General features: G+C 44.9%; 1 protein-coding gene across 1 annotated transcript; it reads right to left on the bottom strand.

Moving 5' to 3' along the window:
* Positions 1-12485: 12485 nt before the first annotated feature.
* LOC135918143 (lysosomal aspartic protease-like) lies at positions 12486-42165 on the bottom strand. The gene is made up of 8 exons (XM_065451802.2): positions 41904-42165; positions 40161-40260; positions 39276-39393; positions 26640-26821; positions 21120-21373; positions 19275-19413; positions 14261-14356; positions 12486-12771 (listed from the first exon to the last, which is right to left on the bottom strand). Exons 1-8 carry the CDS (start codon positions 41960-41962, stop codon positions 12613-12615), a joined length of 1107 nt encoding a protein of 368 aa, XP_065307874.1. The 5' UTR covers positions 41963-42165; the 3' UTR covers positions 12486-12612.
* Between the last annotated feature and the right edge of the window lie 20129 nt (positions 42166-62294).

The raw sequence follows: 62294 nt of genomic DNA, 5'->3' as shown, positions 1-62294 counted from the left end.
TCTCCCCTGACGACGCTTCGCCGTGCTCCCGGTTTAGATCACTATCTATCTCTCTGCCCGTGCCGATCACGACGTTTGGCTGGCATAGATCGTTTCCCCTCCGAGACACCGAGTTCTTTGGTTCGTTCCGTTCGCTCAGGCGCACGTTTCGTTGCCGCGACGAACGCTGCGTTGCTCGACGCTCACCGCGTGATAGGTGGGCGCTAAGTCCGATGCGGGGCGCATCGTAAGTGATCGCTGTGCCGTAGCGCATTGTCGACCCCTTGGCGGGTCGACGGGAACGCTGTCGCGTCCCACTCTTGAAGGCGAAGCTTAAGCGTCCTCCAATTTTTTACCAGGAATATTGCAGTGTCCAGGTATCCACTGGAATGCAATTACGTGGTTCATTGCGTTTGCTTTTGTAAGTTCTTTGAGTGTCTCATACAATAGCGCAGTGTTCAAAGAATTTTTCTGATTGCTCTGTAGTAATGTGAGAGCGGCTTGCGAATCGCTAAACATAACCCATTTTTGAATGTTTTTCTGGTGTTATGAAACGCAAAGCACACAAGATTGCAAACAGTTCTGCGACGGTGGAAGATGTCTCTCGTCATAATTTAAATGCTTGCTCTAGCGCTAAATGTACTTTTGCTTGTGCAAAGTGATTCAGTTTCTACGTGGAAGTAGGAGGGCGTGAAGGTCGGGAGCTATCGGACAAACGCTCATCAGGCCCTAAGGTCTGCGTAGATACCGCTGGATTTCTTCACACCTTGAAAAAAGTGGAGGGAAGGGTGGCGCAGAGGATTGCACCTAACGGCAACAGCTCCCCGGCAGTAAAGGATTGGCTACGCACTTCTATATTTCTCGCGGCTCAATTCTTAATTAGCAATTGTCCTCATTTCCTGCAGGGGAAGTGGTGAACAAGGCGCTATTTTTAGAAAAATGTAAAGCTGAACAGCGTAATATGCGAATAACGACAAGACGTATGTCAGCATCTGGGCAGACAGGATCACATTTAGAGATGTAATAGAAGCATGCATGTCTATTTAGCTATAGCAGCAGGGACTCGAGGATTGCATTACTTCGCAATACTTTCTGGGAACAAGCTGAAAATTTAGACTTAAACGCATGTTCCATCAGGTTCGACTATAACAGAAGTAAACGTCCATCCGTAGAACTGAATGGACTACACATAAGAATTTCATAACAATATCATAGGGTAGCAGTGTGTTTCTTTAGGCCAGGCTTATTTGAATCACTAGTGGTATTCCAGCGACTTGCGAGACTTCCTTTGCTTTAGCTACATGTGACGCACATTGGATATTCCGAGGCTTCTATTACCCTGGCTACATGTAAGGGACACTGCTAGTGGTATCGGCCCCCTTTGACGTAGCAGTCACTTGCTAAGGTCACCCATGGGCATGAATAGAACACAGTGACCATTATTGCCACATCCTCTATGGTCGCCGCGGGTATTTGCCAGGCGATGAAAACGACGCTGAAGAAGCGCGCGAGTAGAAAAACGGAGACGACAACGACGTCGCGTTGACTGCGCTGATAAAGTGCTTTCACACGGCCTCGACACCGGCTTTCCCGTCTCCTACTAGGCTGTGACACTGGTGGAGGTGCTGGGAAGGATTGCCTGATGCTCGGCACCCCTTCGCGGAGCCATACATCGAAGACGGAATCACCTACGTTGATCGAAACTCCTGTTCACCGGTACAGTCGCTGCCTGCTAGGCCTGACGCCCGAGTACAACCCTTTGCAGGACTCTGCAGGAACGCGTCTACCTACTTCAGCCATGGCTACTGCAACTACATCTCAGGTGATGCTACAGAATCATAAGATCCCAGAAAGTTTCCATGGTGACGCTTTTGAAGATGCCCAAGATTGGCTGGAGCAAGTTGAGCGTGTCGCCAGTTATAATGATTGGGGCTCCCAGCAAAAGCTGGCTAATGTCTATTTTGCGCTTCAAGACAGTGCGCGGACGTGGTTTGTGAACCGGGAGAGAAGTCTGACCAAATGGGATGCCTTCCGCACCCAGCTGCCAGACACGTTCAGTAGTACCGACAGAAGAGGCAACGCGCAGCGCCTGCTCGAATCCCGTATTCAAAAACCAAATTAGAGCGTTGCCATGTTTGCAGAAGTTGTGACCCGTCTTTTCCGCAGAGCAGACCCTGAGATGACCGAAGAAAAGAAGTTACGCTATCTCTTGCTCTGAGTGAAGGAGGAACTGTTTGCCGGACTTGTGAGGAACCCTCCGATGACAGTGGCCGACTACAGCAAGGAGGCTACGGCTATAGAACGGGCACTACAGCAACGGTAGCAAGACGGATCGCAAGAACTCATCGTTGAATGCTTCAATTCTACCTGAGAGCTGCAGCATGTCTCTGCGTGAAGTCATCCGAGAGATTGTACGAGAGGAGATCCGGCAGCTCGGGATTTCTCCTATAACACCAGCGGTGGCTTCTGTCCCTGATATCGTTCGGGAGGAAGTTCGACAGGCCTTTTCGTCACCCGACCGGCAGGCGGTGCCGCGACGATTAGCCTACGCGGAAGCTGTATGTCGTCCACCTCCCGCCACTTCGATGCTGGTGACACCGTCAGCCACTACGACGCAGCCATCACCGCAAGCCCCGACGCCCAATTTTCGACAGTCACAGCCGCCGCCAGCTATGCCGTATCGCCGCAGCCGATCACTGCGCCTCTGTCTTACGGCGAATCCCCTGCCGGCTACCCGCTTCGAAAGACCGATTTGTGGCGCACCGCTGACCGACGGCTGCTATGCTTTCATTGCGGCGAAGCGGGACATGTTTACCGCGCGTGCCACTACCGCGCAGCTGGGTATCCAAGGTTTCCCAACTGCAATTACCCTGTGTTTGATGCTGCACGTACCTGCGACGAAAATATTACAAACTTTCGGCCGGAAGGTTCAGCGACGCCTCGATCGCCTTCCCCTTTTCCGGCTCGTTACACCCCACTGAACCGTCGCGATTTTCCTGATGCCTCTAGGGGCAGGTCCCCTAGAGGCATCCCCTAGTTACCACGCCGGGGTAACTAGAAGCAGCGACTGCCTGGGGTGAGGTTACAACCGTCTAACTTTGCAAGAGCGCCCATCAGCGCCGACCGACGACTCTAAAACTCCGGCGACTTCAACCACACCCCATGTAACCGACGCCGTCAGCGCCGATCTTCTTGTTTGCCTTGACGACCACCAAGTGGCCGCTCTCGTCGATACTGGCTCCCATTTTTCGATAATAGGTCGAAAGCTGGCCGACAGACTGAGAAAACTGAAGACGCCGTGGACTGGGCCCAACATCAAAACTGACGGCGGCCAGTTGATGACGCCTATTGGAAAATGCACAGCCAGAATAGTAATCGCCGGTGCAAACTTCGTCGCCACCGTCGTCATTCTCTTTGAGTGCTGCAAGGAACTTATATTGGGGATGGATTTCTTGAGGGAGTAGGGTGCAGTGATTAATGTCCGTGACCTTGTCGTCACATTTGCTACGAGCTCAGACGACGTCGACCCCGCGGAACACCAGCGACCTCGCTTCCGTATCGCCGACGACGACGTCACGCTTCCGCCACGAAGCTGGTCCCTCGTACCTGTTATCTGCGACAATTTCAACACCGGTACTGGCGTCGCCGAACAAATCGACGCACTGGTACTGTGTCAAGGCGTTTCCATCGCCAGGGCCGTAATTAACGTACACGACGGACGTGCTGAACTCCTACTGACGAGTTTTACCAAGGAACGTCGACACATTGTTAAAGGCATGGCTGTAGCTTACTTCGACGAATTAGTCTGAGTACAAGACTGCCTCTCAGTGGAGCATGCGACGTCCTCTGTGGCTTTGCCTGCCCGTGTGGGTGACATCAGTCCCACCTTGTCGCCCGTCGAACGCGACAGCCTTATTGAGCTCATCGATGAATTTAAGAGCTGCTTCTCATCAACGTCACAAGTCAGCCAGACGCCACTCACGAAGCACCATTTTGCCACCGAAGCCGACGCCAGACCAATTCGGCAGAATCCTAATCGTGTAGCACCGAAAGAGCGGGAGGCAACACAAACCCAAGTGAAGACGATGCTTGAGGACGGGGTTATTCGGCCATCTAAGAGACCTTGGCCATCGCCTGTCGTATTGGTGAAAGAGCAGGACGGTAGCCTGCGCTTCTGCGTCAGCTATCGAAAACTCAGCCACATCACAAAGAAAGACGTTTATCCGCTACCGCGTATCGACGATTCACTGGACAGGCTACGAAACGTCGTTACTTTCGTTGACTTGAAAAGCGGCTACTGGCAAACAGAAGTTGATGAGAGAGACCGTGAGAAGCCCGCTTTTGTGACGCCCGACGGACTTTATGAATTTCAGGTGCTCCTCTTCGGTTTATGTTCTGCGCCAACAACGTTTCAACGACTAATGGACACGGTACTCTCAGGCCTCAAACGGCAAACCTGTCTGGTGTACCTCGACGACGTGATTATTTTCCCCGTCACATTCGAGGAACACTTACGGAGACTAAAGACGGTCTTTGCAGCAATACGCTCAGATGGTCTAACTTTAAAACCTGAAAAGTGCCATTATGGCTTTGAAGAACTTCAATTTCTCGGTCACGTCGTTAGTCGTGAAGGTGTCTGACCTGACCCTGATAAAATTTCTGCTGTTACTAATTTCCCAAGGCCATGAGATAAACAGGCCGTGCGACGTTTTCTGGGCCTTTTCGCCTACTACCGACGCTTTATTGTGGAATTTTTGGCGCATCGCATGATCATTAACACATCTCACCAGAGAAGATGTCCCCTTCGTGTGGGGCGATGACCAGCAACGGGCATTTGACGACCTACGGCAACGGCTGCAGACGCCTCCCGTGCTCGCACACTTTGACGATGACGCTCCTACGGTTCTTCATACCGACGCTAGTGATGTCGGCCTTGGCGCAGTGCTTGTACAGCGGCAGGAGGGCACCGAAAGAGGGATTGCTTACGCCAGCGGGACGCTATCAAGGAAGGAGGTTAACTATTCCACTACAGAAAAAGAATGCCTCGCACTGGTGTGGGCCGTCCTGCAATTTCAGCCGTATTTCTATGGTCGGGGTTTCATCGTTGTCAGTGATCATCATGCACTTTGCTGGCTGGCTAATTTAAAAGATCCAGCTGGTCTGCTTGCTCGCTGGAGTCTTCGGCTCCAACAGTTCGACTTCACGGTTGTCTAAAAATCAGGGAAACGACACACCGACACCCACTGCCTTTCTCGGTCTCCTGTTGAGACTGCAGTGCACGACGGTGAAGACGCGGCTTATCTAGGTGTGGTGGATACTGTCGACGTTTCACACCCCCAACGCGAGGACGCAGAACTGGTTCCTCTTTTCGATTACTTGGAGGGAAAAACAAGCAGCGTGCCGAGGTTATTCGCGTAAGGGCTGCCTTCGTTTTGCTTGCGCCACGACGTTCTCTTTAAAAAGAACTTTTCACCTAGTGGCAGAAGCTACTTACTCGTCATTCCCGCATCTCTTCGCGATGAAGTCCTACATGCCTGCCACAACGAGCCGACCACTGATCACTTGGGTTAGACCCGCAGATTGTCAAAAATTAGGCTAAAGTACTATTGGCCAAGGCTTGCGTCGATCGTGAAACGTTACATACAGACATGTCTCGATGCCAGCGCCGCACAGCCCTACCCGGCAAGCCAGCTGGACTGGTGCATCCTGTCCAGATACCGCAAGCGCCGTTCGAACAAATTGGCATTGACCTTTTAGATACGTTTCCACTGTCTACTGCCGGAAATAGATGGATAATCGTCGTCACAGATTACCTTACTCGATACGCCGAAACAGGTGCTATCCAACGTGGAACAGCAGCCGAAGCAGCGCGATTTTTCATCGAAGCCGTCGTTCTAATGCATGGCGCTCCCGCAGTGGTCATAACAGACGGAGGATCTGCGTTCACGGCTGCGCTTCTGGACACCGTTTTGCGGCTAAGTGGTACCACTCACCGAAAGGCCACGGCTTGTCATCCCCAAACCAAAGGGCTCTCAGAACGTTTGAATAAGACTCTGGCAGACATGATGAGTATGTACATCGAAGTCGACCACAAGAACTTGACGATATCTTACCATACGTTACATTTGCGTATAATACGGCGCGCCAAGAGACCAGACGCGTGACGCCTTTCAACCTCGTTTACGGCCGGGAAGTGACAACAATGTTGGACGCAATGCTGCCACACGAGTGCGGTGACGACGAGACTGGTGCCGAGGGGTTTACGCAACGCGCAGAGGAAGCCAGGCACCTTGCGCGTTTCCGAATCCAAGAACAACAGGAATACGATGCACGACACTACAACATTCGGCACAGACCCGTCACGTCGGTGACCAGTTGTGGGTCCGGACTCTTCGTTGGTCTGGATACTTCGGCCCGTATACAATTCTGCGCCGCATCAGCGATGTGAATTATGAAGTTGTCCCCCGCAGCAATAACTGTTCCAAACGCCGGCGGCATCAGCCCGAGGTTGTGCACCTGCTTCGTACGAAGCCATACTTTTCCTCATGACCTCAACTTTGCACCGTCTGTGCACAGCCGTTGGACGTTGGTGCATCGGGACGATGCCTGCTTTTCAAAGGAGGAGCAAATGCCACATCCTCTATGGTCGCCGCGGGTATGTGCCAGGTGATGAAAACGACGCTGAAGTAGGGCGCGAGTAGAAAAAATGGAGACGACAGCGACGTCCTCGGCACCGGCTTACCCGGCTGTGACATACTAGGCTGTGACAATATAGAACTACAAACCTGGTGTGACAATAAAGTCATGACGACAACGGTATAGTGATTTTCAAATTATGACGAGGCAATAACTACATCATCACGATGACGGCTTGAGAACAATAGGAAGGCGACGAGTGTATGACATTTCTTGACGACGAAGGCATGATGACTGTATGAGATGGTACAAGGCAGTGACTCTATGACAATGACTTAATGACAATGATGGCATCACAACAGGGACATTATGACGATTGAACGACAACATAATTATCGTAGAGTCACGACGAAGCCACATCATCGATGGAATGACAAGTGCGTTATTACGACGAAGGCATGATGACAATGGGATGACGTTTCTGACATGGTAATGGTAGTCAAAAGGCAGCGTGACAATGACGTCGTGACGACAATCACATGGCAACGGCTTTGTGATGACGATGATGCAACGACGGTGGCATGAAGTTAGATGAATATTTACGCATTTTATTGGCGCAAGTGGGAGGTATTGCCGAGAGCGTCATGAAAACGCAATGAATGGATCTGCGATGGTGAAACATGGCAAACGTCAGTGCAGTGAATCGGAATAGCAAATGGCAGATGCAACTTGGCTGTACAGAGGCTTAAAGATGAGTAGCTGTAAAGTAAGTCAAATATGCAGGGGTTACAATAATGCCGACTAGTGATACGCACTATGAGCATAAACGTTCTACTTCGAAGGAATGATGAATCAAACATGTGAATAACAGCAGCACTCGTACTTCACGAGTGGGCCCTTGAGCACACTGACTGGGAGGTACCTGCGTTACAGAAATGGCAACAACATCCTGAAATAAGAGGATGTGCTACGTATACTTTGGGCATATAACATACAACGTAACAATGTCTAGTAAAATTGTTAAAACTAACTTATCGTCAAAGAGCGATTCAATGCCGAGAAGCAATAACTGTTGGAGGGAACGTGTTTTCTATATTCCAGGGCAGAGTATTATTATCTTTGAGCGTGTACTTCCCGACAGGGTGTCGCGCTCATAGCCGAAGAGGTGACGTATATGCGCAAGTGCGTCTACGTATATGTCTGTGGTGTGACATCGCTCGTAGCGGCACGTCACTTCAAGATTTATTCAAGGCAACATCAGTTTGTTAATTCTAAGGATTGGTCATACGTCTCTTGTTACTCCAAGAGACGTATGATAGTTTAGAGAAATAATAACGTATACAAAGTTAATGTCTGTGTGTATTTGCTTTACTTTGTACCGTTGCAAGAGAGAAGCACTTCCATTTTGTCTGCTTGTCCCCACACCCGCCGTGGTTGCTTAATGGGGTTGGGCTGCTAAGCGCGAGGTCGCCGGATCGAGTCCCGGCCATGGCGGCCGAATTTCGATGGGGGCGAAAACACCCGTGTACTTAGGTTTAGGTGCACGGTAAAGAACCCCAGATGGTCCAAATTTTTTGGTTACGCTGCCCACACGTAGGCACATGTTCAATAAAGGCGCATTCACGCCGGCAGCTGACAGCGGTCGCGTGACCAACACGCCGCATTCCGATTAGTCGCAAAAGGCCGCACACGTTCGCTTTTCTCAAAAAGTTACTTTTCTGGGTCAGTCTCTTGCTGATCAATTTTTCAAATTTTTCAGTCGCTGGACCCTGGTCGAAACACTGCTAAACCAATCAGCGGTGCGCCAAAAGTTACGTTAGCAAGTGTTTTATTCGGCGTTCTACCGCATCGCATCAAATACAAACTCCGCGCCACCATGGCAGATTACAGGAATGCAGTTGGTGTCTTGCCTCGTAATGCTGGGGTGCGGCATTTCCAGCAACGTTTCAAATGTACGCGGTAGCCATCGCAGGAAACTGAGCAGCAGCAAGAGAAAGCTCAAAAATTATGCTTTGACTCCCACGCAACGGGAACTAGAAATTGCTACTTATTTTAGATATTACTCCTGAGGACGTCACGCGGGCGAAGTTCGAGCAGCAGGCGGCATGCGTATTCGGCCACCCATAGCGAACGGAGGCGCGGGCGCGCACAAATTAGTGTCGCTTTTGCGTCGGAGGCTTCCGCGCTGCCACCACGCACGGCAGAGCACATCAGCACGGTGACGACGTCTTATTCCTCGCTCGAATCAGAATCTGTGGCTGTTGCCTGAACCAGCGAAGTGCGCGCGAACTGCGTAGATCCCTAGAGTTGTCGCTCAGAACGATAAGCTGCGGAATTGCGACCTGGATGTCGCGCTCGCCCGGGCTTGCCGGTGGGAGCATTGGTCCATATTCCTTTCTCTATGATTGGTCGCCTTTCAGTTCTTTTTCGCAAATGATTGCAAATGGTTGGGCGACCTCCTGATGTCAACGGTGAGACTCAGCCTTTAGGAACTCGTCCATCTTGCTGCGAGGCTAGAAGGGGCAAGTGACGGGTGTCTGTATTGGCGCCGAAACTCGGCTCCCGAAATCACGGGTTCGCGGCAATTAAATATTTGTATCTTAATATTAGATAACCAATCTGGACAATTCTTGCTGTAGAACACTCCCTAAAGGGCATCTGACATATTCCTGCCTATAATTGAAATTTGCTACGAGGCGTGCTGAGGAAACCTTTGAGGGGTGCTAACATGGGCTAGACATTCCGGCTTTCGGCGCGGGAGGTGCGCGTTACGTTACATCGACGTCACAGTTTTAGGATATGTGGTGCCGCCACCGTGTACCCTTGGGGAGAGGAGAACTTCTGTCCGGACGGAACAAGCGATCCACGCTTGGCGGGGGAGGAAGCCGAATTTTGTGCTGTTGTAAGAAATCATTCACCAAGTTGGCTGCTCTATAGGGTGGCAACGGTATCAGAAATACTTCCTTGATGAGGTTGGTGGTCCCGTCACAAATGCAAAGGTTCTACGTGTGCCAGGACGACGGTTAAGGTAAGTGACGACGCCCTTCAGATTTTTTTTCTTTTTGTGGGGGGGCTGCTGGTATAATATTCTCCGTCCCTTTGGGACACTACATATGAAGCGTGCAACAAAGTGTATAGAAGAAAGGAAGAGTGCTGTCGAGAGAAGAACCCGCCCCAGTAGTCTGCCAAAACTGATCTCTCTCCCCTGTAGCCTCGCCCGTGAGAGCGGGGCACGTCTACGGGGAATTTGTCGCACCGGCAGCCGTCACTCCTCCCACATCACGCTCAGAAATGGCCCTCTTGTGTGTACTCCTTTGTAGGCGCTGTGCCGTTTTAGAGCGCAGCTCTTTGGCGTCCGTTCCTGGGTTTCGCGTCGTCATCGGCGTTGTCGTCGGCCTCGTAACCAGCTCCGCCCCCCTTTCATCCCCCCAGCGCTAGCAGCGACCGACTGATACCGCTGGATGCCGCTGACGCCGCTAGAGAGTCAAGATAACGTGACTGCATAGAACACCGTCGCCGCCATGCAGAAAGAGGAGGAAAGGGTCCCCCCCCCCCCGCTGTTCTTGTGTGGCGGATAGGGTGCTCTTCAGTTGTCGACGCGCCGGTTATTTCACGTAGGCCCCGGCACGTCGACGAATACGTGACCACCTTCCCACGGCTAGACCTGGTTCTTAGCGCTGCGGAAGCGAGGGTATCATATTGTTTGTGTCGGCATCGGCGGCGTTGTCCCTGAAACCAACTCCGCAGCTGGGGTCGACTCACTATCGGCGTCAGCGGCATCAGTCAGTCGCTGCTATCTCTTCCCTCCTCCCTTTATCGTGTTGTCCGCTTGCTGCGCGCGCTTCTGCCCCCATCGTTTGCCGCTGGGTGTACACGCCGCCCCCCTCCCCCCTCTTCCTGCGAGTCTCCGGTTGTCAAAGCACCGGCTCGAACTTAATTCCTTTCTTCGCTCCTCCTCCAATGCAACCCCTGTGCGGTGGCAATCGGAGAGCCAGATCGGTGGCGGCGGATCTGTATATGTGCACCGCCCGAGCCGAAATTGCCGCTACCGTTCGCCCTGTGCGGTGGCAATCAGAGAGCCAGATCGGTGGCGGCGGATCTGTATATGTGCACCGCCCGAGCCGAAATTGCCGCTGCCGTTCGCCACTGCGAAATTATCTGCCAGTTCTTTCTGAGCCATGAGCGAGACGACCGATGGAAGTCCTCCGTCTGCTGCTGCTGCTGCTGCTGCTGCTAAACGAGCTGCCAGAGCAGAGGCCCAGCGCCGTCGCCGTCAGAATCCAGAGGTGCGTGCCGCCGAAGCAGAAGGTTACCGTCGCCGCCGTCGAGATGATCCAGGAGTACGCGTCGCCGAAGCAGAGGCTAAGCGCCGCCGCCGAGAAGACCTTGCCGTTCGCGCCGCCGAAGCGGAGGCTCATCGCCGCCGTCGAGAGCAACCAGCAGTAAGCGAGGCTGAAGCAGAAGCTCATCGCCGTCGCAGAGAAGACTCTACCGTTCGCGCGGCCGAGGCCGAGGCCAAACGCAAACAAAGGCTCGCAAACAGTCAGGGTGCAACAAATGCTTTCCGACGACATGCTGCGCTCAAATTTCGCAATTAGGAAGTAACGTAATCGTCGGTAATTTTTTTTGTGTGTGATGAAGGGAATTCCTCCCTCACGTAGGCGCTGTTACTTTTGCAGATTGGCATGATGCATCCGGATCGGGCCCAGCACTCGGCTTTCTTATGAGTCTATGGTCTCGAACAGAAACCTGACAGCATGAATATCACGTCAGACCGACTAGGGTATGCGTAAAAATATCACCTACCTGTGCCGCCTGGCCATTGAAGGCGTACATCCAACGCATGCAAGATAAGCTCATTGGCGCTGCTGTTCGAGACAGCATGTGCGCATTGCTGGCATAAGGTATGTAATTGCTGCTGTCCCTGCCAGATGAACATTATATTTTTTTTTTGCACCGGGGGTCACTGATCACCGTAGTTTTCCGGAAACTATGGGTGTGTGACCCGCAGATTGTTATAAAATGGCAAGCTGAACAATTTCTATTGTTCCGCTATTTATTTCCCCAACAGGTAAGCGTTTCCTACTTTTCGTTGATTTCTTTTTCTGATACGTATTCTATCAGGCCACCTTTACTGGTTTACCTTCGGTGACGGTCCATGTTTTTTTCGGGCGGCGTTCTATCACCACTTTTAGACTGAAGGCAAATATATTGGCGCCAGATTAGCGATCTGCAAGCGTAATAGTTTGAAATTTCGTAATCCAGTTTGTAGAATATAATACTTCCCGGCTAAACCTTTAAGCGCCTGCTAAGAGAGCGTTTGCGGCCCACGATGACCTCTGTGGCTCGACGCAGGCGTCTGTCAGCATAGATTGAAGACTTTGTCGGAAGCGCTTGCATGAGTGGGAGACAAACCTACACAAGCTGTATCGTGTAATCCGTCGTGCTCGGATACTGAGCATCTGAAACAAAAGTTACATTGCACTATTTGATCGTGCGTATTCCACTGGAACACGCAAGATAAAATAGATTTTTAGGACAGGTGAAATATGTGTGAACTTGATACACTGGCCTACAAACACTACGCCTTTTTGGGTGTTCGGCCTATAGGCTGTGTTGACCGCGGATAAGTCCACACGCAAACGAAATCTAATATGTAACGGCCGTTGCGATTTTGTAGTGCCTAGCCATCAGGACAAACATAACATGGTCATTAAGTGTGCGTGGAAAGTTTCATTGGTTACGATGACTACGGCTCTGCCACTGGTATGTTTTCATTGACCTCTGCTTCATGATGCTAGAAGAAAAAGTTAAGAACAAGTCATGCCAACAGCTGTACTCTGTTTTAAGACATATGTTATCACACGGACTACGGCAAAATAAATGTTTTTATGCGAGGCCGCCAAATTCCCCAGCTTGCCTTCTCCTTGAATACAAACGGGTACTTGCGAAGTACTGATATCAAATTATCATTTGACGACGTAGACGTAGCGCCGCTTAGTTGCTTGGTTTCTGGACGTATCCGATGGCAATTTCCTTTTGGTTCGATCCGCCTTGCTGGAAGAACATATAGACATGGCGAAGGTAGTTCTGCCCCAAGAGCCAGACTGCTTTTTGTTGTAATACACCGAACCCACTGTAGCACACAGTGCCAACCTGCGATAACCATGTAAAGAAGTCAGACACACCATTAGGGCTCTCGTGTTATGTGTTACATGTACTATAGCTGCTTCTTGGAACTTTCTACACCTCTGCTCTTCAGTATATTCTATAGCAAATTCTGATTGGTTGCAAATGGCAACAGAATTATGCGACGCTGTAATATAGAAAACATGATGGGAAGTCTTTTTGAACGAGCACGGAGCTTTCCTTCTTTTTATTTTTCTCACGCTAATTTGTCAGTAAAAGTAGTGTGACTACCAAAGCAAGAGGAATAGAATCTATTCCACTGTGCTTTTAGGTCTGTTTGTCCCTTCCGTCTTTGTCTTTTAGCCAAGTCTAACGTGTTGATCTGCATCAACTTCAGTTGATTTATTTATTTTCAGTGCCGTTCAGCGTTTCAAAAAGGTGCGGATGACAACAATAATTGGTCAAGTCAGAGGGGAAAAAGGCATCCTGTTGTTTAATCTGGTTGGATACAAATAAATGGACAAGCTTCGCGGAAGTGTGCCGCCCTTATCTACAGCATGCCAATGTTGTCTACAGAAAAAATTATATATAACATTTATAAAAGTTGTCGGCAACGTTCTCGTCATTGAACAACCGCACCTCTCCTTTGAATTATCAGCACGATGAACGAGAAGAAATGAAACCGAGGGCTCAATTTTCGTATTACTCATATCACAAGAAGCCAACAACTGAAGACACCAGGGACAGCATCTGGGAAATCACATGTACTTAGTATTTGAATTAAAGAAATTATTCATGAATGGATATGAAAAAGCAACTGGCCGCTGATGGGGCATGAACCCACGTCCTTGTTATACGCGCGCGATGCTCTTACAAACGGAGCAACTGCGGAGCCGTTTTCCCAATACGATGCACTCGCAAAACAATAGCATGTCATTCAATGCATTACTGGATCCGATAAAAGAAACTTGCGCGACGGTGCATTTGGCCATGTTACGATTCATTGCAGATGCTGAGACCTCGTGGTGTAGTTCACCCCCTTACCCAGATGCGTCGCACGTTCCAAATCATGTACGCCGTGACAAAGTAAACTGGACGCCATAGACGTTTAGTGAAAGGCAACGGCGCATTGTCCTGTGTGAATTCTCTTCCTTAAGAACACGTCTATATATCCGTGCGCGACACTTGTGGAGCTTGTATTTTTAGAGGGATAGTTTGTGTGCACATAATATGTGTGCACTTTTCCTTAAAATAATTACTTTTTTTTATCATGCGTTTAGATTGCCAAATGAAAATTGTGTGTAAAGATCTCTAAATTGGGTGTTGCACAGAGTGTACTAAATACGCTCGTTTCTTTCTTTATGGGTGGGAAATAAGTTGAAACAGCGTGACTGGCAACGGAGTGGGGGGCGCATATTTACCAGTTCTAGTTTCTGGATGTTTCAAGAAATAAACAGACAACAAAAGTTACATTTACAACTACAAACCCTAATCCAACCAATTACCTAGCTATTACCTTAACGACGTAGTCCTCGGGACTCAGGTCCATCGAACCACTGGCATCAAGTCCGATAACAGGCAGCTCTGGAACTCTTTCGCAGTCTACTGTGTACTGTAATGAAAAACAAGAAAAATTAAAAAGAAGTCGAACAACATTGTCGCAGCGCTACAAACCGCAAGCTAACATCGTTTGTTGTTCATCTTAAGCCATACCGCGGTTCGTGAAGGCGATTAGATCCCAATATAAATAAACTCCCTAGAATATCTGCATTCTTCTGAGTAGCGACATCTACCTCCTCTCCCGACCCCCTCTCACTCGCAGCCGGCGTAGTGCGCCATGTCCTTCCCGACCTCCTGAAGCGGAGTCTACGCCGCTTCTAGGGACACGCTGCAGTCGCGGCCCGAGTGGCACTCGCGCATTATAGGAACATGAGAGGAAGCTCTAGCTCGGGTCCAACTCCGACGCTGCCTATTCAAAAAGGTGAAAAACGCAAAGACGTTTTTCTGAGATAACCGCTGGACCGATTTTAATGAAGTTTGCTGTATTTGAGAGAGAAGGTGAAATTCTAGTGACTGTTGGAAGCGGCATTTCGGTTTGGGGGCCTGAATTTGTTAAAAAATATTTTCAAGTATTCGGAAGTTTGAAAAAGAAAAGAAACACGAAGTTTATAAATTAATAGCTCTGCATCAAGAACAGATATTGCGGCTCTGTAAACGGTATCCATTAGATCATTCAAAGCGGAATAATTCGATTTGTCATCTTATATCTTACGTGAAATTCTTACGTTGTGTATAAGACTTCTGCAAAAGCTGTATCTTTATATTAGCAAATTTTCTTATCTTCCTGTGTGAGATATCAATTTTGACCCCGTTAGATGTGCTATTAGACTGAATTCGCAGAATTGTGATACTTTTTTCCTTGCTGAAAAAGAGAGTTGTAAACTTGATAGTTTCGTTTTCTGAAAATTTCTGATTTTCGCCAAATTTTACTAAAGATTGACGACATAAATAACAAATTCAAAACAAGCAGTCACTAGATTTTAAGCTTTTTTGTTTATATGCAACACAATTCGTCAAATTTGGTGCAGGGGTTGCGGACAAAAACTAATTCTCTTTTTACGTGTATTTAGATAGAAGCACCCGAGCTAAAGCTTTCTCTTAAAAAGCTATGTGCTGAATGGGGAAACTACGCTTCACGTCAATAAAACGTGCTAAAAGGCGGCTGCGGTAGATGTACGCAGTCAGGGGCGCTATGAGGTAAGGCTATTCCAAACTTTTCTGTTCCATTTCTGCAACATCGCTCCACCATGGGCGAACAACTTTTTTTAACAACTCCCTCTTCGTCTGTCTGTCACGCGACGTCACGAAAACCGCAGTGTTAACGTGGTTTCTTTTCATCTGAAATGATGTTATCACACTGATTCTGCATGACTGCAGAGAACAGAAGAGAAATAGTTATTTCTAATTCGACGCCTTTTTGCCATTAATCATCATCATCAGCCTGGTTACGCCCACTGCAGGGCAAATGCCTCTCGCATGCTTCAACAACCCCGGTCATGTACTAATTGTGGCCATGTCGTCTCTGCAAACTTCTTATCTCATCCGCCCACCTAACTTTCTGCCGCCCATTGCTACGCTTCCCTTCCCTTGGAATCCAGGCCGTAACCCTTAATGACCATCGGTTATCTTCCCTCCTCATTACATGTCCTGTCCATGCCCATTTCTTTTTCTTGATTTCAACTGAGATGTCATTAACTCGCGTTTGTTCCCTCACCCAATCTGCTCTTTTCTTATCCCTTAACGTTGCACCTATCATTCTTCTTTCCATAGCTCGTTGCATCGTCCCCAATATAAGTAGAACCCTTTTCGTAAGCCTCCAGGTTTCTCCAGGTTTTCTCCAGGTGTTTGCCATTAGACCTCGGCTATTGGTCAAAAGTTTTCGGGCTGCACCGACTTTACCTGCCTGTTACGCGAGGTCAGAAAACCGCGAAAACTCATCACGTCAAAGTGACGTGTACGCGTTAAAGACGCATCAATATGCCGAACAAATCTCGATTTTTCTCTGAATAGCAGCAGGCTTTCCTGTTCCGCGAGGAACAAAAGATAGCTGCCGCCGATCACCCAGGCAGTGACTACTCAGACCTGACGGAGAGCACGGGTTTATTTGCGTACAATAATACATTTTGGCGTGGCTGTGCAACGTTTTTCAAATGCTGTTGGCATTTTTAAAACATCACTCAGTCAACTTTTCTTTGATGATGGTCCTTTTTAGCGGCATTCTTAAACTTCCGTTGCATGCCGCCGCCATTTTTGACCAGCCGCCGCAACCTAAGTAAGGAAAGCGGACCAATCACAGACACCGCACCACAATTTTCATCCGGTTACCGATTTTCAGTGCTCTGGCTCGGCCCCATCGCAACCCTCTCCACTTGAGCCGTGCTCCTTGCCTCTTATCAGCCAATTAGATAAGACAAGCCGCTCAGTGTAGGCAATGTTATTCGCTTTTAAAGCAAACAAAAGTGACCTCGTATAAGCGAGGAAATCATTTGATTGGTCGCCTTAGACAACCCTGCGTGTCACCGCCCTATGGTTGCGTCGGCGGTTATGCAAATTTGACGTCAGGAGATTGGAATAAAATATATTGGATTAGTTTTTTGTTATAAGGGCCCAGGAATCCTAAATGTGTAAGAACCGAAGCGCTTCATAGGAATTGCATACGCCATGAAACGCCAAACGCTGTCACATGTCTGCCCAGGTTCCACGTGCAACGCGGCGTTTCCGAGAATGGTCGTGCCAACCGCAGAATATCTTTCAGAAACGTAAAAACACTGGAAGATAAACGCGCACAGAAAGACTGCTCACTATAATTGCTCTCCAGCCAGCCCTGAAGTTCACTCTCAGCAGCTTTAGCAAGTGACTGCGGGAGGGGAACAGCGTCAGGAAGAACATGGCTGTCGGAAATGAAAGTCGCCCAATAAGATTTGTCGGCGGCGCTTCAGAGCTTGTCGCTACAGTAAGAAAGCAAAAATATCTAGGGATTCTAATTTTAGGCGGAGATCATGACCTCCTTCATGTGGTTTCATAGACGGGAAGCCGTGCATGCTAATTACCTGATTTAGTCAATAAGAACCGCTGAAGGCTTAAATCGACATTGATCTAGCCATCGTTAACGACTCAACGAGAAATGCAATTTTCTTTAGAATTCTTTTTATACCTGTCTTCCAGACTATTTTCCTGATAGTTGTGTTTCCTTCTGATTTTTTGTCGCGGCAAAGAACGCAATCTTATGTGTGTGACCAGCCCTAAATCTGTTGCCCCGTAAGGTGAGAAGCAATGGTTATTCAGCTAAGAGAATCTAGAGACAGAAATTTAAGCCCTCACTGCTAAACTCTGAGGAGCTACAAAATGTACATTGCGTAGTTTAGTTCCTTTTCCTAGCTTCCGTTACTTTTCCCGGCTTCTCAATGCGGCCATGACAGAGCGTGGTACTATGGTGCACTACGGATTCGCATACCTTCGTCAAGCTTGCAAATATGCTTTCGCAACAGATCGTTTCAGAGATTTATACTCCAGAAAAACAACCTTGTGTCATTAACCAAATAGAATAAGCATACCCTGCTGTAGCGCAAAAACAAGAAAGGGGCTGGCAGATGGAATGGCACACTGTGGTATAAACTTTTTTAAACAGGGTTGAAGTACCTCAGGCAGGCCGGCCAACGTTTCCTTAGGTGGAGCTATCTTCGTCAAAGGCGGCCTCGTCATCCTTGGCGTGTTAGTTTTAAAGGGTTAGTGCAGTGACGTCACGTGCGGGTGTTGTCGCTGGCGGCTGGTTTTAAAGAGAGAGATTACAAGAGGGAACAGGCGCTGTCGTCCGACGTCTGTGAGCCTCATTCTCAAGACGAAGGGACAAGAGTGTGAGATTGGGCACGCGGGGAGGAAAGAAAAGAAATAGAAGCAGGAAAAAGGGGAAAAAAAGGGGAAAAAAAGCAGGGGGGTGCCAGGGCCGTACCACGACACAACAAAGGGGGGGGGGGGTGAAAGAAAAAGAAAGAGAAAAATGAAATCTTTAAGAAATACGGGGGCTTGGGAGCGTGTTGGGGATGCGAAAGGTTAGGAGGTATTCAGGGGAAGTCGTTGGCGGCATGTTTTTGAGGCATTAGAACGGCCGGTCAAGCAATAGGTCGAGTAATTTTGAAATAGTTAAGGTGGCGACGGGGAGTCTGCGGTGCAATGTGTGGGGTGACTGAAAGGCAGCGGCATGGTCTTTCAAGGGGCACTGCCCCCCGCGCTTAACGTAGGTGTCGTTACGGCGGCATCCAGAAGGCGATACCCTGGGTTGAGGCGCCGAAAAAGGCATATTGAGCGCGTACGACAATTAATTAAAGCACATTCGTAGAAACTATCAGGTATCATGCGCTCAATCGACGTGTCCGCGTGGATACGTAATCATTCCTTTATTTACATATTTGTTTTTAGTGGAGTGTTTCGTGTGTATATATTACCCGATTGCTGTGTCGAGTCATTCAGGTTGAAATATCTGCATTACGACTTTATACTTAGACGATATCTTTCTTTCTCGATCCGCTGGCAGCTCGCGTTATCTTAAGGTTGCACTATGCGCTGTTATCTGATTATTGTGTTTTCTTCTTTGTATAGTTATCTGTATGTATTAGCCCCTCCCTTCTGGAATGCTTCATGTAGGCCTTGAGGGTACTTGAAATAAAATAAGAAGAAGGACTTTGGAAGGATCTGTTTTTCTCTCCATTATAATAGATGTAATTACATATATTCTTCGGCGCTATCAAACACAATATTCTGCATGTTTCATTTCACTTTACTTCATGTTTTCAGTGCTGAAATTTGATCCAGTGATTATTTACGATATTCTACGCTGCTTCTTCATTGTCAAGTCAAGCAAATGGCTTTATGTATATTTAATTGGCTGGCAGTGACACGACACCTAATACCACTTGCTTATTTACTGCCAGTCATACGGTGAACCTAATAAATAGATTGCATGAGATACGCACCTCACCTTGAGCGCTTCGTGTTGCTCCGAGGGCCCAGTGGATATACTTAATGAACTTCTCTGGCCCATAGATGTATGGCAGTGCGGAAGCAGGCTTGGCCGTGAATATCCCCCATAATTCCAAAATTCGGATTTTTACGCTGAGTATGAGATGAAAGACAGAAGTGAATCAGAAAGGGATTCCTTAGAAGGTGATACCTGAGGAGATATCAATAATTAAAGCGCTGGACTTCACCTTTAATCATACTGATTAGGATCAGTGGTATCAATTGCGCATCCTAGACGCCTAATACCTTTACCTCCCTTTATTTATACACAGTTTATTTGCTTAAGGTGGGATGCTGTTCATCTACTGCGATCTCATGCAGAACCTGAAGAGCAATCACTTAAAGGGCCCCTGAAACGGTTCGGACAAATTTTGTAGGCGCGTAGGGTACAGCTTAAGTAGAACATTCGCACCACAATTTAACTGAAGCGTTACGTATTAGTGGAGCTGCAAGCGATTAGAAGTTACCCTCCTCCCTAGCTATGCTTTTCCTCCTCAACTCGCTCGCCGAGCGAGCGGCGCTAAGCTCCACCTTCACTGGTTCAGCGTCACGATGCGACGTCACATCGTTCACTTCCGGTTGTTTAGGAGCACGCCCCCTCCCGCGCGAGACCTCTCCGCTAGCCGCTTGGCCGTCGACCGAGAGCTATCGAAGCAGCGTGCGTTGCGAGCATTCTGTCGTAGCGCCGAACGTGTCCGGTACTCCGCTAAAAACAGGCAAGCTGGTCATTTCGGCAAATGACTGGAGGCATAAACTCAAGCTGATGAAGGAACTTTAGCGTAGACGTACGTGAGCAGCCTGATCGGTCTGCACGGTCCAGACTGGCGCAGCGCTTAACCAGTCAAACAAAGCGCTAATATTGCTCTAACCAAGTGTAAAGCATTTTAAACATTTATAAATCAACGTGTTGATGATTGCACTCCTGCGAAAAATACACACCAGCAGCAAAGAATACACTTCGTTGCTGCTACTGTGTATGGTTGAGCTCTGTGCCACCAGGTGGCTGCACCGTGCAGACCGTTCGCATTTGCCCTTCTGCTCATCTCGTGGCTCATCCCGGCACAGTCAAGCGGCCATACCCTGTCCCCTTGCGCTTGCGTTTGCCCTAATACTGGACTCGCGGTTTGCAGGTCGCTAGGTTTGCAGTCCACAAGGCAACAAAGTCGAATCATAGTGCTCGCGAAAAGACTGAGACCGACTCTGACCGCGGAGCTCTCGTCAAGATGGAGTACGTTGTAACACAAGCAGACGACACTTGCTGTGTGCCGGAAGTGCTGAAGTGTACTAAAATACTATTCTTGTGTATTCTCTTTAAGTTATTTTCTTTTTACAAAAACAAAGTAACTAACATTCCAACTATTACGAGCATCATTTGTTCACCATAAAGTTGGAAAAATTATCGACCACGCGCCCTGGTCAGCCAATCAGATAGCTCGCCCATGTGACGTAATATGGGTTATTTGCATCATATGGGTAGGGGCGGCTTAAAATTCCGCCGAGCAGTGCGCTGCGATCGGCAGCGATGTGTATTTTTAAAACCTTATAATAAATTACACGCTTTACGCAGAGAACCTAGATGCATCAATTAATGATCAGAAGAACCTATTCTAACGACTCAGTACGTTTGTAGAAAATCGCCAAAATCGTTTCAGGGTCCCTTTAATATATTTCGCGCAGGCATTCTATCACTCAAGCATAAAGGAAATTGCTAGTAATTGGTATAGCAATACATGTCTCTGGTAGGGCAATTTTTGAAATGACATACCTTACATAGAGTACGATACCAAGCCAGTACTTACTAGAACATGCGAATGGACCAGTCTTGTTCATCAAGACGCAGGACACGTAGATCTCCTTGATAATCATCCGGGTCATAGTCACCGAACTTAATCTCTCCATCTGCGCCGTCAGGCGTTTTATGAAGGTAAAAGCCGAATAAAGGCATATACAGCAGGCGTCGTTGGTTCATCGTATCGAAGACGGACCAGTGCTCAGGAAGTTCAGGCTCGGTTCCAAGCCCTACGACACCATCGAAGGGTAGACCGTTGTAAATCTGTAATATGGATTTAGAAGTGCAATAAGAAAATTTGCAGCCTTTCTCCTACTGTGCGTCTGAGAACTCAAGTACTGCGATGCCGGATACTTCCCCGACTCCCGCCAGTGCTCACGAGTATGTTTAGAAATAACGCATTTAATACTACAGAAACTTCTCAATTATTAGCACACGAAGCAAACAAGGGGCCCTAGATGACGACGGACAGTACCCACATGAGCACACGGCTGATGACAGCTGCAATACAACAAGAACGCAACGTAGGAAATCACCGCAAAACGCCCATATACCGAAGCAAACCCTGTCGCGAGCTCTTGACTGCTTCTTCTATTATTGTGGTATGTGATCTGACGAGAACTTGGGAAAACAGACAACAGCCGCATATGCCAAACATCTAAGATAAACCCACGAACTTAGAAATATCAATTTAAAAAGGCCGATGTCGCTGTGAATTGTTTATTCAGGTATCCATTACTTTCACTACGCACAGAATTTTTGTACATACTTCCAAATATATTGATGCATGTCTTTTGTACTCCTTCATTACGCAATGCCTCTATGACTGCTGATATATCTACTAAATTATATAACTTCTCGTAATCTATGAAAGTAATATAGAAAAGTTTATTGTACTGCGCAGACTCTTCGTTTACCTGATTGGTGGCATGGATGTGATTCATTGTAGAGTATTCTTTCCGTAATCTGAGGCCAGTCCGTTCTCTTGGTGGACTGAATTCAAGTGTTGCCCTTATGATATTGGGGACTACATTGGTGAATATGTTACGCACTACTGAGAATAAGATAGTGGGCGTATATTTCTACAACTGCCTGACCTCTCCCTTCTTAAGGTTTCGTTTCATGTTGGCATTCTTCCAGCTCGCTAGTACAGTTTAAGTCGAGAGGCATTGCGTATAAGGGCCGCAAGCTTTTCAAGCAATGGATCTCATCCACCTTCCAATAAATCGGCCGTTATTAAACCTTCTGCTGCCACTTTTCCTCTTGTCATGTCTTGCAAGCCTCTCGTACCTTCATCGCTAGTTATAGAAATACTCTCAGTATCCTGTTCATCACTCCTTTGAATTAAGGTAGCACGGCTACTCTAGAGGTGTACAGGGACAGGTCAGTATAGAATTCTTCTGTTGCGTTTATTATGTCAATGATATTGCTGATGACATTATCCTGCTTATCGTTCAGGGCTTACATCTTGCTTTCTTCTCACTGATTTCACGCTGCTGCCACTTTTGACTGCTTCCTCAAATGTTCCCACGTTATAAGTTTGAATATTCCATACTTTCTTCTCGTTGACCAGTTTTGACAGTTTATCGAACTCTAACGAATCCCATGAGGTGGTCAATTTTATGCTTTGTCGTTGCATTATAACGTCCTTCGTTACTTGGGAGAGTAAACCTACTGGTCGACTTGGTGTCTTTCCTTCCACCTCAATTGCTCTTTATGAAATCAGTCACTAGATGGTTTCATTCATTACCTTTATATTGTCTTCATCGCCCTGTTCTAAAGCTGCACATTTTTATGAACACCAGCCCGAAGTCATCTGGTTTTGCCCTTACTACGTTTAGGTAGGTCTTCTCGAATAATTTTTCTGTTTATCTCTTCATACTGAGAGACATCCAAGTCCCCACTAACCTATGGTAGCTGCTTGTTTCCCCATAAGCGCTTGCCCAGGTCCAATTAGTTTTATGCGCTTCATGAAGAAGGCATTCATTATTCATAGCCTATTCCTTTCTCGGAATTCTCCCAACCTCTCGCACCAGTGTACCTTCAATATATGACGTATTTGCCAGTGCTTGTACCCCAGCTTGGTTTTTCATCACTTTTGCACTGAAGTCGCCCATGACTACAGTATACTAATCTTGTACGTTTTTTCAATGCTCATTCAACGTCTTCATAAAACTTCCATTTCTTCATAATGACTAGAGGTTGCAGCGTACGCTCCTTGCAATACCCTTACTCTATCCCTGCTACTCAGCTTTATAACGATGGCTGCTACCCTCTACTTATTGCTGTATAGTTATTCAATATTGCCCGGTGTGTTTTTATGGATTATAATCGCTAACAAATAATCTCTCTTAACTGGAAAATCTCTGTTGCAGAGAACGTGGGCGTTAGCCACCACTCTATAAGCCTCACCAGTTCTAACTTCACTAAGGCCGATAACATCCCAAGCACTGCATGATAATTCCTCAACGAGCCCTGCTAAGTCAGCCTCACTTGAGAGGGTTTACGTGTTAAAACATTGCCGTGATTTCCAGTGGCGGTCTGTCTAGATATAGAGATTCTTAGCACCCTCTAGCGCACCACAGCTCTGACCACCTCCTTGGTCAGGTGCTCAGCCGCTGCTAGGGATTGACGGCCGTGGGTTAATTGGTGGAGTCATGAGAGAGGCAGTGGCAAAATACTGCACCAGGGCGGCCAACTCTTGTTCGGGTAAGGGAGTTCCTTTGTTGAACATTAATTAAAAGCTAACTTGGTTGCGCCTGGACTAGTATAGCACTACTGGCTCTCGATAATTTTCTTGCCGGTGTCAGGCACTTCTCCAAGCTTGAAAATATGGGGGACTGGAGGAGAATTCAAACTTATGACCTTCAGATTAGAGGCACGGTGTTCTACGTCTGTTACCCGCTACCACTTAAACCATGCATGCCAAAATTTTACTGAAAGGAGGGTTCCGCATCTATGACCTTGTGATAATGCTTAAAAAGCAGCACACCTCCAGACGATTTAACACCAGGCTCTCTCGAAGGTCGTTAAGTGAGGCATACAAATGACAGCCCTTAATAATGCCTTAGTGCCTCCATACCTGCATCATATACAACGCCGGTTTGACTGAAGCACGAATTGCAGAGACTTTCCTTGGCAACCTAGCAGAAGTGCTAAAGAGAGAATAATGTGTAGAGGTGCACCTTGAATGACGAAAAGAAGCCCGCTGTTTGGATTCCGTGTGCGCACAACGTGTACTTCAAGCTTAAAAGGACGGCGTGCCGCGCAGGGGTGCGTGCGGTCTATTCCACACCACACAAAAAAATATTGCGCAGAAAATAAAATTTGGATGCCCAAAAACCCCATTAGGCATCAAGATATGCCAGAGTGCGTACGCCGCCTGCTGTACAGGAATCGTCTACGACATCCCTTTATCGTGTGGCCAGTTATACATTGCTCAACATCGGGTGATGCACCGAGAGGCTGCGGCAGCATAAAAATTCTTTAATATCGTGGACTAGTAGCAACCACTCTAATCATTGGAAAAAATGTGGATGCCTTCCTGGTTTGAGTACGCATTGCAACACTGCAAAAGTACGCATTTAAACCGACAAAATAAATCTGTGAACCCTGCCGGATCGCACCGAAAGGCGCAGATTGTGTAAGCACCAATTCAATCAGTTGGTTGGATCAAGAGATTGAACTCATTGATGGCTCCCTACTTGTGAAGGCCAACCCAGGCAAACCGTAGGATGTATCTTGGAATGCGTCGTAACGTTCTCCTCCTGCTAGGGCATAACTTTTCAAAACACGTGGCGGGCTAGTTGGTTAGAATCCATGATAGAGTGTATAAGCGCGACTGAACGAGGACGTAGCAAGAAACAGATACACAGAGACAGCGCTTCTTTGACACATGAAGTCCCCATAGGCAATTTCGTAAGGTGTTTCGACTTAGGGTTGTGCTTTTTCCTAAAAACGACCTGCTGGAGTTATCAGCCGAGGGGCAATAAGCCAGTCCAACCATTTCATTCTCTTCGTTCAGAACTCGTAAAACGCGCAGTAGTAACATCGTGCTTCAATAATTATCTGACAATGTCATGTGACCACAAAGTGGAAGCCAGTTTTAGAGATCAGGCCAAGCTCCTCGCAGGTTCCGGTTACCCGATGCGTATGCTCACCTTTGTGGCGGAAGGCTTCAGCTGGAAATGTAAAAACGCATCGAGTGGAAGGCGTGCCACTGCTAGAGCAAGGAAAGCTACTGTGGTAGCATACATTCAGTGCGTTTCCGATAATCTCTGAAGAATAGCGGCAAAATCTGAGGTGGACGTCTCTGCCCCTGAACGTCTACAGAAGCTATGCAAACAGCTTAATACTGAAATTAACAAAAGTCACGCATGTTCTAATCAGCATCGATAACAATTTGTAACCTGCACTCATAACGTTGTCTATGGCATTCCACTTTCGTGCCGAAGAACGTATGTTGGCCAAACCGGCATATGCATCAATGGGAGAATAAAAGAGCATCGATATAACGTCACTAGGGTAATCTTGGTACGTTTGTGTATTGATTGCTGAGATTGTTCCTGCAAACCCATGTTTGAAATTACATCCATTCTGTATAGGGCTCAAAGAAGGATGACAAGGGAGATAGTGGAAGCCTACGAAATAGCAAAATTACAGAAAAGGTGCGTGAACAAGCCTTCAGTGTCGCTATCTAAAAATGAGATACGGTTCCTCAGTTTATCTTTGTAACCATTGCAGTATATGTTTTCACCATGCCTTGCACACGGGTACGGTTTGCCGATACGCACCAGTGAATGTTGCTTATTTTTTTCCCTGTCACGCTTGTTTCCCCTCGTACGGTATATATACATCGATGCATGCGAAAATAAAATCTATAGTTGAAAGCGAAGCGCTGTCTCTGTGCATCTGTTTCTTGCTACGTCCTCGTTCAGTCACGCTTATAGACTCCATCATGGACAACTTATTAGCGCGAATGACGCTATAAATATTGGCGGAAGTGATCACTGTAAAGTTTTTGCTTCTCGTTTTTCCCTTTGCACTGTTTGAGACTACTACAACATTTCAGGTACTCTGAGCAACAATCTTAGTTCTACTTGACTCTAGCCACTTAGTTTCTGTAGCCACTAAATAGGCAGTTTTACGCACCTTCACGTGGAAAAGGGGTTACCTTAAAATAAGTCTTGAGCTCAGGACACAATTTCGCTAGGTCAGTGCTAAAGTAAGATGACCCTCCGTGGAATGGAATGATGTAATGTTGGCCCCAAATACTTGGCAGCATATACATGTAAAAACTCGAGATGCTAAAAAATCAATCTGGAGTTCCCCACTATGGGGTGCCTGATATTCATATCATCTGTTTGGCACGTAAACCTATAAAAAATGAAGTAAATCATTATTCCTACACATTGCCTCAAATATTTTTCAATCGTTTTCTGCCGTGAGAGGTGATTAATATCTATTTCTGCCCAGACTGCCGAACTGGCTGACCCAGAAAGAAATAGTTCATTCCAAAAGAATAGCAAACCTTAGGATCGATGACGGTTGCTTCAACAAAAAGCTGGTCCGTGAGCTTGATACCACCTATGTCAATGGTCTCACGTGCGGCAGTTCCTTTGATGCCGTTCCCAGCAAAAGACGGGACATCGACCCATATACCGTAGTGAGAGTACGAAGAGGACTTGCGGTTGTCGTACAGCTTGCGATTGCCTAAATTTGGGGATAAGGTAAGCTCAGTTGAAAACTTGTATGAAGGGGTGTTTTTAAAAAAATGTTATGAACACATTTTAATAATGCTGCATCACAACATATTCTAATGTGACCGTCAAAATGCAGTAGCAAAACTGTTAATGACAAAACAAACTTTTATTACGGAAACTTGTGCTCACAAAAGCAGGTTACACTCAAAGCACCACGACAGCGGCGACCGTCAGAATCAGATCAACGGGTGAAACCCGACGGCTTTTATACATCACTCATCGAATGTTCGGGAGTAATCACTGCTGCCCGCATGTCTTCCAAAATGTCTACACAATTCGCGTCACACATACATGCAATTGGATTACACAAGGTCGGCAACGACAGAAAGCCGTAGAACCACTGATAACATTCGTGCAATTCGTATGCATGTACGCGCGTACTGCGCTGAGCGATAAAATTTGTTAAACGGTGAACCGTGGTCACCCGATGAAGAAGTACACGTGTCAGTACCTCTTCTTATGGAACATCGGACCGGTGCTACAAAGAAACACAAATGTGAAAACAAAACCACCCATAACAAAAAGGACAGATAATGACAAAATAACAAAGAAATTCAGTCCCTACGTTCTTCAGCGGGCGTATAAAGGCTTAAAAACATTACGTGCATGACTTCAGGTCATGCGCAGCACCGCTGCGTTTGCGAAATGCCGTCTCGCACGACCTCATTTTCCATTGTGCCAATGCGTCGGATGATCTGGTAGGGTATGAAACAGAGGCGTAACAGTTTCTCGCTAAGTCCTCCTCGGCGTTTAGGTGTCCAGACCCAAGCACGGTCGCTGGGCAGATGCTCGATGCAGTGGCGTCGAAGATTCCAGTGTCGGATGTTGGTCCTGTGCTGGTTTTTTATGCCCAGGCGTGCAACCTGTCAGGCTCCTTTGGCGCGCTTTTGATAGGCGGTAACATCAAGATTCTCTTTGCGGTGACGTGCGGCAGCAGAACTTAGGGAGCCGTCGTCGGGTTCCGGCCGTAAACAAGCTTGAACGGAGTGACATGCGTTCATTTCACTGCCGTGTTGTAAGCGAACGTTGCCATCTTGAAGGAAGATTTGAACCGTCTATTGCGCCACGCCAACCCGGAAATGTCCAAGGAACAGGAAGCTCGCCTTCTCAGGCGTGGGGTCAGGCAAGAACTTTCTGCCAGAATGTAATGAAAGGCACTGAAGACCGTCAAAGAGTTTCTTCGCGAGGCCGCAAGTATCAAGGAAGCTTTTGAAACGTGGAAACAAGAATTCAAGGGCCGCATGATCTCACCAAAATTGTATCGCAGCGCCGACGACTTGCTTGAGGCCATGAGAGCTGTCGTGAGGGAAAAGCTTAACAAGTTGTTCCCTTCACAGCCTCAAGTGCATTCGACTGCCGAAACCTTCGGCGAGGAGACTGAGCAGTCAATAGGGATCCCTCAATCAGCGCAGCGTCACCTGGAATTGCTGACGTACACCGCCGTAGCCCGCCGTCGCGTTCGCCCTTCACGCCCGCAGCAGGTCCGGCTAAGGCCTCAGTTTCGTCTTGAACCGCCACCGCCGCCAGCACTCCAACCCGTTGTCCTCCTCAGCATTCAAAGGAAGACTGGCGTTTAGCACGCCCCCGACCATCATCCGCTTTCTGATCACTGCGGAGAAGCGGGCGATGTCTACCACTGATGCCCATACGGGTAGATGGGTGTACGAGGGTTCCCTATCAACGCGCCATGACCAAAGACCGTGGCATCGCCGACTACCTCGCCGCCACAAAGTGGAGACCTCGACCGTCCATTCGCCGTCACCTGGCCGCCACCTGTCGCGGCAACGCTGAGCATACATGTATCAGCCTAGGGCCCGTCTGCAAGCCAATATCCGGAAAACTAAAACCAGCAACCGGTGGAGGTACGGTTGGCTTCGTCGGGATGGCGGCGCCTTCGTCGGCGACGGAGGATGTAAAGCAGAGCAAGAAACAAAGAATGCAGCGACAATGGAAGACCTAACGAGGCGACTGTCTAGCCACAGGTCAACACGACACAGCCATGACCGGACGCCAGGCACGTACCCAGGATATTTTTTCTGAGGGGGGGGGGGGGCACCACCTCCATCATCATCATCATCATCATCATCAGCAGCAGCAGCAGCAGCAGCAGCAGCAGCAGCAGCAGCAGCAGCAGCAGCAGCAGCTGCAGCAGCCTGTTTTATGTCCATTGCAGGACGAAGGCCTCTCCCTGCAATGCGATCTCCAATTACCCCTGTCCTGCGCCAACCGATTCCAACTAGCGCCCGCGAATTTCCTAATTTCATCGCTCCGTCTAGTCCTTCGTCGTCCTCGATTGCCATTTCCTTCTCTTTGTAACCATTCTGTAACCCTAATGGTCCAACGGTTATGTATCCGGCGCATTACATGACCCGCCCAGCTACATTTCTTCCTCTTGATGTCAATTAGGCTCTCTGATCCAAACCGCTCTTTCTCTCTCTTAAAGTTATGCCTAGCAATCTTCGTTCGATCGCTCTTTGCGCAGTCCTTAACTTAACTTAAGAACCTTAACTTGCTCTGAAGCCTCTGCCTCATATGTCAGCACTGGCAAAATGCACTGATTGCACACCTTACTTTTCAATAACAATGGTAAGCTTCTAGTCAGGAGCTGGGAATATCTGCCGTATGCGATCCAACCTATTTTTATTCTTATGTGAATTTTCTTCTCATGATCAGGGTTGCCTGTGAATAATTGGCCTAGGTAAATGTGCTCCTTCACAGTCTCTAGTGGCCGACTGGCGATCCTCATGGCTTGTTCCTTTGTTGTTTTTGTTGTTGTTGTTGTTGTTGTTGTTGTTTTAGCCTGTGGCACGTGTGGCTCCTACCCACGATGGGGGATTGGCCAAGAAATGGGTGGATTATTCCAAAATAATATAGAGCATAAATTTCCTAATAGCTATGCAAATAGCACTGAATAGGTTTGAATTGCCGGCTAAAATAAAATCAGGAAGGTGCTGTTGAAGGAGGAATAATTAATTTAAAAGTAATAAAAAATAGAATTTAGCAGGGCATTCATTTAGATTCTGTAAGGAATGTTTGGACAGCGAAGCATGCATCCCTGTGGCTGAATTCCAAAGTGGACGCCCCGAAGAAAAGAATTGCAGGTTCTATCAAGTCCAGGCCAATTCTTCGAAAAGGTATCTCCAACATTCTTTTTCTTAACGCCGCAGAGCGGCGGCAAGAAAGAAGAAGGTGCTGTATCGTCTCCTCTTTTTCACAAAAAGAACTAAGGGGAGAGGGAACCAAGCCCGACCTGTATAAATTGAAATTTAGGGAGGGAATGCGGCAGCGTAATTTCGTGAGGCAGACCGCAAGCATCTTTGTGTAACAAGATTCGCTATGCCAGGGAAATGCCAGGTGTTTATACTCTGGAGAAGCTGTCAAATGTGGGTTTCTGGGTTTCTGTGGGTTTCAAATGTGGTTTCTGTCAAATAGCAGTTTCTGTATCCTGTTCATTACTGTTTCTGAGTGAGGTATCGTGACTCCTCTTGGTACTGTATACAGGTCAGCTTAGAATTTTTCCGCTGCTTTTACAGTAACTTCGAGATTGCTGATGATATTCCCCTGTATATCGTTTAGTGCATACACCATGGTTTCTCCTATGCCAGGTTTCTTTTTTACTGATTTCAGGCTGCGTTCATTTTTCATGGCTTCTTCAATGTTTCTCATGTTATAGTTTCGAATAACAGTTATTTTCGCCTTGTTGATCAGTTTTGACAGTTCCGCGAATTGCGTAACGCTGTGCGGCCGCCAGTCCCATACAACCGCGTAAAGCGCAGGACTCTGGGATTCTAGACGTACTGCGCTCACCGCGAAAGGTTAGAAAAAACACGCGGCGAGCCGTAACTCAAGGAAATAATGAGGGAAAGGGAAAAGTTAATAAGCACAGCAGAGAAGTGGCTATGTGATGCGGTTCGACCGATAACTGTAGAAGCGTCATTTAAAACAAGTAATTGTTCTCAACTTCCGGCGGCGTTTTCTCTACTTCCTTTTTCAATAAAAAGATGTTGATCCATAAATAGTCTCATAAACAACGCTTAAGTTTTTTATTATTTGCTTCTGCTTGCAGTTTGGTTGTTGCCTTGGCTCTGTCCCTTAGTATATCGCTTAACTTCTCAACTCCTTGCGATTTTTCTTTCCAGTTGCCAATTTTGCACGAAAAGTGCTATACAGTTAGGGAAAATCAGACGAGGTAATGGGCGACAGTCATCTTGCTTATGGGTTTGAGGCTTATTGCAGGGTTTCATGATGGACGCTCTTTCACATTATTTTATTTCCCACCTTATCTAACCCATACCACGTGTATATGGTTCCGGGCATCTGCCAGCGTCGCGGCGAGCTGTAACTCAAGCAAATAATGAGGGAAAGGGAAAAGTTAAACGCAATTGGCGTTTTCCTCGGCCGCAACCGTTCCATGAGAGTACAGACCAGCTGAGTAACAGCCGCATCCCTCTCCTGGTCCCAGGATCAGCCTAAACAAAGAAGGTTGAACTAACAAAAGCAACAGCTATGCGCGCGATGGTTGAATAGATGGTGACAACTGAACGCATCGCGAGTTGATCGCGCGGGTGCGGAATCTATGAAAATCCTGGCCTTCACATTACAAAAGGTGCCGATAACTACCGCCGTCTAAAAGGAGTGAAAAAGGCAGAATAATGCTGACCGATGAACAGCTGTCAAGTCTCATTATTGATCCGGTGGCGCTATGGGAATGTGTGAGGAGTGGTGGCGTGGGTGGGGAGGGGAGGGGTATGCCACTTGATTTGGGGGGGGGGGGGGCGGGCCCCCCTGGGCCCCCCTTGGGTACGTGCCTGCCCGACTCCAACACCAAACTGACACGCCAGACAAAGAACCACGCGACAATACGCATATTTATTTACGATGCATACTTTGAAGTTCATTTGCGTCTACGGTTTCATAGAGAGGAGCACGGAGAAATGTTCCGTGGGCAGCTTGTCGAGCCCATATGCCTCTACATCATGGCCTGGCATGTCGACATGTTTTCGTCATGTGGTAAAATGTCTAAGGGCACGAAATACTAATACATAAAGAAGTCGTCTTTAATAAACTGAAGTCCCTTGTAAGGCAATTAAAATATAAACATATTTCAATGATTCCTACGCGCTTTAAGTATGCGCGTTTAGGAAAGCATCTAAAGAAAACATATTCCTATCAAATGCACGTGCTGGAAGCTACCTGAGCCAAAGCTCATGTAAAAAATGTACTAAATGTTGTAAAACAAAACAGGGGATACAAAACTCTTTATATCAAGGTAGAAGAAACTAGGAATAGGCAAGAATCAGATGTACACGTTCAGAGACAAAGCCGGCAATATGATTACTAATATAGATGAGATAGTTCAAGTTGCTGAGGAGTTCTATACAGATTTATACAGTACCAGTGGCACGCACGAAGATAATGTGAGAGAAAATCATATAGAGGAACTTATAATCCCAGAAGTAATGCCGGAAGAAGTAAAGAACTCCTTGGGAGGTATGCCAAGGGGGAAGGCAGCTGGGGAGGATCAGGTAACAGCAGATATTTTGAAGGATGGTGGGCACATTGTTCTGGAAAAACTGGCCTGCCTGTATACACAGTGCCTCATTACCTCTAGCGTACCGGAATCTTGGAAGAACGCTGACATAATCCTGATCCATAAGAAAGGGGACGCCAAAGACTTGAAAAATTATAGACCGATCAGCTTACTGTCCGTTGCCTACAAAGTATTTACTAAGGTAATGGCAATTCGAATCAGGAAAACCTTAGACTTCCGTCAACCAAAGGACCAGGCAGGATTCCATAAAGGCTACTCAACAATAGACCATATTCACACTATCAGTCAGGTGATAGAGAAGTGTGCGGAATTTAAGCAACGCTTATATATAGCTTTCATTTATTACGAAAAAGCGTTTCATTCAGTCGAATCCTCATCAGACATGGAGGCATTACGTAATTAGGGTGTAGACGAGCCATAGGTAAATATACTGAAAGATATCTATAGCGGCTCGACAGCCACCGTAGTCCTCCATAAAGAAAGTAACAAAATTCCAATAACGAAAAGCGTCAGGCAGGGAGATACGATCCCTATAATGCTATTGACAACGTGTTTACAGGAGGTATTCAGAGACCTAGAGTGGTAAGAATTGGGGATAAGAGTTAATGGAGAATACAATAGTAACTCGCGATTCGCTGATGATATTGCCTTGCTTAGTAACTCAGGAGACCAATTGCAATGCATGCTCACTGACCTGGAGAGACAAAGCAGACACGGGTGGGTAAAAAAATTCATCTGCAGGAAACTAAAGTAATGTTTAACAGTCTCGGAAGAGAACAGCAGTTTACGATAGGTAGTGAGGCACTGGAAGTGGTAAGGGAATACGTCTAATTAGGGCAGGTTGTGACCACTGATCCGTATCATGAGACGGAAATAATCCGACGAATAAGAATGGCCTGCGGTGCGTTTGGCAGGCATTCTCAGCTCATGAACAGCAGGTTGCCATTATCCCTCAAGAGAAAGGTGTGTAACGGCTGTATCTTACCAGTACTCACGTACGGGGCAGAAACCTGGAGGCTTGCGAAAAGGGTTCTACTTAAATTGAGGACGATGCAACGAGCTGTGGCAAGAAGAATGATGGGTGTAACGTTAAGGGATAAGAAAAGAGCGAATTGGGTGAGGGAACAAACGCGAGTTAATGACATCTTAGTTGAAATCAAGAAAAAGAAATGGGCACGGGCAGGACATGCACAAACGACCTCTATCTTCGTTATTTCATCGTCACTTCGTCGCGATATAAGCGCCTTTCTGCCAGCGTATTATGTCATTGTCTCCGCCGTCGAAAACACGCCATCGTAGTCATGCCGTCATGCTCCTCCCGTCATGGCCATATAATCTTCACCATGCGTTCATTGTCATACTGTCGTCAGCAACCCAGCTTCTTCATGTCAATGTCCTCATGACGTGGGCATCATACCAGTGATGCCATCTCACTGCCGTCACGCCGACATTGTCACTGCATCATCTCCATGTCACCGTCGTTCTTCCAGCATTGTAACCTCATTGTCATCACGCAGTCGTCGTCAAGCCATCACACCCATCGAGTCCTGGCCATATTGATTATCTTTTCAAGCTTCTACTATGGGATGACTGCAGAAGATAACGCTGGGAGTGCGGTGTTACTTTAGACCATTAGTGACGTGTGACAATACACTGCACGCGCCGCTGGCCGAAGCAGACGGCGTGCTCCTTGCATAATCGTATGCCATCATCGTGATTCCTGCAGCAGGATGGCAAGAACTTGGTTTATTGAACGAAACCTCTCGCTACGGCGGTTGGTTAATGAATTAAGGACAAAAGGTAAAGTGATAACCAGACGACGACGAACTGAGACACAAACGAAATACGCGGGCGCCAACTTCGAACAGTTTTTTTCATAAGAAACTACGCAATTTTACACATAAAATATAAGGGCAAACAAATTACACTAAAAATATCAAGAACAATTGTGGTAAGACCTAACACCCGGTCTCGAGCCAGTGATCATCAGAGTGGATAACAATGGCACTGAAGGGACGTGAATTGAACTATCAAGGCAAGCACGTAGGAATACGCGTGAATTTCCGGTGCAGACCACATAGCAAACCAAATATGGCAGCAGCATGTTCTAAAATTCGCGACTATTACCGGTTATCTTTTATGAATGACATTGCTTTGTCCCTTATTGCTAGTGATGGCGTGCTAACGCACTTAGTGTCTGCTCTTTTGATAAGCAGCACCTCGATCATATCCCTGGCACTGCTGCCTCTTGCTTTCATTAGACAGATAGTTTCGTGCAGGAGTGGCGCAAAACACCAGCGCTTGATATGGTCTCTCAAGTGACCACCCATACGGCGTAATAAGTGTGATAATAATAGGCTTGTAGCTTTCTTCACGAGTAAGACACATTAGTCAGAGGGCCCGCTTAGAGTGATTGTATCCGAGAAAGGTGCTTTACTTGGCAAGAAGACGTTCGAAGTTTCCTGCAACGCATCCTTACCGTTCTGGTCGTACAGGAAACTTTGTTGGTACGTAGCCCGATAGATCTACTTCAAGATCGAGAAGAAGGCAAGCTAGCAATCACCAGTGGTTTTTCGATTGACGTGCGCCAATTTCTTTTATTCCGTACCTCAGCTTGGCTTGTTTAACGCAGTTGTGAAACTATAGAAGCGACTGTCGCAGTTTGCTTCCAGAACAATACGGCAATCAATTCTGATCAGTTTTGAGAGATTTGCCTAGTCTACGCACTGCCCACCATTACGTATTTTACCCGCTGCTATAATCGATTTATTTAATTAACTATTTATTTTTTACACTTTTCACCATAACCATAACGCCATAACCATAACCATAACGCGTTGCGTTTGGGGGCGGGGGGGGGTGCATGGATCACAACATAACACAAATAGCCATTAATTGTTGTTCAAGGCTTGTGATAAAACCAGAATATAGCACGCCATTTATGCGAAATCATACAGAATATACAAACATTACCACAAACATACATACTAAACAATAGAAAAACTTCGGGAGAATACTTCTGTTCGTGTAGACATTATCGATGCCGATGTTATCATATGGAATGGAGAAAGAGTTCATTACTGGTTTTGCTAACGATATCGTCTCGGAGGCGGTTCCATACTTGCATTCTTTTTACAAAGAATGCACTACCAGAATTGTGTATTTTGAACGGGTAGTCTAATATTTTCGGAAATTATCTCGACGAAGCGAGACGTACGTCTGTTCTGGGAGGTATTGGTGGAGAATAATGTATTTATTATTATGATAGTTACTATGAAGATATTTAAACCGCAGTTGCTTTCTTCTTATTGCTAATGGCACCCATCCCAACGTACTTTTTATTTCGGAAATACTTGGAAATATTTATACCTATTACTTACAGATCTAGCTGCTTGATTTTGCACTTTTTTCCGTTCTTTCAATTAGGTACTCCTTATGAGAGTCCCAAAAAACACGATCATATTCTAGAATGAATCGTACATACAAACAGTAAGGGCTTGTTTTACGGTTGATGAAGCCTGCTTAATGTTCCTTCGTACAGAATACACCATCTTACTTGCCCTTGTCACTAAAACTTCTTTGTGGTTATTCCACTTATGGCTGTCAGAATCATTGAACTGTTAATGGTATAGTTTGTTTCTAATCTATGGATACGTTTGGTGAATGCTATGCGGCAACATTTGCGGACGATCTGGCTCATTTTCCGTTGCGATGTCGGGCGCAAGTCTCTCTGCAACGTTTCAGCATCTCTCCGTGATTTAATGGCAGAGGACACATCTTTAACGATGCTATTGAAAAATTTAAGAACAGCAGCGGTCCTAATAGGCTCTCTTGTGGCACACCAGACGTCATGGTTACCGCAGATGATTTTGAGGCGTTAATAACTACACTTTGTTGGCAACCGTGTAAGTAATTTTTTTTTATCGAAATAATAACTTTAAGGCTTGCTTTGCAGAAAGCATCGCAAATTCTAATAGGCTATGTGGTACGGTGTCGAAAGCTCTACGGAAACCATGAAACATTGCATCCACATGGGGATTAATGTCTTAAGAATGTAAAATGTAATGCTCAAATTCGACTAGCTACGTAATGCATGAGCGTCCATACCTAAAACCAAGCTGAGATACTGCGAAGAAGCTAATCGAATCAAGGTATTAGATCATTTCACTGTAAATGATGGGCAAAATAGCCTAGAGCAAATTGCTTTCAGCGAGATGGGCCTGTCATTTTCGACGTTTTTTTTTGTCACCTCATTTGTATACCGGCATGACGTTTTCAACTTTCCAATCATGTGGAACAATTCCAGTATTAGGCGTTATTTCACACATAATGCTCGAATAATCTTCAATAATACTATGATATTTTTGGAGAACAACCAGCGATAATCCATCAGGACCAGCTGCCTTTGATGTATCTACCTGTCGTAGCAAGCAGTCAACATCATTACCATCAATCTGAAAGTTTGTCATTGAAGGCTGGGCAAATGGGACTGCTGTCATCTCGTCAAGTGTATTTTCAGCAAAAACTGATTTTAACTATTCGTTCTAAACATCCGCTTTTTCTTGATCAGCGCTTATAATTTTATCCTGCATACTCAAAGCAGGAACGCTCATATCGTCTTTCCTATTGTGCTTGAAGTATTTCGAGAATGCTTTCGGAAAAGCGGGTATATGCATCGCCTCTTCGTAGTTCTGGTTTCGCGCGCTATTTATTTTTCATTCGTTCACAAATGCATTTACACCAAAATCACCCATTGTAATGCAGTTAGGATTTATAAGTATGTGGTTGAATATCTTGGGCTAATAAATCTAACTGACACAAGCCTTGACGTTGCCTGGGAAAAATCAACAAACACCTTCTTGGCAGAATCCGGCAGACTAGGTTTCAGCTAGCAATTGCAACAGGATAACTCAATTCAATTCCTTCAATTCACTTCAAGCCTCACAAAGGTACACGTGTGCTGGATGTATAATTCAAGGACAACGAAAAGCCTTCTACCAGTATAGATCGCACATTATTAACTGGTCAAGAAGGGAGTATCTAAGATATGCCCCAATTCCGCATTAATGAAGTCATGCGAGCAAAATCTCGTTACAGGTTTTAGGAATCAAATTAGCTTCTTGAGGAAAACTCGATTTCCGAAACAGATGATATTGCGGGTTGCGCAAAAGCGTACTGCAGAAGATAACACGCGCACAGAAAAGTGCGGGAGCCAAAGAAACAGATGAATACGCTCGTAATACCGTAGGTACATCAGCTGTCACACAATGTGAAGAAGGTCGCAGTCAGATACAATGTGCGCACTGTGTTTTTCACTCCGTGGAAAGTGGCCAAGGTTTGCCCTTTGATGGCGAATAAGCTGCCGGTTGCATGCTTGAAGAAGCCCACCACACTGATTGTGTTAGCGATGTGGTTTACAATATTTCCATACGCTGGGGCAGGGTGTATAGTGGGTAAGCCAAACGGTGCTTCTACGATCGTACGAGAGAACACCGGTTTGCAGTTAACAGCAACATGGGGGGGGGGGGGGGGGCACTTGGCAGACTACTGCAAGCGCTATGGTTGTCTGCCAGTTGTGGACCAACCAATCTTTCTAAGGAAAGCAAGAAACCACACTAAAATTGAGGTAATCGATGCGTTCTTAACAAAAAGGGAAGGCACTACGTTTGTTAGCATGCCATCACAAGAAGTATCGAACAATGAAATGTAATTTATAAAAGGTAGCCTGTAATCACCGGAAAGATTAGAACGTGCAGCTGCACCATTTGGTTTTCTACTCGGTTTACGCCTGTAATGCGCATGCGCCTGCCTTGGTAGTTAAGTTCAGGTCACTGCAGTTACGTTGTTATCCACTCTGGTGATCGCAGGCTAACGATTGGATGTTAGCTCCTACCACCCTTATTAGCTGATTTTTACTATGATTAATTTGCACCTTGTGTCATGTATGAAACGGCGTGGTTTATGGCGAATAAACATTTGGAAGTTGGTACCCGTATGCCTTGTGTTTCTCGCATTGCATCTTCGTCTGCTTAGCGCCGCACCTGTTGTCCTTACGTCAGGGGTGTATTGACAGGCACAAGGTTCCTAATGGACACGTATGCGAAATGCAATATCGCGACAATAATCGCCTGCGGCGTCAGATAGCGTCACAATGCAGTTTGGCATGAACACCCAGATAGTCGACGAGTAGTGGCAGGCTTTGATCTCACGGCCGAGCTGCGTGATTGGAAGGTAACTTCAGCGCTCGCCGTGGTTCCGACCAACAGCACATGACAGACGAAACGCGCCTCTCGCATCGTTCTCTGTTCTAAAGAGGCGCGCACATTTCTGCCCAGACATTATAGAGGGAAGCTTGGGAGTGCATCTCGGTCAATACACGCATTATACTCGGTGCGTTATGGTGGTTGCAATAGAGCGTATCGTTACATTGTCTCAACGCCAACTGCAGTGACGTCGACATTCATCGGGAGATGGGTTCCGCCAGTTTTTTTGCTTATCAAGGCGCAACAATTTGCGAGTGCGCACAATATTGTGCACAAACAATTTATTCGCATCTGCTAGCCACCGAGAGTTGCTTTATTAAAAAATAGATATCCGCGGCAACGACAACTGTGCCAGGGTAACTGTTAGAGAAGCAGCATTGCTCATTGTATGATCTCGAGCTCGGGAAAGAAGCTAGCTCTTTCATTCGACAAGTTATTTTGTTGAAGAAGTCATTTGTTGAAGAAGAAGCGTACTTTTACAGTTCAGCTACAACGGGTCTTATGTGAAAGAAAGAGGCCATTATAAAAAAAGCTCCATCAAAATATTTGTTTAAGCGTAATGTTTTAACGCTGCAGCAAAATATACTTACCACATTGTGCCTTGCTGCAACCAACTGAAGGCAGCCATGTAACATTAGAATTTGTGTCGAAGACAACATTGAAAGTTTGCGGTGGTGTTCCGATACTGATGACCCCGTAGTATTGATTCTGTAAAGTGTGGCAAAGCAACTTTTCAATTATATAGGTGAACCAATATTAAAGTCTAAATGGTTATACATTGTCTTCGCATTAGTCCCCTTCGACATATATTACATGTTTGAAGATATTGATAAAATTCAACGTTTCAATCGTGCCTGCTGAACACTTTGCTTTCGTACAGGCCTGACTCCACATCATCTGCACACCTGTTGCTGTGTCTCCAAGTAAGCGGAGTTCTGTGCACATCTCAGCCGTTGATTAACGACACACAACAATGGTCGACAAGAACTGTGACAAGACGGTGACCGGCTTCATCCTGCTTTCTCTACCTGTGCCCTCGCTTAGCTTCAAGTTTAACCGAACAGTGGTGCGCTTTCTAGTAAACTGCTTGGCCGATATTGAAGCCTTACCGCATAGTCACCCTCTCCTCGTCCATGAAATGGGATGTCCAGCCTATGACACCAAGCCCTGATCTATTTCTTCGAAGAATAAAGATTGCCTATGTCAGTCGCCTTAAGCCAGACTACGACCTAGCTATATTAACTACGCGTTGATCAGGATGGTTCTCCTTTTCCCCGTGTGCCAGTGTAGAGAAGAAAGCGGCGGAACCCAGTTTGCGGGCGCTACGCGCAAGGATGAAGCTCGTGCTCGCTTGGGTTCAGACTGGCTTGTGAGGCCCTTTCACCAATTTGCCTTTGTGCATGTAAACCGTGTAACACAAGAAACAAAGTAAATCTGAGTAGCGCTTTTGTGAAGAGCACTTTATGTATACTCACATTGCTCCTTTTCAGAGGTATTGTCACGACGGCACCAGGTTCCCATTGGTTCGCGCTGTAGTTATGTCCTCTGATTATTACTTCATTGCTCTGTCGAGGCCTGGGGACGAAGGCAAATAATATAGAAATGCTGGTATGTTAAATACAGAGTTTATCGGAGGCGATCTCAAGCAGAACTGTAGAATAACAAGGGTTCATTATTTATATTTTATTTTATTATTTAGATACTTCTTTCGTTTGCTTGCGATTGTAACTTATGAGAAATGACAGCTTGTGGTTAAACATGTGGAAAGCAGAAAATTGGCACCATGACCACAAAGGAGAGATGAAGCATCCAGAAGAACATATTGTAGCACCCCACATAATCACATATACGTATCAGGAGGTTGGGATCGGATGGTGCTCTACCTCACGAGAAACTGCTAGATATAAAAGTGTATGTGTGTGTGTGTGTGTGTGTGTGTGTGTGTGTGTGTGTGTGTGTGTGTGTGTGTGTGTGTGTGTGTGTGTGTGTGTGTGTGTGTGTGTGTGTGTGTGTGTGTGTGTGTGTGTGTGTGTGTGTGTGTGTGTTACGGGAGATGTGGCTGGGCGAATAGATAAGAACGAAGAAGGGGTCAGGTGGTTGCTGGGAACGATCGGCACCCATGTCGTAAATCAAATCGGCATAATTGGTTCCGCAAACATTTCAGTGTTGCAAAATGGTGGCTGAGGTGGAATTACGCATGGTACGTAGTGTGAAGGGAGCGAAATTTTAAGTCTGATTAGAGGCATACTCGAAATCTGGAGCCGTCAGCATTAGAAGCTGCTAAAGTTTCTTCGGACTTCTTATGTTGTGCCCGCCTGACCTTTCATATACCTGACAGCGACAATGTCGTCACACAAGACGAAGCAATAAAAACATTGATGGGATGTCTCGCATTACGACCAGTAAAACAGCGCTAAACAACAGGACGAGGAGAGGGACACAGACACCAGCGATGACTAACAACAAAGTGCCTTTATTCTTTAGGTCAGCATATAAATACTTCATCGCTATCTCGAAGCACAGAATCAACAGAATTCAGCATGCACAGGGGATAAAAATACAATTAATGCGAGAGGAAGGCAATCTCTTTCGGAAAGAGCGATAGAGGGAAGGCTTACAGCCGCTTCTCCGCTAACATGAATGTGGAACGCTTCGGAAATAAGACGTGTGCGCTTATCGTTGTATATTGGCAGGTAGGTCACATTCGCTATATTAAACTTAAATTATGAAGCGTTACGTGCCGAAACCAATTTCTGATCGTCAGGCACGCCGTGGTGCAGGACTCTGGAAATTTCGGCCACCTGGGGTTCTTTAACGTGCACCTAATGCTAAATACCACGGATATTTTCGCATTTCTCCCCCAAACAATCGCTGTATGACGTACTGTCATATTGTGTAGAATCTTCTGAGTGTTGCTGCATTTTTTCAAATTTTCCTACATGAAACAGTTATTATTTACAGTTATTATTTAATAGGACGTGCAAGCAGAGCTTTGTGAAGAAATAATTTAATCTTGCCTCTCAGAACACGACGAAGCCAATAAAGCCCACCACACGTTCGTGATAGATCAATGAGCTCATGCGAGAACCTTCAGCGTGCTTAACGTTTGTTTGGCCGCAATCGCGAAAAATTTGTACGTGATTCAAAAGCAGAACAGTTCTGTGGTTTCACGAAACCCATTAAAGTATAAAAGAAAGCTTCGATTGAAAGTTACTTACCTCGTATCACCGGATGCCGCGCTGAAGAGCGCGAGGAACGTTACGGCATAGAAATTCATTGCGTCAATCAAAAGCTGCTCCAAGATAAGGTTGATTTCGTTTCACGGAGAGTATACTTGCTTGTGCGAAGTTGTTGAGCCTCTGTGTGCAATTACGAGCGCGCTATGTTGGCGCGCTATTAGGCAGACGCTGGCCAGGCGCTTAGGTCAGCGAAGATGGCACTGGCTTCGTTCGCAGCTAGGAAAAAGTGGACGGCCGGGCGGCACGGAAGATTGCACCTAACTGCAACAGCTCCACAACAGCAAGGTGTTGACTACGCGCTTTTATGCTTCTCGCGGCCCAATGTATAAATGACGATTGACGTCATTTCCTACAGTGGAGGGGTCAACAAGGTGCTGTTTTTAGACATATACAAAAGTCAAGAGCCTAGTATGCGGATAACAACATGACAGGTGTCAAGAACGGAGTAGACAGGATTATATTTGGCGATGTAATAAAAACTCTACGTCTATTCACCTGTAGCGCCTGTGACCTGAGTCATGCATTCTTTCACCGTACTTCTGTGAAAACGCTAAAAAAAATTGACTTAAATTCCTTTGCCATCAGGATCGACTAAGAAGAGTAAATATCAATCAGTAGAACTAGATGAACTGCCGATAAGAATAAACTAAGGATATAGTGGGGTAGCAGTGTGTTCTTTTAGTCGCGTTTCTTAGAATCAGCATTGGTCCTTACGACAATTCCGTTGCTTCAGCTATATGTGACGAACAGTGGATATTCCGAGGCTTCATTGCCCTGGCTACGTGTAACGTAGGCCATCAGTGGTATCCATGCCTTTTCACGAAGCAGTCGCTTGCTAAGGTCGCCTATGAGAGTAAATACAAGGCAGTGACTAATATAGAACGACAGACGCAGTGCGACAACGAAGGCATGACGATAATGACATAACAATTCTTGAAATTAGGTATCTATTATTTATGAATACTGCTGTATTGAACGCTGTGTTGAGCACGCAGTTATTTGCGTAGCAGACTTATGTGCAATTTTTCTTATGTCGTCGATTGCCTTGTTAGTCTTATTCTGAGCGGTGACGTGGAGCTCAGCGCCGATCCCAGGCGACCGGCGCCGAAAACAGGCAAACCTGACGAACCCCAAGGAAGCGTATTTAACGCCCTTGAGCCGGCAATGTGTAGTTGTGACAATCCTTCTCTTGTGAAGGTTCTTTGCAATTGAGTTGCTTGACAGAAAAATATGTCACGAGACATATCTGAAATAAAAAATGCTGTGAATACACGTTTCGATGCCTTGGAATTACTTGTGGCTGCTCTCAAAACCTCATGTTCGAAGGCACTGTCGGATCAAGACTAATCAGCTTCGTTCTCAGGCGCTTTGCCTAAAGCGCGCTGTTGCTGAACTAACTGCTAAATATGATGACCTCAAAACCGTTCACGAAGAAATCCCATGATCCTTCATGGCATATAGAGGATACCAACGAGAATCGTAACACACTGCTCTCCAAGGTTGCGAACGTTTTCAGTAGGCCTTCCCTTGACTGTCCGCGTGTCGAACGCTTCCGTAGGTTAGGCATAATGCGGCCGGGGCGTTCTCCCCTATCATTTTGGGAATGTTTGACCCTAGCGATAAGCTAGTGATGCTAAAAACGCTTATAAGCTGGAGAATTCCGGCCTGAAACTTTCCTAACGTCTCGTCCAGAGGACGCGCAGTACGTAGAAAGCTGTGGGTCGCTTTGGTTGAACTGCGGAACGACGGCTCATATAATAAAATGAGGTTCAATCATTTATTTATAGGTATCGTTCACTACAGCTGGGACAGCGCCTCAAATAGTTTATTAATAGCTCCTGCATTTGATTCTATCGCAATATTTCCAAAATTATCAGCTTCACTAGGTTGACAATCTGATCACTCTGCCACAGATCTTCCGCTTCTGCAAGAAGCATAACTGAAAATTTCCGCAGTTTCTCTCGCTAATTTCATCATGTTCTTCTCGTGTTATATGTATCACAGAAAAATGGCGCCATGAAGATATTCACGGCTCATAATTCTCACCTCCTGGTTCTACCAGGAGGTGAGAATTCTACCTCTAAATATCCACCAAGCCCTCCCAATGTAGAATCTATTTGGCGGAAGTTACTAATGCATAAGCAGAATTTAACAATTGGTTATCTTTATAGCTCCCCCTACCCTGATAGCCCTAGTGACTTGTTCGATAACATTTCGCATTTTATACATGACCATAGCCTTGACAGTTCTCAGTTAATCGTTCTTGGTGACGTTACCATTCCCGGCATTCACTGGCCTTCCCTTACATATTGCGTCACTAGTGCCTCTGTTTGTAGATATTTAATAACGTTTTCTTTGTCTTTTAAACTGATACAATTAGTTGATAAGAATACGCGGCAGAACTCCGTACTTAGTGTTTATCAGTGACAGTGTTGTTCCCTGAGGTTTTATATATGATATCCTGGAAATAATCTGAGACCATAATGCAGTTCTCATACACATTAACTGTCCTATTCCACGGGAACTCTTTAGCTATTCCATATTTCATAATTTTAGGAAGGCTGAAGATATGTCTATGACTGATACTCTGGCAGATAACTTTGACCATTATTTGTTACTCAGTACCGGATGTCATGTTGACAGTCTTGTTGATTGTTTAGAGACGTGAGTGAAATATTGCACTAGTAATTACGTTCCATCTAAAACAAAAAAGATAATTTATAACGTTCCTTGGAATAACCAGGTTATCTTGAACAAGTCACGCCGTGTAGGTAGACTACGTAAATAAAAGCATTCTAATTCTGCACTGTGCGTTCCTTTTGAAAAAGCCAAGGAGGAATTTTCTGCTCGTAAAATAAATGCTAAATATCCCATTTTTCAGTGCAACTACCTATATTACTTAAATCAGCTACCTGTACTACTTGAATCAAATCCTCGCAGATTTCGGACATCAATTTTACATAGCCCAATGTGCAGTACCTCTTTGAAGATTAATGACGCTATTACTAACGATGCCACCGTAGTTTCGAATACTCTTAACTAGTATTTCCAATCTGTTTTCACCCTCAATAATCATGTAGTTCCAAAGGCGAGGTATGATGCGCAAACTAATTAATTAGACGCTATGGTAATAGGTTTTCATGGTGTCTTACACCTAATATTAAAACCCCATACTAAAAAGTGCACCGGTTCAGACGGAATCCCGAATTATTTCTTTGTAAGGTACTTCCTAATTTAATGTATATTGTTCCCACTCCTGCTATAGCCTTACATTGGGCTGCAGTATTTGTAACTGACTAACTAACTAACTAAATAAATAAATAGATAAATGTCTGTGCAGGTGGGTTTACATAATTGTACAGTAACAAATTGATACAGAAATGAAATATATTCAGGCGAAGGCTTCACAACACATATACATAGCAGAAAATTGTTCAGCAATATTATCGCGCGCAAGATCGTAGCAGAATATCAATTTCAGTGAAGGATTTACAAGCACCAAAATCTGGCTCAACACTTACACACAATATAAAACACTAATTATTGAATATGCACCTCAAACAATAACAATAAATCTTTTACAATAACAATAACAATAAATCCAATAAATCCGAGAGCCGTTGCTGAGCAGGAGCGGTCGACCCACTACCATTTAGAGCCAGTAGCGCTGAACCCACTAGCGTCTCTCTTCGCTACAATCGCTACACTATCAGCAAGGTTGTTCCATTCGGTTATGCTTCTAGGAAAATAGGAATATTTCTAGCAGTTAGTTGTTGCTAATAATGGTTTTAGTGAGAGAATGTTGCATGCGTGTAGCGTAACCACTGGAATAACAAATTATTCGAGAAGTTCCGATATTTCAGTGCCCGTTCACCTAAAAGAAGAACAATATCAAGCGATAAATACGATTCCTCTGAGTAACTAACGGTAAACCGCTTCTTGTTAGAAGGACCGTGATGGATGGATGTTCATAGGAATTACGGATAAATCTCGCTGTTTTTTTTCGCGTCTTAATTTGTAAATGTTAGCGTTAGAGAAGGGCTCCAAGATTATCACAGCATAATCTAAGAGTGGTCGCGCAACAGCTTTGTAAGCAAGTAGGCGAGCTTCAGGGGTAGGACGCCGTAATGGCCACCTTAAAGATAACACTTTACTAAGAGAATTAGCGGAAGCGGTATCAATACATTTACTCCAAGAAACGTAATTAGAAATTCAGAGGCCCAGATGCCCGCAGCATATGACTCTGGAAAGTGGGTGATCAGTAATACCATGCTGTTAACGGCTGATGATGATGGTACAGCGATATATTGACGATCACGGGTTCAGAACAATGGGTTGGCAATAAGTGTATGACGACTATTTATGATGACGACGGCACGGCGAAAAGCACATGACGAAGCTGGAATGATGGCCATGGCTAGACGACGATGGCATAACAACTGTGTGAGATGGATGCTCAACACCGGCTGTATGATGACGACTCGATGTCGGCGATGCCACTGCAACAGTTGCATTGTTCCGAATGAATGATGACGACATAATTACGGTAGAACCACAAAGAAGCAACGTCGTCGACGGAACGACAAATGCGGTATGACAACAATAGCATGATCACAATGGGGTGCTCAGTTCTCAAATGGTAATGATGGTACGAGGACAGCGTGACGATGACGTCATGACGACAATCACGTGACGACGGCTTTGTGACGACGACGATGTGACGACGATCGCATGAAGTAAGATGAAAATTTATGTATTTTATTGGCACAAGGGTCAGGTGTGGCCCAAGAGAGCCATTCAAAAGACAATGAAATAATTCTCAATAGTAAAACGTGACAAATGTCTGAGTTCTGATTCTGAATAGCGAATCGCAGATGTAACTTGACTTGAGAGAGATTTGAAATTTAGTTGCTGTAAAGTCCGTAAAATGTACAGGAAATCATATACTGACAACAACTAGTGATGCATACTATGAGCATAAAACATCTATTACAAAGGAATTATGATGAAACGTGTGAGTAACGGTAGCATTCCTGCCTTACCAGTGAGCCTTTGAACGCAGGTGCTGGGAGACACGTTCTTTAGCGAAATGCGATCGCAAAAGCGGCCTCAAATGAGAGGATGTGTTACGCATATCTTGGGCTGATAACATGCAATCTACCAATGTCTCATAAAAACGTTAAAAGTGGCTTATTGCCAGAGAGTGAAGAAAGCTTAACTGGTGGAGGGGAATGTGATTTCTACATGCCAGGGCAGAGTGCTTTTTTGATCTTCTACTTCCCGAAACTCTAAGAAAACGTGAACAACCATCAGCGTCTCGCCACATTTAGCTCAGCAGGATCATTACCGGTCACAAAATAGAAGTGAGTGCGGTAGGTGTGGCCTGTGCTAAGATGGCAAAAAACGACCATAGTTTGTGGTGTTTACATTATGAACATATTTTGTCGTGTTTACATTATTGGTGGCCAGTTTACCAGGCTTGGCTTAAAATCGCAGAGTTTAATAATTTATTAGTGTCCCAGGTACGTTTCTGATGGCCAATCAGTTTCTTTTATTTCATTTCATTTTATTACCTTAAATACCCACGAGGGGTATTACATAGGGGGGGGGGGTACACATATTTTGGTGAGCAAGTGTTAACGCAGCGAAACATGACTGCTAGCATTATTGGCAAAGTTGAATGAGCACGTGATGGCATTCAAAGGAAGGGATTTAAATCCATGAAAGGGGCAGTTATAGAAGAATTTAAGAATTTTTTGTATTTGCTTATGTGGCTATACATTCGGCAAGCTTATTACCGTCGATGCCGTGTGTCTAGGTACCCAGCATATTATATGTTGAGATGCGTAGAAAGCCCTGAGGACATTGATTAACGTTCAGTAATCACAAAATTTTTATTCTTTAGAGAATAAAAATTTAGCTTTGCAGGATGTTTAAGGAACTTGTACATGTTATTCTCTTCTCTAGTTTTATTTCATTGGCGTGCCTAAGAGCCGACAATAGCGTGTAGGCTTCCGTCATATATATGCTTGTTTCCGGATGCGAGCAACCGGATTCCGAGAAGGGCGGGCTAACTGCAGTATAAGCAGCGCCGACATGCGACCTTGATGCATCAGTGTAAAATTCTGGGCACGAGTACATTGACTGAATATCTAGGAAGTGCATTTATACGCACATTTAGGGCGTTCTTTCTAACTTTTACAAACGACGTGTCACAATCTGCCAGCTGCCACCTCCACGTTGGTACTGGCATGGCTGGAGCCATAAGAGGGATTTCAATAAGTGAAAAAGGTATTGGTTTGCTGAGATTTCTCACACGCAGTGAAGTGAGTTTTTTGACTGTGGGACGGCTGTGACAAATTGGCGCCCTGGTCGTATCGTTTCCGATTTTGTTACAAAGATGTTCACTGTTAAAGTGTGCCCTCAGGAAATACATAGAATTGGCCAACGAGCTTTGCAGGTGGATTGACCACTCATTGAATTCTACATAGGCACTTTGTACCGGGCTAGTTCGCCGAACTCTTTTGGCGAGGCGTATGGGTGAATGATGAATAAGATCAACCATTTTTAGCGCACTAATTGTAGTAGACTGATGCACCGTAGTACCATAGTCTAAAAGCTATCTTATCAAAGTGTTCTAGAGAATCATTAAGCATCTTCTGTCACTACCACAACTTGTGTGCTAGACAATGACGCCCAAGTATTTGAGTTCTTTGTTCACATGGATGTGCCCTCCTTGCATTGCGTTATTGAGATCAGTGAGCAGCCCTCTTCTTCTTCAAAGGACGCATGATCTTCTATGTAGATTGACCTTGAAACCGATTCAGAGGCTAAGTTCCGAATCAACTTTGCGCTTCTCTTCTTAACGGCACGTTTTCCCAATAATTCTGCACAGCAAAGATCAGTGACTATCCACCTTTGCCATCAGTAAACTTTCTGGCGATGGATCCCATTACCCACCACCCAGCAGGCATCCGTGCCAGAATTTCGAAGATAAAGCAGTCATCGTCGTGTGACATTGATGGCATCAATACCAAGTTGGCGTTAATTCCAGTGGCATCGATGGTACTAATACCATGTTGATAATTCCAAGTTAATTCCAATTCCAATATTACGAATACAAAGTACAGCTTAGGTCAGATACGTTAAGGAGTTCAACAAGGATCAATACTTGGGCCGCTGTTATTTCTGCTTTGTATAAATGATATAATTAACGTGCCCTCTACACCAGAAATAATACTGTACGCAGATCATAGCAATGTACTCATCTGCCGACAAATTCTAGAAGTCCTCCAGGCAGAAACCAATGTATAACTGGAAAGTTTGTCCACGTGGCTCCAGGGTAATGAACCAAAACACTAAAATAACTAAGTACATCACTTTTCGCACTCGTAACAAGTGTATAGAACAAGAAATACTTATAGAATTTCGCGGTGAATTAATGGAGCGTGTAGCAACACATAAATTTCTCAGTCATATTTCACGAACATCTTGACTGGCCACCTCACATTAAAGAAGTTCGCACTGCTATCTCTAGGCCCATTGGTATCCTGTATAAAATAAAGGATCGTTTGCTTATCTGGGCAATGCAACAACAATAGTACACACTCATACATTCACGTTTCCACTATTGTCTTCCTGTCTGAGGCACAGCACCTAAAACAAGCATAGGAAGCATGTATTTATTACAAACAATTTTTGCGCCTAATAGATAATGCACCATACCTTAGTCAGAGTGCCCCATTGTTTAAAAAACACCAAATGCTTACACTGTGGAATGTTATAAACAAAAAGATAGCGCTTGCTAGTTACGTACGAATACATTCCGATCCTTCGGCTTTTTTTAATCAGTACCTAACGAAAAGACACACCTTCAATACCCTGCACATATGTTATAATAAGGAAGAAATAAGTACGAACTACGGCACCCAGAAACTTAACTACAGAATCCCCAGTGTTTTAAACGATTACATCCCGCTGTAAACATTATCCACGAAAGTAACTCGCTGAAGGCTTTCAAATATAGCATCACTATGTATCTGTTGTTAGTGCAGGCATGACCACACCTTTTGTCCTTTTTCTGTTGTTTCTTACAGTATTTTCCCAATTTTACATATATGTTCAATATGAAATAACTCCACTTAGAATGTTAACCAACCACTCTGTATTTCCATCTCATTTAGTGTTTATTTTATACGCTGAATGTCTTGTGCTCTCCAATGGGAGCAAGAAGGGCGCAGACTGCTTGTCAGACATCCACTTGCCTTCTGGTATGCGCCGTAGGCAACTGTACCATACGTTGTCTGAATAAACTCTTTGACTTTGGCTTCGAGCTTCCTCCAGAGTACTGTAAATACAACCTCCATCATACTTACCCTCGTTTTTAGTAGATCAGTTAAGGACAGTGCCCTACTCATTGACTGGGAAACCGGTAAGCACATCGCGCTTTTTAAATCGAGGAACCAACATAGTCCACAGAATTACAGACATATTTCGTTAACCTCGTTACATGGCAAAATCTTTCAACATATAATTTTCACTCAACTTCCAAACTTCCTTGAATCACATAATTTTTTTTACCTGTCGTGAACGCGGTTTCAGGAAATCATATTCTTGTGAAACACAACTATTAACATTTACTAATGATTTGCATGGGTTTTTGGATTCCGGTTTTGCGACGTACTATCTTTTTAGACTTTTCTAAAGCTTTGATAAAGTCAATCAAGCTACTTAGCTATAAGCGATGCCTTCTAAATATTGCCCTTTTATTATTCAAATGGATTTGTAGCTTTCTTTCTAGTCGTGTTAAATATGTAACTATTAATGACAATGACTCAACAGAGGTTCAAGTGCCATCGGGTGTACCTAAAGACTCTCTATTGGCGGCCTTACTTTTCCTCATTTATATTAATGACGTGCCTAATCAGATCACCAGTTTCGTTTGTTTATTTGTCGAAGATTGCGTAATTTACCGGAAGATAGGTAATTATTCTGACATGGTTACAGTATAATCAGATTTATATAACGCAACAAGCTGTTACTCTCTCTGGCACATGAATTTTAACGCCTCAAAACGTAAATCATGAGAACCTCCCGTAACCAAGTAACTTCTAATTACTACGTTAAGAACATCTTACTGAAATCAGCATTAGGCCATAAGTACCTCGAAGCGCACATTACCAATAACCTCTCAAGGATGCGACATATTGAGCATATTACATCCAAAGCTCATCGCATGTTGGGCTACCTCAAGCAAAATTTCCCGCTGGCACCTCCTTCTCTGAAGCAACAGCTATACGTTACCTACATTCGACCTAATCTAGAATACGCATCATCAATATAGGTCCCTCATCAATGAACACTAATTAACACCTTAGAAGCTATACACAATCATTCCGTTCGTTTTATTCTTAATAATTACCAGTGCACAGCAAGCGCAACTAGCATGAAACATGCGCTCAATATATATCCCCTCATCAAACATGGAAAAATCGCTCGCCTTTGTTCGTTCCATAAATATATCATATGATTCCCACGCTCAAATCACGATATATCACATTTCCTTCTGCACGCTTGGACCATCGTCGTAAACGTAAAATCCCATCCTACCGAACGTCTACCTATGGTAAACCGTTTCATTGAAACACTGATTATATTCCTGGCATGTTGCCAGGAATGTAATCACCTACCGGATACACTATGTCTGTATTACTAACACCTGCGACTTCCGAAAGGCACTTACTAACGTCATCTAGTATGCCTTGACTTTAATATATTCAAACTTTAGAGTCGCTCTGCATTATTGTCACCATTAGTGTTTGAAAATTATTTCCATTGTACTACCTACCTAATCTACAAACAGTATACATTGTATTATGATTTCTCTACCAGTATGTGTACCACGCATTTATATTTCATCTGTTTTAGCTGTCTGTATAATATTATCTATGTATTTTTATGATATGCTTATGTGTCGCTCTAACTTGCGTTATTTTCACACTGGACTACGCACTGTTATAATATTATAGCTTTGTTTTTCATATAGTTAGCTGTATCTATTGGCCCCTCCCCTCTGTAATCCTTCGTGCTCGCCTGGAGGGTTCTATAAATAAATAAATAAATAAATAAATAAATAAATAAATAAATAAATAAATAAATAAATAAACCAGTTTTGGTCGACCCATTTGGGTACATTCTTCAGTGCGAGCTAAACATGCCTCTCGCTGATTACAAGGCTACAGCATTTAAACCTATATGTACGTCGCCTGCGCAAATTTATTAGAAAACGGCTGGAGGTCGCGAATAAAGAATTGTGTTCCTCTTCCAAATAAAAAGCGTACCGCTCATTACACCTCTCTGAGATACTGTTGTTTCCGGTTTGAATGAATGCGAGAGTGTGTTCCATATTTTTACGCCGGAAGTACGTTCACAGAGGTAGCTCGGAATAACATTTAGGATGTTACTCCCTGATGCCCGGTCACGATAGCTCTCGGAGAATTCTATAGCACCACGGGGTGCCTCAAGTCTTTTCCGTGTCAAAAAATGTATAGAAAATAAATTGTTTATTGACAAATGTATCATGAATATTAGCCTCGAAAGGCACGAAGTGGTGGGTTGTTGACCGACCTTCTCTAAGTCCGCATTGGCGCAGATCAAGCATTTTGTTTGATTCAAGGTGATGTAGAAGGAGATGATTTATCATTTTTTTAACAGCTTGCAGAAACAACTTCTTAGCGCTATTGGGTGATCGTTTGCAAATGAGCCGGGATCGTAACCCTATTTCAATGCAGGAATCACAATAGCTTCTTTCAAAGAGGATCGAAGATGACCAGCTGTCCCAAGAGCATTAAAAAGTGTGAGTAGGGTGATTTTTGCGTCTCGGTGAAGGTGTTTATCTCGCGCCTGACTTTGTCGGGACCCGGAGCAGAGTTATGACGTGTTTTGGCAACGCAGCAAGGATAGTTAAAAGGTTCGTTCGGGCTACATTTACGGTCGAGTGATTTCCCTTCCTTTGTTTCTTTGAATTTCAGAGAACACCATAGCTAGAAATCCATACGAAGTGGTGACGAAGATCGTCGGCCTGGTCCTTCAGATTATTCTTTTTTTATTTACCAAGGACCGCGAATGTACTTGCTATCCCTTCAGCCTGCTCAGTGCATCCCAGGCTTTCAGTACCTGTGTGCAAGAATTATTACCGCAGATAAACCTTTGACACCTTGCTCTCCTAGCTTGCCTTCGCGTCCTCTTTCCTCCGATTTATTACGTTTAAAAACAGTAAGGTTCTCCGCATTGGGATATCGACGGAGAATTCCCCATGCTTTCATTTCTTACGCGCCGGTCCACAGTCATCATTGTACCAAGGAACTAATCTTTTGCATCAGTGACCATTTTTCTATGGGATGTATTTTCCTGCTGCGTCTATTCTAAACGCGGTAAAATACTCTACGAGTCGTCTATATTAGGTGTCGTCAAAACATGATGTGGTCAATAACTTGTTTTTATAAAATAAAACGAGTTGGCCGATGAAAATTTCCAGCAAGGGTGATTTGGAGGGCATTCGTGTTGCTGTATCAGCTGTAGCGGTATAAGACAGTGATCACTTCCAAAGGCATTTCTTATTCAGAGGAATTTTTCTTGATACTCCATTCTAAGTACAGAAAGCTGGTTACAGAGCTTAGTGCTAAATCTATTGAGGAATAAGAATTATCTAGTGTATTATAATACGCGTGCTCTTTTTTGTTAGAGACACATACCAGGCGAGCCAAGAAGGTTTTCTATAAGGCGGCCTCTGGTGTCGTACTGAAAGTTTCCCCATATTGTGTGATGAGCATTGAAGGGGTCGGTGATCACGTATTGTTCTGGGAGCTGGTGAATGAGACTGTGAAATTCTGTTTTAGCTAGTTCATAATTCGGCGCCATAGGAATGAAACAAGTTGTTATGACATGTGTAAATAATACTGCTGGCACGGACACGGCCTCAAGAGGCGTTTTAAAAGCTATATGCTGGCAAGCGACAGACCTGTCGAAAATAACTGCCCCCCCCCCCCTCAGACGAGGCAACAGCGTTGCCGTGGACTTTGTAAAATATTACGTACTGCCAGGGAAAATTCACTTGTCTCGAATTTATTTGTCTATACTGGAAACAGAACGTCTTTGGCGGATATGAACAGAACGTCTTTGGCGGATATCACGATATTAATTCAGTTGTGTCGTCTGGACCACGGATAAGTGTCCTGGTATTCCATTCTGCATGCCCATTGTAGTGAATGTGTGTTCTGTGAGTTAAGAGGAAATGCAAATTTTATTCGTGTACCCTTGTCTGCGCCCATGATCGTTTGTTTTGCTTTTTCACGCGGTCCTGAAAACCGCGTTGCTCTTTCGTCACCTACGGCACTGGTGTTGTATTGATTGCGTCCTGGGAGCGCTGGATGCCCGTCCTTGCAAGTGCCTTGTTCGTATTTCACGCCTCGACTGAGTCATCAGCGGTCTAGCTCGTTTGCTGAGTCGGTGGAGTAATGCTAGGGGAGGCAGTAAAAGCTCCGGAGCTAGTGCTTGAGTGGCCTCTTGCTCCAATAATTTGCAGAAACAAAGACATAGAAAAATAATTTTTAGTGACTAGCAAAAAAGTATTTAAACATTTTAAATGGTCACGTAACAAAGAAAACGAACGCGAAGCACATGTAGAATGCTCAAAAACCTGCAAGCTACTGTTCTGTTATAGTAAGCCGCTATAGATTACCATGAACTTTAGCCCACAAAACAGTAGCCTAGGGAAAACGCAAGGCGCATCATATCAAATACTCAGAAACGTCTTTACGGGAACAATAAACGTGTCCACTAACAAATGTAAAAAAATATAACGTAAATATTTTAATTCGATGCAATAAACTTTCCGTATTTAGCAGCCTTTGCGTGTCTAAGAGCCGCAATTGTTTTGCACTTGTCTCCCATTTGTCGGGGGGCAAGTACTTTATGTGATTGTTTTCATTTTCCAGGCAACCTAAAGATGTAGCTATGCGCAAGTTTAACCTCTTTCTTCCGCAACCAATTCTGGAAACGGGAGTCAGTCAAGTGCTTCCATTTCTAAGTGTATGTGAAAGGTCGGATGATTGTGCTACGACACATATTGTAATGAAAATTTCTTTTCCTATTCCTTAAGGTGTTAATGTATTTTATTAGTACATTCAAGTCATATAATATGTTCGAGGAATTAGGCCATGCTTTAAAAATTTTTGTTTGTTTGCGCATCGTGTTTTACATTCGCTATACGACATAGTGTCATTTCCTGTAGAAACTTATGAATGTTCCTACATAAAACAGCTCCCCATGCAAGAGTACACTACTTATTGGCAGGTGCAAGCGGAGCTTTATAAAGAAATAATTGAACCTTGTCCGTCAGAACCTGACGAAGTCAATAAAGCACACCACACGATCGTGATAGATCAAGGTGCTCGAACTAAAACCTTTGGTGTGCTCAATGTTCGTTTGGCCGCGTTCACGAGAATTTCGTATGTGATTCAAAGGCAGAAAAGTTATGTGGCTTTATTAAACGCAACAAATGATTTAAAAAAGAACAGTTCCATTGAAGATTAACGATGTCACCTTAAAATAACGGATGCCGTGATGAAGAGCGCGAAAAACAGTATGGCATATAAATTCATTAGGTCAATGGCAAGCTGATCCGAGGTGTGTTTGATATCGTTTCGCGGCGAGTGTGCTTGCTTCTGCACAGGGATTCAGCCTCTGGGTGCAAGTATGAGCGCGCGATGGCGGCGCGCCTTCGAGCACACGCTGACCGGGTGTTTAATTCTGCGTGCATACCACTGGGTTCGTCCGCAGTTTGAAGAAAGCGACGGTGGACGGCGACGAGGATTGTACCTAACGGCAACAGCTTCACGACAGGAAAGCATTGACTACGCGCTTTTATGCTTCTCCCGGCTGAATATATACACGGCGATTGACCTCATTTCCTGCAGCGGAGGTGGCCAACAAGGCTCTATTTTTAGACATATACGAAAGTCCACGGTTTAATATGCGGATGACAAAATGACAGGTGTCAGGAACAGAGTAGACAATATTACATTTGGCGATGTGATAAAAACTGCACGTCTATTCCTGTAGCGGCAGTGACCTGAGCCATGCATCACTTCACTGTATTTCGGCGAACACGATAAAAAGCTAGACATGAAATCATTTTCCTTCAGGCACGCCTAAGAGGAGTAGATTTCAATCCGTAGAACTGGATAAACTACTGATAAGAATATATAGTAACAATATATTGGGGTAGAAGTGTGTTCTTTAGGTCACGTTTCTTAGAATCAGTAGGGGTCCTCCAAAGAATTCCCTTGCTTCAGCTACATGTGAAGCACAATAGATATACCGAGGTTTCCGTTGCCCTGGCAACATGTAAGGGACGCTGCCAGTGGTAGCGGCCCCCTTTATGTGGCAGTCACGTGCTAAGGTCGCCCGTGAGCGGGACTACGACGCAGTGACTAATGTAGAACGACAAACGCAGTGTGACAACGAAGGCATGACGACAATGACATAAGGATTTTGAAATTAAGTTTTTTTTTTTAAGGCCTAGGATAACTGTACACTAACTGGGTATGGTGGCACCGAACGAATGCGGTTAAACCCTCTGCTGTTCTTTGTGCAGTTCTCCCTCCTGCGCACTACATTCTGCCTGGAGCACAACGTGGTCACGGCGGCTACGTACGAGCGCGGCGATATCATCTGCCATCAACCTGCTGATCAGCTTCTGTTGCCACCCATCAGACCACCTCATAATACAACGACAACAAGCTCAGAGGGCGCCACGCAGCTTATGCAAGTGGCGACACCATGCGGAACTAGTATAAAGGGCCACCCATTGGAATACGCGACCATTGGGCACAGTGGCACCGAAAGAATACGGTTGAACATTCTGCAGTTCCTTGTGCAGGTGATAAAGGATTACGGCATGTGTTACCGTTCAAGGGATCCGTTTCTACCAGTGCTGCCGTGCCCATGGCTGTGTTGCTTGCTTGATGTTTTTTGCCTCCCGAAGTTACTGCTTTTAGGAGGGGACATTGAAATTAACCCCGGGCCCGAAGTTGCTCAAATCTTGAAACAATTTAAGGAAATCGCCGCTGACAATAGGAATATCACAGGAAACCGCCTGATAGAAATTGAAAAAAAGATCTACATGCTTAATCGAAACTTGAAGACGAGGTCACTTTATGCCAAAATCGTCTTTCACATAATAACGAAGTTGTTCTGACCCTTGAAAAGAAAATAGACCAATTAGAGAACCACAGTAGAAGAACTAATTTGAATATTTTTGGCCTAACAGAACCAAAGAGTGAAAACGGCGAACCATTGGAAACAGCCGTATATAAAGGTATCTTCCAAGAACTTCTCAAACTGAACCCGATAGCTATTGAACAATTACATAGATGAGCTCGTCCGTCCACAAATAAGAAACGACCTGTCGTCCTGAAATTGTTCGATACCAGAAACAAAGCTTTAATATTTAAACAATGCCACATGCTGAAGGACACTACTATATCAATAAGTGCAGAATATTCGCGAAAAGTTCGAGAAGTTAGAAGGAAGCTGTAGACAAGTGCTAAAGAAAACCGTGAGAAGTGTTATAAAGTTTCCTTAGCTTTTGACAAATTGTACATCAATAGGACAGCTTATATTTGTACCGAGTAAACAAATGAAAGAATTCTTGGTACAAAAAACGACGCACAAAAATCATAGCGCCCAACGACCCGTCATCACGCGCAAGCGCAGAAATAGGCACGAGAGTCGCCGATGATCCAGAAAATGTTTCAGAACTTTCGTGTTTAGGAATCTTCGACCCTGCCGTCCACAGCAATTCAGTTTCAGCCAAGGATAAACGTCTGCGTACGGTGAATTTTAGTGCTCGTAGCGTGGTGAACGAGATGGATTCCCTAGAAATTCAATTTCTACAACACGATCCGCACATCGCATTCATAACAGAAACCTGGTTGCGCAGCGATATAACAAATGAACTCGTTTTTCCACCCCATTACGAAGTATTTTGTAAGGATCGACTGCGCAGAGGCGGAGATATAGCGGTTCTAGTTAAAGATCAAATCGGAGCCACAGTTATCGGTAATACTCCCGAAGTAGACTACCTATGCATCCGGTTATCGTGCTGGGGTCAATTCTTCGTGCTGCTCGCATTTTATAGACAACCTGATGCTACACCAGATTACATGAATAAACTTAAAGAGCACATGTATCTCTACCAAAATAAGAATTTTTTTCTGATCGGCGATCTTAACTTGCTGGTATCAATTGGGAGCTCGTCCAAGCAAACAATGAGGCTGATGCAAGTGCTAACATTATTTTTCACATCATGCTAACACATGATTTTATTCAAGTGGTTAATGAACCCACGCGTGTGCAAGGTTCATCATGTTCTATATTAGGTGTAATTTTTTTTAACCGAACCTTTTCCGAGCATACCGTGTCAATTGAAGATGGCTTATCTGACCATTACCTTATTGCACTTTCCTTGCCCATTGTCAAAACTACTCTTCCTAGAACTTCCAATACCAAATCTTTTAAAGAGATCACCAGAGCAGATGACGCCAGCATAGTCGACTGCATGGAAACTAGCATGTAGATAAACTACTCTAAACATGGACAGATAGTGGTAGTAGTGTGTCTCCACTTTGGACCGCGTTTACTACAATGTGCAGGCATTGCATAGATACATTCATACCCCCCTAAAACTAAGAAAGTCAATAAAGGTATGCCTTGCATGACGCGTGGAATAGTACAACTAAAGCGCAAAATCAAACGAATAAAAAAGAAGCATCCACGTACAGTCGTTATCACGGAACTCCAAAAAGAAGCTGTCATGCGCCGTGCGCGATTTAAAATGGCTTTATGTTTCGACAACATTGCCCAACCTTATTGCCCAGCCAAGGTATCCCCAAGTTTTGGGGATACCTTGGCAATAGCAAGAGGACTATTACAGAAATTGCAGTTAATAGAACCATTCTTAACGACTTGAGTGCCATCGCACAGCATTTTAACACTTATTTTCATAGCGTATTCTGCCGTGCACGATCAGGCCCACCTTTGAATTCTGCAGTGTTTCAAGAGCGTGAGGCGAACTTTATATCTTTCCATGGCATTTTGTCTAGGTTACTCAATTCAAAAACCGAAACAACCCCTGACCCTGACAACCTCCCGAATGTGTTTCTTAGGCGATACGCCAAAAGTCCTGAGAAATTCTTAGTTGTATTATTCAGAGTATCTTTGTTATGCGCGAACGTGCCTGAAGATTGGAAGATGGCTCGAGTTGTTCGGGTCTTTAAGAAAGGCGATCGATCATTGCTCGAGAATTACCGCCCCACATCATTAACGTCATCTTGATCCAAACCTTTCGAGCACATAATCGCAACTCACATTAATGAATTTTTAGATGAACACTCTATACTAACAATTGCTCAACATGGCTTCAGAAAAGGTTGTTCCACTATCACACAATTAGTAACAATAATTGATTCAATTGCCAAAGCTTTAGATGCCAAAGTTCAAATTGTTGCACTGTTTTTGGACTTCAGTAAAGCATTCGATAGGGTAATTCGTAAAGAGCTAAATTTAGAATTAAGGAACATTAACCTTCCGGACACCAAAATTACCTGGATTACAGGCTATCTGGATAATCGCCAACAGTGTGTTTCAGTTGACGGACACAACTCGGTATATCTACGAGTCACTTCAAATGTTCCGCAGGGCAGGGTCCTGGGTCCATTGCTCTTTCTCCTATATAATAATGACATTGTTACCGTCGTCAAACCAGGAACACAAATAAGGCTGTTTGCGGATGATTATGTTGTATTCCATACTATTAAGTCCGTGGATGATTAGAGGGAATTTAACTCTAGCTTGAATAATATATTTCTGTTGTGCGTAGAATGGGGCATGGCTGCAAACATAGGTAGAACTGCCTCTCTTCGTATAAGGCATAAACAGAATCCCCTGGAGTACACGTATCAAATTGGATCTGTTTCATTAAAGCAAGGGGCCAGTTACATGTACCTTGGCGTAACGTTCACAAAAAATTTTCTTGGAGCCTTATCATTGACAACACATGTTCTTCCGCCTTTCGGATGCTAACCTGTCTGCGACACAAACTAAGAAATGCCTCCTCAAACGTTAAGCTTCTCACTTACCTATCCTATATCCGGCCAAAGCTTGAATATGTTTGCGTTGCATGGGATCCCTGTACTAAAGTCGATGTTAAAAGAACTTGACAGAATACAGAGAAGGTCTGTTCGCTTTATTTATTCTAAGTTCAAAAGTTCGGATTCATTGTCAGAGTTGATGTTGGCTAAAGACATTCCTTCGCTTGAACAAAGAATACAGCAACACAGGCTAGATTCTTTACATAATCTATTAATCACAAATTGGCTCTGGACCCTTCACTATATGTAAGTCATCTCTCCACTAGATATACACGACAACATCGTCCGGATACATTGACACCTATCTATGCTAGAATAGACAGCTATAAGTTCTCCTTCTTTCCGCGGACTATTTCTGAATCGAATTCGCTGCCTGCCCCTTACGACATGTGAGTGCGTATTATGTAAGTTTTTATTGTCTTTTTCTGCATAGAATGTGTTCTTCCTGTTGCCAAGGGCCAAGAACCTTTGGCTGAAGCCTAGGCGGGGTCCAGGCCCACCCTACCAAATCACAGGGCTCTGAATAAAGATATTTGGATGAGTGAAATGTTTCAAAAGCATATACACAGGAGAACATTGTTCACCAATACTATACACGCGCAAGACCATAACAGAATATTAATTTCAATGCAGGATTTACAAACAACAAACATGGCTGAACACCTACACAGAATATAAAATCACTAATTATTGAATATGCACCTCAAATAATAACAATGAGTTCTGTGTTACGACACTATCAGCCAGCTTGTTCCAGAAGGTTATGGTTCAACGAAAATACGATTTAAACAGATGCAACAGCAGCAGCCGCCTCAGTTGAGAGGACGTGCAACGTACACTTTGGGCTGATAACATGTAATTTGCCAATTTGTTGTAAAAATGTTAAAACTAACTTATTGTCAAAGTGAAAAAACTCGTTGGAGGGGAATGGGTTTTCTATGTGCCAAGGCAGATAACTTTTTTTGAGCTTCGACTACGCGACACTCTCCCGAAGCATGAACGACGATTAGCGTCTCCCCACACTTATCTCAGACAAGAGGACAATTACCGGTGACAAGGTAGGAGTGAATGTCGTAGGTGCGGCCTATCCTAAGATGGGAGAAATTATCCTTAGTTTGTCAAGTGCATTACTGGTGGCCCGTTTACGACGCTTGGCTTAATAAACTTGAGTTTAAAAATTCCACAGTGACCCGCGTACGTTTCCAGTGGCCCCTCAGTTTTATGTGAAGGAAAGGTTTTAAATCCATGACATGAACACTTACAGAAGAATAACCTTCATTTGTATTTACTGATTGGGGTTCATTTTCGGCAAGCTTATTACCCGCGATGCCTTGTGGCCAGGTGCACATCGTATTATAATATTTTCTTGAGATACGTACAAAGCGCAGAGCACTGAATAAAGTTATTTACCTACAGAATTCAGCTCTTGATGATGCTTAATGCACCAGTAGATATTATTTCCTTCTGCAGTTTCATTTCCTTCATGTGTCTTCCCCCATAAACATGCTTGTTTCCAGTTGCGAGCAGCTAGATTCCGAGAACGATGGACCGACTACAGAAGAAGAAACGTCTGCATGCAATCTTGAAGCACCAGTATAAAATTCTGAGCACGAGTACATTGACTGAAGTTCTAGGAAGTGCATTTTTATGTGTGTTTCGTGAGGGCCTCTTTGTGTATTTTACGAAAGACGAGTCACAAATTACCAGCCGCCACATCCACGTTCGTACTGCCATGACGGGAGCCATTAGAGGGCTTTCAAGTGGAACAGGCCCTGCTTCTATGAGATTGCTCACAGGCAGTGAAAAAGGTTCTCTGGCTGTTTGACTATTGTCGACATGTGTGGCGCAGGTCACATCTTTTACGGTTTTGCTCTAAGGATGTTGACTGCTAAAGTGTGCTTTGAGGACATAAATGGAAGTGAACAACAAACTTTGCATATGCAGTGACTTCACAATGTATTCTCCATAAAGAGTTTTTACCGGGCCACTTCGGAAAGCTCCGGTGGCCAAGTGCATGAGTAGATATTGCTCGCCGTAGTAGACTGATACACCACAGAACCGTACAGAAAAGCTATCGAATGAGAGTTTTCTGGACATTCATTAAGCGTCTTGTGTTATTACCCCAAATTGTTTTGAGACAATGAAGCTCAACAATTTA

The sequence above is a fragment of the Dermacentor albipictus genome, chromosome 10 (assembly GCF_038994185.2).
Source record: "Dermacentor albipictus isolate Rhodes 1998 colony chromosome 10, USDA_Dalb.pri_finalv2, whole genome shotgun sequence".
Lineage (NCBI taxonomy): Eukaryota > Metazoa > Arthropoda > Arachnida > Ixodida > Ixodidae > Dermacentor > Dermacentor albipictus.
Note: the sequence above shows the minus strand (reverse complement) of the source record. Positions and strands in the feature narration are given on the sequence as shown.

Bases quoted from the DNA above. Each gene is read 5' to 3' on its own strand.
- LOC135918143 (XM_065451802.2), bottom strand. From the start codon at position 41,962: ATGAATTTCTATGCCGTAACGTTCCTCGCGCTCTTCAGCGCGGCATCC. The intron at 19,414-21,119 runs GTAAGTACTGGC...TCTCATACTCAG, and splicing joins TGGTCCATTCGCATGTTCTA to CGTAAAAATCCGAATTTTGG. The intron at 14,357-19,274 runs GTGCGTATCTCA...TTTTCATTACAG, and splicing joins CACGAAGCGCTCAAGGTGAG to TACACAGTAGACTGCGAAAG.